The sequence below is a fragment of the Microtus oregoni genome, unplaced genomic scaffold (assembly GCF_018167655.1).
Source record: "Microtus oregoni isolate MIOR12 unplaced genomic scaffold, Mior012 000102F_ref0000329, whole genome shotgun sequence".
NCBI lineage: Eukaryota > Metazoa > Chordata > Mammalia > Rodentia > Cricetidae > Microtus > Microtus oregoni.
In genome coordinates this window covers 689,803-761,891 of record NW_024544716.1, presented here as the reverse complement: position 1 = coordinate 761,891, position 72,089 = coordinate 689,803, and the positions used below count along the sequence as shown (strand labels likewise).

Here is a 72,089-nt window from a genome sequence, read left to right as displayed (position 1 = left end):
TCGGTTTGCCAGTATTTTATTGAGAATTTTTGCGTCGATATTCATGAGTGAGATAGGCCTGTAATTTTCTTTCTTGGTTGGGTCTTTGTGTGGTTTTGGTATCAGGGTAACTGTAGCTTCATAAAAGGAATTTGGCAATGACTCTTCTGTTTCTATATTGTGAAATACATTAAGGAGTATAGGTATTAGCTCTTCTTGGAAGTTCTGGTAGAATTCTGCATTGAAACCATCTGGTCCTGGGCTTTTTTTGGAAGGTAGATTTTTGATAACGGTTTCTAGTTCTTCACGTTAACAGGTCTATTTAGATCGTTCACCTGGTTTTGGTTTAGCTTTGGTATGTGGCACTTATCTAAAAACATGTCCATTTCTTTTGCATTTTCTAGTTTTGCGGCATACAGGCTTTTGTAGTAAGATCTAACGATTCTCTGAATTTCCTCTGTGTCTGTGGTTATGTCCCCCTTTTCATTTCTGATCTTATTTATTTGCGTGTTCTCTCTCTGTCGTTTAATTAGTTTGGATAGGGGTTTGTCGATCTTGTTGATTTTCTCCAAGAACCAACTTTTTGTTTCATTGATTCTTTGGACTGTTTTCTGCGTTTCTATTTTGTTGATTTCCGCCCTCAGTTTGATTATTTCCAGTCTTCTGCTCCTCCTGGGCGTGTCTGCTTCTTTTTTTTCTAAAGCTTTCGGGTGTGCTGTTAAGTCTCCGATGTATGCTTTCTCTGTTTTCTTTAAGTGGGCACTTAGTGCTATGAACTTTCCTCTTAGCACTGCTTTCATAGTGTCCCATAGGTTTGAGTATGTTGTTTCTCTATTTTCATTGAATTCCAGGAAGACTTTAATTTCCTTCTTGATTTCTTCCTTAACCCAGGTGTGGTTCAGTAGTTGACTGTTCAGTTTCCATGAGTTTGTCGGCTTTCTGGAGGTAGGATTGTTGTTGAATTCTAACTTTAATCTGTGGTGATCTGATAAGACGCAGGTGGACACTGATATTTTTTTGTATCTGTGGAGGTTTCCTTTGTTTCCGAGTATGTGGTCAATTTTCGAGAAGGTTCCATGGGCTGCAGAGAAGAAGGTATATTCTTTCCTATTTGGGTGGAATGTTCTATAGATGTCTGTTAAGTCCGTTTGCTTCATTACCTCCAGTAGTTCTCTTACTTCTCTATTAGGTTTCTGTCTGATTGACCTGTCCATTGCTGAGAGAGGTGTATTGAAGTCTCCTACTACTAGTGTGTGTGGTTTGATACCTGCCTTGAGTTTTAGTAATATTTCTTTTACATACATGGGTGCTTTTATATTAGGGGCATAAATATTCAGGATTGAGACATCATCCTGACAAATTGTTCCTGTTATGAGTATAAAGTGTCCATCTCGATCTCTTCTGATTGATTTTAGTTTGAAGTCAGTTTTGTTAGAAATTAATATGACCACACCTGCTTTTTTCTTAGGACCATTTGCTTGAAAGACCTTTTCCCAACCCTTTACTCTGAATAGATGCCTGTCTTTGTGGTTGAGATGTGTTTCTTGCAAACAGCAGAATGTTGGATCCTGTTTTCGTATCCAATCTCTTAGCCTGTGCCTTTTTATAGGTGAGTTGAGACCATTAATATTAAGTGATATTAATGACCAGTGGTTGTTCATGCCGGATATTCTTGTTGTTTTTGGAAGTAGAATTTGTGTGTCTCCCTTCTTTGAGTTGTGCTAGTGAAGGGTCGCTAGATGCCTGAGTTATTGTAGGCAGTGTTGGCAATGTTGGATTCCTTGGGTTGCGGTTTTCCTTCTATTACTTTCTGTAGGGCTGGATTCGTGGCTACGTATTGCTTAAATTTGTTCTTATCCTGGAATGTCTTGGTTACTCCATTTATAGTGAACGAAAGCTTGGCTGGGTATAGTAGTCTGGGCTTGCATCCATGGTCTCTTAGCTTCTGCAGTACTTCTATCCAGGACCTTCTGGCTTTCATTGTTTCCATAGAGAAATCAGGTGTAAGTCTGATCGGTTTACCTTTATAAGTTACTTGGCCTTTTTCCTTTGCAGCTCTTAGTATTCTTTCTTTAACCTGTATATTTTGTGTTTTGATTATTATATGGCGAGGGGATGTTTTCCTTTGATCCAGTCTGTTTGGTGTTCTGTATGCTTCTTGAATATTCAAAGGAATATCTTTCTTTAAGTTGGGAAAGTTTTCTTCCATAATTTTGTTCAAAATATTTTCTGGGCCTTTGAGCTGTGACTCTTCTCCTTCTTCTATTCCTATTATTCTTATATTTGGTCTTTTTATTGTGTCCCATAATTCCTCAATGTTTTGTGATGAGAATTTGTTGGCTTTGCAGTTTTCTTTGATCAGAGTGTTTATTTTCTCAATGGTGTCCTCAGAATCTGAGATTCTTTCTTCTATTTCTTGTATTCTATTGATTATGCTTGTTTCTGTAGGCTGTGCTCGTTGACCTAGATTTTCCATATCCAGCTGGTCCTCAGTTTGTGTTTTCTTCTTTGCTTCCATTTCAGTTTTCAATTCTTGAACTGTTTCCATTACCTGTTTGATCGTTCTTTCTTGGTTTCCCAGGGTATTATGTACATATTTACTCATTTCTTCAAATTTTTGGTTATACTTCTCATCCATTTCTATAAGGGCATTTTTCACATGTTGTTTAAGGGACTCTACTGCTTTCAAAAAGTCAATTTTTTCCACTTCTTCTGTGTTAGGGTGTTGGAGACCTTCTGTTGTAAGATCATTGGGTTCTGGTGTTTTCATGCTGATTTTCAGATTATTGGGTGAATTCTTTCCTTGACGCCTGCCCATCTCCTCCTATCGATGCTATCTAAGGGGTCTGTTAAAACTGGTTCAGGTTTCCCTGCTGGCCAGGGGCTCCTCTTACAAAATGCCCTTGCTCTGTTTCCTGGTTCCTGCCGGGGCGGGGGGGGGGGGGGGGGGCAAGATCCCTCTCACCCCTCAGAAGGGTCTTCAAGAATAGGACCGGGCTCCTCCACTGCCAGGGACCTCCCCAGCCGAATGCCTACCTCTTTGGTTTAATTGTAGTGGGGCAATCTGTTCTCGGTGTTTCGCGCGGTCCCTGCAGCCTGCTTCTGCTGCTGGGATGGTTCCCGCCACCAGCAGCCTGTGTCCTCTGCTGCCTCTCTGGTCCCCGCCGGATCCAGCCTGTCCCAGTTGGTCCCCGCTGGCTGTGCCTTCTGCCGCCTGGTGTTCCGGCCGCCTTCCCTCGCCCAGTGTTCCGGCTGCCTTCCGCCGCCCGGTGTTCCGGCCGCCTTCCCCTCTGTGTATTTCAGTATACAGTGTCTTTAAACACCAAACCAGGTCTACCACTCCTCCTGTCCATGCTGTTCCAAGGCGTTGGATGGGTTATTGCTCTGCACATTGCTGTACATTGCAGTTTGTTCAGGATTCGGATACCTGTGTTAGGGCCTGAACTTGGTGTCCAGTAGCAGAGCAAATGATAAGAAATACGTGACGTCTGCACACAGTGGAACTGGTTACAGTAAAAACAATGAATGCAGTCAAGGTGATTGCAGGAGAATCCTTGGAACTCGAGATAATTATATTGTACCAAATGTATCCAGTCCCACAGAAACATCTTCTTATCCTGTCTCACTATGAGGATCCTTGGTGACACATCTCTACATATAGACATTCATGAAATTGTAAGCAGTAGTATAAAGCAGAAGAACATTGCCTAAGATATTTGGTGAGAGCTAAGGAATGGCCAGGTGGTGGGAACTGAGTGCTGTTGTCAGTATACAATATACAGAATAAAATCTGTTCATTGAATAAATAGTACAATGAGACTTAAAGTCCATGAGAAGAATTCAGTACATCTTTTTGTTAATTGCTTTAATATGTAAAATAATTCCTGAGCTTTGTTCAACAAGTGTTATTCTACCAGACACTTAATTTGAAAACATAAAGATTAAAATAATCATCTTAACATGAATGTATATCCATTCAAATGCCTTTCTGTTTTTCTGAGGAGTACAGTGAAGCCCAGTAGACTCATGGAGTCCCAAATTCTGTAGTTAAAAAACACAGAGAGAGTGATCAAACAAGAGACCTCCCTAAACTATTGCTTTCCTTCATTCTCTTGTAGTCAATCGTGCCCCTGTCAGGATGCTTGGATACAGGTTGTGGGATCCTTTCCAGCTGGCTGTGTTATATTTATCTAGACCAGTAACTCTGGACAGCAAATAGGCTTTGTTAGAATGGACAGTATTGTGTCTACACAGTAGCTGGGGATTACCTATTGAGAAAATACAAACACCATAAATATCTAGGGAGAGGTTGAATACATTCCTTGAGTCAAATCCAGATGTTATACTATCTGGAAGTAGATAGGCATTGTCAGAAGTCCAACCTACAAGTGAAACAAAGGTACTGTCAGAAAAAAGAATCTGAGTTGAGTTGCAGTTGTAAATACATACAGCTAAGTCAATACATTCAGTTAAGTCTCTTGTGATTTTAGGTCAGTAGCAAGAATCGCCTTGCCTACACATGGACTCTTCATCAAATCATGCTGAGAAACCTGGTGATCCACATGTACAGAAAGAATCTTGATTCTACCTGCATTGTTGAAGCACATCTTTAGTCGCAGCACTCTTGAGGCAGGGACTCAAAAGACAGAGGAAGCGGCAGAGGCAGAGTCTAGCAGATCACTGAGTTCAAGGCTAACCTGGTCTATGATGTTATTACCAGGACATATAGTGCTTTGGAGAGAAGTCTCTCTCAAGGAACTAAAAGAAAGTGAATAAAGGTCACCCTGCGAATATCCAATGCCACTTCCCCAGAGATCAAATTTCAATAAACTCTTGTAATAATAGAGTACAGAGTAGCAGGAAGAGTTGACAGAGTTCAGGGGAGGCCAGTTTTCTTCTCTCACTTCCCCCAAAAGAGGTGAAAGCCCTTACCGGACTCCCGCGTGTGCATGCTGGGGTGGGTTCGAGGCTTCTTAAAGCTGTGGTGGCTGAGCACAGGTGGATTCCTCCTCCTTTTGGTCCTGGGATGGTGTGCTTCTCTTCTGACTCGACTCTTCCTAAACTGCCTCAGCTCCTCTGTTTTCTTGAAGCTGTTTTCTCTGGTCCTCTTGGTTTTGTCTTGCTCATGAGCCCCAGCTTATTCCCTCCTGATGACTATGGAGTCTTTGGATAAGGATGCTGTGCATCTCTGAATATGTTTAATACATTGAGTTATTTGAAAAATTGTGGAAGGTGAATATCTGGCCCCGGTGTAGTCATGTCAGCAAAGTCTATGCTGGAGACCATCACAGTGTGCATGTGCCAGGCTCATGATGGCCAAAGGTGCTGCTTAGCAAGGAGACATGGTCAACAGCAAGCTTCTGCCTCAGGGTGTTAGTGTCAGTAAAGCACAGCGTGTGCTGCAAGTTGGGGTGTGCTAAAGGGAGAAGTGATGGGACTAGGTTTCCTGTGTGCCTTTAAGGGATCCTTAAGCATTGATAGATTGGCTGTCGTCTAGTTCACATTGTTTTCTTTTTTTTCCGCCTAGGATGAGAGCTGTTGGCAAGGCCAGGAATTTGGGAGACCTTTGGATAGGGGCAGTCAATGACCTGTCCCTATCAACAGGTGGCATCCTCATCTGTGAATCCAGGGTGGAATACTAGCAACATTGTGGACTGCAACTGATGGACTGTCTGTCCTGAGGTGTCAGTCCCAGGGACACCCCCTTCTCCAACACTGAAAAAGAGTCAAGGAAGAAGTTAGTGACTGGTAAGTGAGATGCTCCCCTCCTTCTGTGCCCTCTCCACTTAGGCCCTTATAGTGATGGGGAAGGCGTTCCTATGATCTCTGTTTGAGTAGCAATTTTTCAGAACAATGAACCTGTGTTGAATTACAGTTGTAAGCGCAAGCAGTTCAGCCTCTGTGACTTTTGGTAGCTATCAAAAATGTACTGTTGCTAAAATACATCCTCACATAATCATGGTGGGGAAATCGGTGACCCACATATACAGAAAGGAAGGTGCTTTCACCTGGGATTTTGGTGCATTCCTTTAGTCCCAGCACTCTTGAGGCAGGGACACCGGCAAAGGCATTACAAAGGCAGTGTCAGGCAGATCTTTGTGATTTCAAGGCTAGCCTGATTAGCGAGGTCAGTTCCCAAATATTCAGTGATATGAAGAGAAACATTGTCTCAAGAAACTAAACTTATATATAAATTAATTCTATTTCTTATGTGTCACCCCATACAAGGTTAATGCCATATGCCTCAGAGGACAATGTGTTACAAACTCTGAAACAGTTAGAGCACAGAATAGTGCAAGGAGGTTAAGATTCAGGGACAGGTCAGGATGGAGGAAAATATCAGGCGATCAAATGTCAGTCCATTATGTGTACTCAACTCGGGTTCGATGAGATGGCTCCTTAGAGAAGAACACTTGATTTTCTCGCAGAATCCCCAGGTAGAATTCAGAGCACCTCATGATGGTTTTCAGTCTCTCTTAATTACAGACTCCAGAGAACTGATGCCCAGGTTTGGCCTCTCTGGGCACTCCATACATTTGTTACGCAGTAGTTCATGTGAACACACACACACACACACACACACACACACACACACACACACACGAAAAACAAACATGTTAAATGGATAATTTCAAAGATTGATACAATTTGAGACAAACCCAGTAATCCAAATCAACCCATCTCAGAAAGATACTCCGCCTTGTAGAATTTCTTTCAAGGTAGGATCTTGATTATGCACACATGGACCCTATGTTTCATATCATGAAATGCAGGCAGAGTACTGATGTCTAAAGGGCTCGTGTTTGAGGTTTGAAATGGGAGGAGATGTGGCGACAGCAGTAGTGTGTTCACTTTACAGTATGCACTCTAGGAAACTTACCATGTTCAGTAACTCTGACGTGAATAATCAGACAGAAACCACATTAATTACAGTACTGTTCGGCCAATGACCCCAGCATATTCCTGGCTAACTCTAACATCTTAATAAAGCCAAGTAATATTAACCTGTTATCACCGTGAGTCTGTGACCTATTGGCAATGTTCGGGCATTCAGGCATCTTTCTCCTTCGGCAGCTACATGGCATCTCTTTGAGTTTGCCTGCTTTCTCTCTACATCTCAGTTCGAATTTCCTACATGGCTTTGACCTGCTCAGTCATTGGCTGAAACAGATTTACTCATTAATGACCAGTGGTAATAAAACATATTCACAGCATACAGAGGGGACTCCCACATCATCCTAGAATCCTGAAAATTAAATTCCAGGAAAATAATCTTATTGCCACTAGAGCTTTTTGCTACAGATTTAACATTAAATAAGTAGTACCACTGACTTATAGCATATGTTGTATCTATGTCACATGTATTATTACATAATTAGGAAACATAAATTAATAATAGTAAAGTTCTAAGGAAGACATCAAAGCCCTCTCTATATACTCATGGATAAAATCGCAGTCTTAAGTTTCTACAGTCACTTATAATGTCTTCAAGTATTTATAAATTTATAAACTATTTCTTTCCCTTCACATATATGCATATATCTAAATATTATTCTGCATTACTATGTATGTATCTACATATCTACACATTCAGCTAAGCCTCTAAACTTCATGTATGCATGAATATCTATGTGTATCTACATCTTACCTGTGTGTGATGAATAGCGTTGTGTCCCAAAGGTTTGGGCAGCACTTACACTGCATAGCCATAATATCTCGAAATTTCCATATCTTTCTCCCTCTGAAGGAAAAGCTGTGGTTTTCCCAGAGAGGTACACTTGGCAGCATTCTCTCTCTCCTGTTGAGCCCGCCTCTTCATGGCCTCCCTCTCTGGCCTCTGCTCTTCAGTGATAGGCTGTGAGATGACTGGCCCCGGAATGTTGACTTTCTTCCAAGGAATTGGTAAGTGGCTGAAATCTTGCCGCAGGTATTGGGATTGAGGCTGGGGAGGATCTAGGGTCTTGTTTGTGGCAAAAGAAAGAGGCTCCCTGTGGAGTGAAGTGTGAGATGATGCTCTGTAGGGTGCAGGCAAAGAGGCAGGCGGTTGAGGCCCAGGGCAAGACTGGATGGGCTTGCTTCTAATTGGACGTGTGGCACTGGTGGCAACTGGCAGAGCCGACTTGTCAGAGGCCATCAGTGATGTGCTGGCAGGAGCTGGTTGGGATGACTTGAGTTTGGGTTGCCTAGCAGTGTGGGATTGAGACCTCACTGGGTAAGCTGTAGTGGGCCTGTGCGAAGCCAGGCAGTGAAGCTTTCTGGAAACAGGTCTGTCTTGAGGCTTGTCCAGGGCTAGGAAAGGCAGAGGTACTAATTTGACCTTCCCAGCTGGGGACAGCTCATCCAGGCACAGAGATGGACACCGCTTGGGAGCACTGCTCTCTGTTCTCTGAGCATTGCCCGGGATTCTACCAGGGCCTCGACCCTCACGGGGCGCATCTCCCAGGGATGTGGCGGTTGGGCCTGTCCTGGGATCTTTGTTGCTGCTCAAGTTCAGCAGAGCCCGGGAGGAGGAGACGCCAGTTTTCCTCTCACTCTTCTTCCCCAGTGGGTGAAAGACCTGCACAGACGCCAGCATGTGCATGCCGAGGTGAGTTCGAGGCTTCTTAAAGCTGTCATGGCTGAGCTCAGGTGGATTCCTCTTCCTCTTGGTCTTTGGGATGGCGGGCTTCTCTTCTGCCTTGACTCTGTGACTTGATGGCTCCAGCTCCTCTGTTTTCTTGGAGCTGTTTCCTCTGGTGTCCTTGGCCTTTTCTTTCCCCTGTGCCCTTGCTACGCTGGGCCTCTTGGGTACAAATATCTGAGATTTGCTCTGCACGTGGTTGGCCGTGTTGTCTATGGTTCCAGGATCATCTTCCTTCAGCATATCCTCGTGATGGGTTCTGGCCTGAAGAGCTCCATGAAACACATCAGAGACTTTCTGGTTTTTCTTGATGCCCAGTTCAGATAGTCCACTAAAGATGCTGGTGCGTGACTGGGCCTGGTCCCTCCTGATGTCTTTGGAGTCTTTGGTTTGGCTTGCTGTGTGATCTTCCATTTGGTCAAGGCCAGTGTTGAAGTTTAAGAGTTGGGGAAGGTGAATATCTGCCACCAGAGTAGTCATGTCTGCAAAGTCATTGCTAGACTCCATGACACTCTGCAGAGCCTCAGGGTCTTCCAGACCAAGGCTACTGTTTCCCAAAGTGGCATTTTGAGAAGCTAGCTTCTGCCTCAGGCTCCCAACATCACTGTAGTTCAAGGGCTGCTGCATGCCAGGGTATGCTGAAGGGAGGGGTGATGCGTCTTGGTTACATTTTGTGCCCTCATAGGAATCCAGAGGTGTTGATTGCTCAGCATTCATCTCATCTGCATTGTTCTTCTGTGTCTTTTCCAGGCTTGGGGCTGGAGGCAAGGCCAGGAATTGACTGTGCATGAGGGCAATTAATGACCTGTTCCCACTGACAGGTGCTGTCTTCATCTGGGCATCCTGGGTGCAGGCATTGCCGAGGTCTGGACTCTGCAGCAGACACAGTGTCTGCCCTGAAGGTGTCAACCCCAGGGTTGTCTCCCTCTCCACCACTGAAAAAGAGGAAGTTCGAAGTCAGTGCCTGGTAAGTGAGATGCTACCCCCGCTTTCAGTGCACCTGAGCACTGAGGCTCCTGCAGCAGTGTTGCAGGCATTGCTATGAGCTCTGCTGGAGGAGCAGGGAAAGCAGCCCTCTTTGGAGACACATAGTAACTACTCATTTGTTTCTCATGACCGTGTGAGATCACGTTTTCTCTTGTGTTTGTGTGGTGTGTACATGCTTAGTGATCATGGGGAGGTGACAGAATTCCTTGGTGTGCGCTCTTCCCTTTCTCCCCCATTTTCCTTTGAAACAGTGCCTCTCATTGCCTTGGGAGTTTGCTCTGAGACAGGTTGTGTTGCTCACTGTTTCCTAATCTTACTCATCTCCACCAGTTTCTTTCTGTTCATTGTATTACTCATATGGCCCCTGAAGCCTGGATTTTTATTTGGGTTTAGGTATCCATATCAGTTCCTCAATTCTGAAAGGCAAGCGGTTCAAAAGCCCTGACATTCCTTAAGGATCACGTTTCACAGAATTTTTGTTAGTGATGTCAAAATGTAAGACTGCGAAAGCTTTGAGCATCAACTTTGTAACAGAGAACATGTCTACATAGTCTTGGCCTTGGGTCACTGCTGAAGATTCAGAAAGAAAGAGTAAAAGAAAAAGAGAAAGTGGAAGAGAGATGTAGAGGAGGAAAAGAGACAGAGAAAAAGAGAGAGGTTGATCGTGACAGATAGGGTGAGATGCTTCAACCCTGCTTATCAATATTACACAGGTCAAAGCAGACTGTCACTAGAGCTTAAGTGTTAGAGAATGTCACAGCAGACACTTGGAGTGTGGGAGAAGACTTCCTCCAGGTCAGATTCAGGGTTCCATTTCTCTGGATACTAGTTTCAACTCAGGGGAAACTTAGTTGTAGAAAAACAGATAAAATTCTCGATGTCATCTAGAATCTGGAGACATAGATTAGGAAGGAGGTGATTTTAGTGAGCTGCTGCATGGGCCTGATTAGCCTTGGCAGTGAAATGCGTTCCTGTGGTGTGGTCCTTGGACATGTCTTAATGAAGGTTGAATGTCACTCACTTTCCTGTATTCTCTCTCATTATAGAGACTGAATTTAGGGGTAATGAGCCTGAGCCACAGCCTACATGTCAGGACTCCCATTCTTCCTCTGTGTGGACATCCACTTCTGAAAGGTAGAGCTGTGTCTCCTCTGAGGGCTGATCTCACACCTCCCTTCCTGACTTTACTCACCTTGAAGACTGGTGTCTGGCATGGTTTGAGCAGATGTGGGCCAGTAGATGGGACAGGTGGAGAGAGGTGTTTGGATGTTCATTGGCTGAATCTCCTGTAGTGCCATCACCATCCCTGGGTGCAGAGAGGAAGCCTGATTCCCAGAGCAGGACACAGAGCCATAGGCCTGCAGGCACTGCCAGAATTCTTCAGCCATCGGAGGACCCAGGCTGTTCTGGTCATTGTAATAGACCTGACTTCCATCCAGGTAGCAAGGTGCCAGGATATATCGTTGATCTGGTAGATTTGATGGCGTTGCCTCTACAAGGCAGGCAGACAGTGTTGGATAGGATGGCGGTAATGCATTGATATGGAAAGTATTGTCACACTGGGCTGTTATAGACCTAGACGAGGGGGTGGTATTCTGGTCAATGACAGTTACAGGGGCATCCAGGAATGGAGCTTCCCTTCTGGTGGTGCTTTCTCTGAGATCCCAGTGGAGAACACCTGGATAGGAAAATGTCGAAGTAGAGATCTGGTTCTGGTCAGTTGGCTCAGTCAGCATGGTCGTGCCAGCTCGTTGGTAAAGACAGGCACTGTCCATGAGCTGCTGGCAGCATGTGCTGGAGTCTGATGACAGGAGCCATGCTGAGCTCACAGCTGGGGTGCAGACCCCGTAGAAATTGCACACAGTTCCTGCTGAGGGTGTGGCATTCCTCAGCACAGGCACAGAGGGCTGCAGAGCACATTCTGTCCCAGTGAAAGGTGCACTTTGGCAATTTTCTGTAGGAAGCAAGAAGAGAGTTGGAAAAAGTTGAGATGGAGGCTTTCTACCCCCTGGGAGGGACTGTGTTATCTCCAGGTTGTACTGAGTGGGAGAGTCTAGCATCTATGTTCCCTTACATATGCCAAGCAAGTGGGTTAAGATTGATCGGTGGGGCTATGAAGGATGACAATCACGAGATGAACTGTCTGCTTTTTCCTGTGTGGGCATGGAAATCCTGGTCAATCTGGCTTAATCCTCACTCAGATCTAGACATGATGCTCCTTTTCCCTGATTGTAATATAATAATGCCTGTTGGGACACTTCCTCGCAAATATATTCTACAACAGAGGTTATTATTGGGAAGAGACCCATAGGCATATTCCATACCTGGAACTTTGTCCTGTTCTCTGCAGATCTTACAGTATAGAGTGACCTAAACTCACTCTACGTTGATCAGTCTGGCTTTGAAATCACACAGACAGGTCTGCTTCTGCCTCTAAAGTGCTGGTGCTGGAGCCCCTGCCATGTCCACCAGGCCAATCTCTATTTTATTGAGTTTTTTTCTGAAATGATGTTTAACAAATGTGTACCAAATTGAGGTAATTATTCCTTCCCCCTCTCTCTTTTTTCCCCTTTCATTTCTTGTATAATTGAGGATCTCTTATAATCTTATAACTTTTAAGCATTATTCAAATATGATTTCAGAAATACAACCTACTGACAACATTTCTTCTTGTTTGCACCAGTTTAGTGTGTCCTCTTGAGACTGCTAATGTTTTATGGGGTTCATCTCTGAATATGATTGCTTCTCAATTTAATATCTGTTGATTAAATTGTTTTCTTAACAGCTCCTCAGTAACTTAGTTTTTTTATCTCTTCTAAGGGGGAATCCGTGTGAGAATCCCCCCTCACAACAGCGTGTCAGTTGCCATGGTCAGACTCTAACTGACTGGACTTCGCAGCTTCAGTTGATCCTATCCAACACCACCAGTGCACATGAGACATGGGGAACTGGGCAGAAAGTGGTCTGGATGGAGTGTAAGAGCCAGGGACCAGATCAGGATATTCTTTCTATATGTGCCAGGGAACCTTTGTATAGACTAATCTGAACAGTACGTTTGGTTAAACATGGCTTGGGAAATGACAATGCCTTGTCTGTTTTGATTATAATCTGTGGTCGTCTTCAACATTGTGTTCTAAACTACCATTGTGGACCACCAGGGTCCCCTCTGCAGTGTGCCTTCATATATTTATATACTTTCTAGACCCGTACTTTGTTTGCCCCCTTCCCTGACTTCCTGTGGGTCTGTCCTTCCAGCAACACTGTCAATATTAATTTCAGTACAACAACTGCCTTCTCAGATTCCACAGTCCTCTTATTCTCTTTCACTCTCCATGTTTAATCCAGGGAAGTCCAAGTGACTGCACAACATGGCAGTCGCCATTTTGTCCATAGTCAATATTCATTTGGTGAGTATGGAGAGGGGCCAGTGTAGAGCATGTCAGACTTGAACTGTTCTCCATCCCACCCAGTTCTCTCTGTGTTGTGATTATAGTTGTGTGCCACCATCCGTGGTGTGACCAATACTGTTAGAGTCGCCCTGAATTTTAAACTAAGACTGGAAACAGTAGTGGGGGGAGACTGTCTCATTAGTGGTGTGGAGTGCTAGATCTCTGCGTGCCTTGTTCATGTTCCCGTGTCTCTGTAGTTTAATACCATCCAAAAGAGCCTGATTTTATTCCCTCTTCACTTTCTTCTGAAAACCCAACAGTACAGGACCCAAGCATAGTGACACTGTTCACTCCTTGAGGCGGATGGAAAACACTTGAGAATAAACTTTTTGTCTAAAATCACCTACTTAGTAAGAACCAAAGCTAAATGTGACATTCAAATCTAGATATCTATATCAACATCAATACTATCCACATTCAGCAAAGATTTACTAGTATAGTAAAAGTCAATGGAGAAGATCACATGTTTTAAAGTCTCTATCCTTACCTGACATGGTCAAGGGGAGAGGATCAGCAATCCAAAGTACAATGGAGCAAGATAATCGGTCGGCTTTTTCTGATCAGCTGACCTCAGTGGCAAGTGTGTCCAGTATCAGACAGCACTCACTGGTCACTGGTCACCTGGACCTGTGATGATCCAAAGTTGTTTACAGTCATCACCATGGAAACACCAAGATTCTACCAGGTGCTGGTAGGGTTGGAGGGAGAATGATGTCATAAATGAGGCAACAGCCAATGGGAAGGTTCGATTCCTAACTAGAAGATGGGATTGGTTGGAGAAGATGCCAGGAGACCAACAGTAGCCATGGAGGCTGAGGTGTGGGCTAGTGAAAGAGGCAATCATGGCATGGACATGCCACTTCCCATGGCGTTTAGCCTAGGCTATCATGGCAGTGCTCTCATAAGGTTCACTGATGAAGCGGTGTGTAATGTACACATGATGCGTCACCTTCCAACAGAAAGTGTCCCATCAGCCTACACTTACATACAGTGAGTAGTCTTGGGCAGGAGGGAGAACTGCTGTTGAGGGAACTCAGGTGATAGGCCATTGCAGTGCGTCTGGCTTTTGTGCCATCAGCATCTGTCCATGACCCAAGGAAGAGATCAAAGTGTTCCTTTGTGACTATGTGCAAGGTCAGGGCTCAGTGTGCTGCGTGCATGTTGATGAACTCTAAGACACTTGTCTTCTTGTTGCTTCTGTTATTCTTTTTTGTCTTGTTTGTCTGTCTGTGGGGTTAGAGAGTGGAGACATTACGCGAGACACAGGGCAATTTGGGGTTAGGAAGGAGACACAGACACGCTGCGGTCCCACGTGGGTGCACTTTAATGGGGGGGTAACAACAAGTAAGGGACAGGTGTGCAGAGATGAAAGGAGAGAAGGGCAGAGAGAGAGAGAGAGAGAGAGAGAGCTCGTGGTGACCCCTGTTTTTAACGGGGAACTCAGGGGCGTCTGGGAGAAATGCCCTGTGCCTTTGGGGCTTCCAGTCCAGGGGTATGCTGGGAGCTGTAGTCTCCAAAAGGAAGAACAGCTTCTCCTACAGTCCTTCCTTATTCTGTGCTGGCCCATGCTGGACTGACAACTCTCTCGTATTCTTTCATCCCTTCTTTGTATGTTTTTACTCTTGGACCAGCCTGACCCATCATCATTACACTCATGGGTGATGCCACTTTGATCTTCCAGATCAGTGGTCCACTGAGTATCATGAAGATGCTTTTATTTGGATGCTGCTGGTAGGAACAGGCAACCTAATGGCTGAAGGTGGGCATGGATACAACTGTTCCCCTTTTCAGTCTCTTGTTGCTGTTGTGCTGCCTAGACTCAGCTACTCTGAATGGTTTTTAATTGATTATGTTTTAAAAAATTACCAATCCAAGTTACCACTTCTTCCCTTCTCCCAGTCCCTCCTCACATCCTCTCACACAACCCTTATCCAATCCTCAGAGAGGGTAATGCACATTGGTTTGTGGAAAGTCCAAGGCCCTCCCTACTATATCTAGGCTGAGCAAGGTATACATCCAAAGAGAATGGGTTCCCAAAAAGCCAGCCCAAGCAGTAGGGATAAATTCTGGTGCTATTGTCAGTGGCCCCTCAGTCTGCCCCAGCCATGCAACTGTCAACAACTTTCAGAGGGACTAGTTTGGTCCTATTCTTTTTTTTTTCTTTTCTTTTTTCTTTTATTATTTTTCTTTTTGTTTTGGCTTTTCTTGTAGGGTCCTGGTCCCCCTATTCCTGGGGTGCATTCGTGGGGACAGTTTATGATCAGCTAACTAAGCTTCCTGTGTGTTTCTGTGCTCTCCCTGCCCTGCCTGGTGATTAGCTGCAGGGCATTTACTCCTTTGTTAATATGGTCATTTCCCACCTGCCTGGGCAGAGATGCTTGTGCAGTAGTTAGGAACATAAAGATCTCCCCAAGTCTGAATAAATGGCATTTGGCTGATCTTCCTTTGAATGACACTGGTCTCTGTGTGTTGTTCTTTTCAATCTCCATGCTCTTGCTGGACTCGCGTTCGGTACAGTGGCTCGCGAACTGTACCGAGGGTGTAACACAAAATCGGGTGTTACATTTTCTTTTTATTTATTTATTTCTTTATGGAAAAAAAAACATTTCTGCCTCCTCCCAGCCTTCCATTTCCCTCCCAGTCCCCCCACTTCTCTCCCCCTCCCTCTCCAGTCTGAAGAGCAGTCAGGGTTCCCTGCCCTGTGGGAAGTCCAAGGTCTCCCCCATCCATCCAGGTCTAGGAAGGTGAGCATCCAAACTGGCTAGGCTCCCACAAAGCCAGTACATGCAGTAGGATCAAAACCCAGTGCCATCGTCCTTGGCTTTTCATCAGCCCTCATTGTCCACCATGTTCAGAGAGTCCGGTTTTATCCCATGCTTTTTCAGTCCCAGTCCAGCTGGCCTTGGTGAGCTCCCAATAGATCAGCCCCACTGTCTCAGTGGGTGGGTGCACTTCTCGCGGTCCTGACTTCCTTGCTCATGTTCTCCCTCCTTCTGCTCCTCATTGGGACCTTGGGAGCTCATTCCGGTGCTCCAATGTGGGTCTCTGTGTCTATCTCCATCCATCGCCAGAAGAAGGTTCTATGGTGATATGCAAGATATTCATCAGTATGGCTATAGGATAGGGCCATTTCAGGTTCCCTATCCTCAGCTGCCCAAGGAACTAATCGGGGGACATTTCTCTGGGCACCTGGGAGCCCCTTTAGTTCAAGTCTCTTGCCAACCCTAAGATCCCTCCCTTAATTAAGATATATACTTCCCTGCTCCCATATCCACCCTTCCTGTATACCAACCATCCCATTCCCCCAAGTACCCCCCATCCTCCCCTTCTCACTTTTCTCTCCCCATCTCCCTTTACCCCCATCCCACCCCACTCCCAAGATCCCAGTTTTTTGCCCGGCAATCTTGTCTACTCCCAATATCCAGGAGGATAACTATATGTTTTTCTTTGGGTTCACCTTCTTATTTAGCTTCTTGTTCCTTCCCAGTATGGCTGGATTTGGTGAGCTCCCATTAGCTCAGGTAGACTGTTTCAGTGGGTGTCCCCATCATGGTCTTGACCTCTTTGCTCATATTCTTACTCCTCCCATTCTTTAACTGGACTTTGGAAGCTCAGTTCCGTGCTCTGATGCAGGTCTTTGCCTCTGTTTCCATCAATTGCTGGATGAAGGTTCTATGGTGATATTTAAAATATTCATCAGTTTGTTCACAGGGCAAGGCCAGTTCGGGCACCCTCTCCTCTGTTGCTTAGAGTCTTAGCTGGGGTCATCCTTTTGGATTCCTGGGAATTTCTCTAGAGCGAAGGTTTCATACTAGTCCCATAATGGCTCCCTCAATCAAAATATCTCTTTCCTTGCTCTCATCTCTGACCTTCCTCCATCTAGACTATCCTATTCCCTCAAGTTCTCCTCACCCCTCCCCTTCTACTTTCCTCTTCCCCTTCCATCCTCCATTCTCCCCTCTACACCGATATTCCCAATTTTGTCAGGTGATCTTGGCTCTTTCCCCTTCCCAGGTGGATCTATATACGTTTTTCTTAGGGTTCACCTTGTTCCTTAACTTCACTAGGATTATGAAATATAGCCTCAATATCCTTTGTTTATAGCTAGTATCCACTTTTTTACATACATACATAGTGAGTACATACCATATTCATCTGTTTGGGTCTGGGTTACCTCACTCAGGATGGTGTTTTCTAGTTCCACCCTTTTGCACGCAAATTTCAAGATATCATTCATTGGTTGAGGTTGTTTCCATGTTCTGGCTGTTACAAATAATGCTGCTATGAACATAGTCAAACAAACGTCTTTAGAGTATGATTGAACATCTTTTGGGAATATGCCTAGGAGTGGCATTGCTGGATTCTGAGGTAGGTTGATGGCCAATTTTCTGAGAAACCACCATACTGATTTCCAAAGTGGTTGTACAAGTTTTCTTTCCCACCAGCAATGGATGAGTATTCTCCTTATTCCACATCCTCTCCAGCATAAGCATCATTGGAGTTTTTGATCTTAGTCATTCTGACAGGTGTAAGATGGTATCTCAGAGTTATTTTGATCTTCATTTCCCTGACTGCTAAGGATGTTGAACATTCATATCTATCCCCATGCACAAAACTCAAGTCTAAATGGATCTTAATATAAATCTGACCACACAGAACCTAATAGAAGAGAAAGTGGGAAGTAGTCTTCAATGCATGGACACGTGAGACCACTTCCTAAATATTACCCCAGTAGCACAGACCCTGAGAGCAACAATTAATACATGGAACTTCCTGAAACTGAGAAACTTCTGTAAAGCAAAGGACACAGTCAATAAGAGAAAAAGGCAGCCTACTGAATGGGAAAAGATCTTCACCAACCCCACATCAGACAAAGGACTGATCTCCAAAATATGTAAAGAACTCAAGAAATTAGACATCAACATTTCAAATAACCCAATTAAAAAATGAGATACAGACCTAAACAGAGAAATCTCAGCTAACTTGGTGCAGGATCAAGTGTCTTTCATGTTATGCTTTACAGACCATTGTTTAAGCAATCCAGAACAGGAGACCAAGGCAGTACATTGAGGTAAGAGGTAAATCAGAGACCACAGGGGATTTCTCCTTCCTGGCACTCTTTAGATTTGCTCAGCCAACATTCTTATATATTCCAAGTTCCACTGTGTTTGTATAGTATTGCCGAGCATAGACTAGGTCCTTCTCTGTCATTTAATGATAAAGATCATGTTCCAGGGGCTGGAGAGATGGCTCAGAGGTTAAGAGCATTGCCTGCTGACTTCCAAAGGTCCTGAGTTCAATTCCCAGCAACCACGTGATGGCTCAAAACCATGGGTAATGGGGTCTGGTGCCCTCTTCTGGCCTGCAGGCATACACACAGACAGAATATTGTATACATAATAAATAAATATTCAAAAAAAAAGATCATGTTTCACAATCAGTCTGAGAGGCTACTTCCGGGAGGCAACCACTGAATTGAACTATCCTCTTTCCTTCGGATCCTGGTTTGTTTTATGCTATATAAGCTAAATAGGAGTGTGTGCATTGGTACTTGAAGTCGTCACTATTGCCCCTCTGTTGTATCTCAGTTGTGCTCCAAGTAGCATCGCAAAGTAAGCATTTTTCTGACCAATTTGTTCATTATTATTCAATTTTGGGGTTCCCATTAATAACATGGTCCAGAGGTGTCAATGGAATAGTGCATTGTGGGTGATCTCTGATGTCTTTCTTGTGCCTTGCCCCATTACTAGGGGAGCACTTTACATAGCTGTGTTGCTGGCTTCCATTAATGAAAGAGCCCTAGGGACTTTGATTTCCTGTCCCATATACCATATCCATGTGAGTTTTTGCTTTATTTTACACATCTACATATAAAAATGATGCCCAGTGCTTGTAACCCAACATTCCTTCACTTTCAAGTAACGTGGGTAATCCCACAAGATCATTACTGTTGACTTGGGTGAGAAGGTGTTTGTTCTCCCATTCTGTAGGAATGTACATTGTTAGGTGACATTACTCACGCTGACTGCATTTTATGAAAGAAATTAACTAAAATCCACATACCCTGTCAATGAACTCCTGAAGTCTTTAACTCAAAATGACAAAACTCTTAGTTGTGCCAAGTATATAGGTGAGAGCAAACTAAAACACAGACCATGCTGTGTTCAATAATACACTCAAGTAAATTCAACACTGCATTCATGTGGATGGGTATATGATGGCCATGTTCTTGTCTTTGAGTCAGTGTAAAGAGATTGGTTTGATACTACCAGATGCGTAAGAGCTGTTATGATGTGCCCTGGCCCCATGAGAATCCTGAAAACTAGGAGCTGAAGGGACTTGTTGTATTATCTAGATTACAAAATTCCATGAGAGGGGATCTTTGCAAGCTGCAGTGGAATAGACTGCCCTCCCTATTTAGAGAATCTGCTTAGTGTGTGACTTTGCACAAAGGCTATCCCCTGATAGAATTGGCATTGGCAGGTCTGCACAGAGCCTGCTCACATGTGTACGAAACATTTCTTATGTGGTACCGTGGTATCGTCACAGTGCCTGAAAATTATGGATTGCATCTCCAAGGAGAGCAAAAGTAAGTTAGAGAAGTTGAGAAATGGGACCCTGAATGAGTGGAAATGTGGCACTCACTGAAGCCATATGCCTGCTATATTCTATGTCCCAGAAATGATCTTAAGACTCAGGAGATGTCGGTCAAGAAACTCTTCAAGACCTCCCAAAAGATGAAGCTCTTTGGATCCTTTTATTTGGTATGAGTAAGAAGTAGATGATTGTCCCGTCCCTCTGTTTCAGATGTAGGATATCTAGAAGTCAGACTTGGACTGAACTGTAATCTCCCTTCCTGCTAGCAGGCTGGCTTTCATAGAAGGGAATTTTTATGTTGTACCGTGATGCACAACAGAATCTCCTGTGACTCAGAGGATCACAGGTCACAGTGGGAAGGGAACTCCTACTGCTTTATTGAAGGGAATGGATGGGCCTTTGTATTTCCCTTCTAAACCTTTGTGCTTCTGCGTGAGATTAGTGTAGCTGCAAGTGTTGATGGAACTGCTCCAGTCTGTCTCCTTTCTCGACTTCCTTTTCTGTGTGCTTTTGGTGCTGATGGAAAAACTGTAAAAGTTTTGGCTGCTGATACTCAGTGGCTGTGGCTGCTGTTGTGGTGAGATGATTGCCTCTTATGCCAAAATGGATCATGTACAATGCAGTCCATCCAAATATCAGGGGCTGTCATGCAAGCAGGAATGCAGTGTAAGAGCTAATGCAGTCAGGTAGAGTAGTGTAGCCTGGTGTTTTACCCTAGAATAAAATGACTATCCCATCGAGATATTTTAGCTAAGATCAGTTGGACTTGATCTTTCTAGATGGTACAGAATATAAGAAGTGGAGAGTTATCTGAAAGTTGGGGACTTGCAAGTATTGCTTCCGTAGGAGCAGGAGATCAGTTGGTGGGTGTAATGTGAAGTATTGTACCCTCTGTGTATTTCAGTATACAGTGTCTTTAAACACCAAACCAGGTCTACCACTCCTCCTGTCCATGCTGTTCCAAGGCGTTGGATGGGTTATTGCTCTGCACATTGCTGTACATTGCAGTTTGTTCAGGATTCGGATACCTGTGTTAGGGCCTGAACTTGGTGTCCAGTAGCAGAGCAAATGATAAGAAATACGTGACGTCTGCACACAGTGGAACTGGTTACAGTAAAAACAATGAATGCAGTCAAGGTGATTGCAGGAGAATCCTTGGAACTCGAGATAATTATATTGTACCAAATGTATCCAGTCCCACAGAAACATCTTCTTATCCTGTCTCACTATGTGGATCCTTGGTGACACATCTCTACATATAGACATTCATGAAATTGTAAGCAGTAGTATAAAGCAGAAGAACATTGCCTAAGATATTTGGTGAGAGCTAAGGAATGGCCAGGTGGTGGGAACTGAGTGCTGTTGTCAGTATACAATATACAGAATAAAATCTGTTCATTGAATAAATAGTACAATGAGACTTAAAGTCCATGAGAAGAATTCAGTACATCTTTTTGTTAATTGCTTTAATATGTAAAATAATTCCTGAGCTTTGTTCAACAAGTGTTATTCTACCAGACACTTAATTTGAAAACATAAAGATTAAAATAATCATCTTAACATGAATGTATATCCATTCAAATGCCTTTCTGTTTTTCTGAGGAGTACAGTGAAGCCCAGTAGAATCACGGAGTCCCAAATTCTGTAGTTAAAAAACACAGAGAGAGTGATCAAACAAGAGACCTCCCTAAACTATTGCTTTCCTTCATTCTCTTGTAGTCAATCGTGCCCCTGTCAGGATGCTTGGATACAGGTTGTGGGATCCTTTCCGGCTGGCTGTGTTATATTTATCTAGACCAGTGACTCTGGACAGCAAATAGGCTTTGTTAGAATGGACAGTATTGTGTCTACACAGTAGCTGGGGATTACCTATTGAGAAAATACAAACACCATAAATATCTAGGGACAGGTTGAATACATTCCTTGAGTCAAATCCAGATGTTGTACTATCTGGAAGTAGATAGGCATTGTCAGAAGTCCAGCCAACAAGTGAAACAAAGGTACTGTCAGAAAAAAGAATCTGAGTTGAGTTGCAGTTGTAAATACATACAGCTAAGTCAATACATTCAGTTAAGTCTCTTGTGATTTTAGGTCAGTAGCAAGAATCGCCTTGCCTACACATGGACTCTTCATCAAATCATGCTGGGAAACCTGGTGATCCACATGTACAGAAAGAATCTTGATTCTACCTGCATTGTTGAAGCACATCTTTAGTCGCAGCACTCTTGAGGCAGGGACTCAAAAGACAGAGGAAGCGGCAGAGGCAGAGTCTAGCAGATCACTGAGTTCAAGGCTAACCTGGTCTATGATGTTATTACCAGGACATATAGTGCTTTGGAGAGAAGTCTCTCTCAAGGAACTAAAAGAAAGTGAATAAAGGTCACCCTGCGAATATCCAATGCCACTTCCCCAGAGATCAAAATTCAATAAACTCTTGTAATAATAGAGTACAGAGTAGCAGGAAGAGTTGACAGAGTTCAGGGGAGGCCAGTTTTCTTCTCTCACTTCCCCCAAAAGAGGTGAAAGCCCTTACCGGACTCCCGCGTGTGCATGCTGGGGTGGGTTCGAGGCTTCTTAAAGCTGTGGTGGCTGAGCACAGGTGGATTCCTCTTCCTTTTGTTCCTGGGATGGTGTGCTTCTCTTCTGACTTGACTCTTCCTAAACTGCTTCAGCTCCTCTGTTTTCTTGAAGCTGTTTTCTCTGGTCCTCTTGGTTTTGTCTTGCTCATGAGCCCCAGCTTATTCCCTCCTGATGACTATGGAGTCTTTGGATAAGGATGCTGTGCATCTCTGAATATGTTTAATACATTGAGTTATTTGAAAAATTGTGGAAGGTGAATATCTGGCCCCGGTGTAGTCATGTCAGCAAAGTCTATGCTGGAGACCATCACAGTGTGCATGTGCCAGGCTCATGATGGCCAAAGGTGCTGCTTAGCAAGGAGACATGGTCAACAGCAAGCTTCTGCCTCAGGGTGTTAGTGTCAGTAAAGCACAGCGTGTGCTGCAAGTTGGGGTGTGCTAAAGGGAGAAGTGATGGGACTAGGTTTCCTGTGTGCCTTTAAGGGATCCTTAAGCATTGATAGATTGGCTGTCGTCTAATTCACATTGTTTTCTTTTTTTTCCGCCTAGGATGAGAGCTGTTGGCAAGGCCAGGAATTTGGGAGACCTTTGGATAGGGGCAGTCAATGACCTGTCCCTATCAACAGGTGGCATCCTCATCTGTGAATCCAGGGTGGAATACTAGCAACATTGTGGACTGCAACTGATGGACTCTCTGTCCTGAGGTGTCAGTCCCAGGGACACCCCCTTCTCCAACACTGAAAAAGAGTCAAGGAAGAAGTTAGTGACTGGTAAGTGAGATGCTCCCCTCCTTCTGTGCCCTCTCCACTTAGGCCCTTATAGTGATGGGGAAGGCGTTCCTATGATCTCTGTTTGAGTAGCAATTTTTCAGAACAATGAACTTGTGTTGAATTACAGTTGTAAGCGCAAGCAGTTCAGCCTCTGTGACTTTTGGTAGCTATCAAAAATGTACTGTTGCTAACATACATCCTCACATAATCATGGTGGGGAAATCGGTGACCCACATATACAGAAAGGAAGGTGCTTTCACCTGGGATTTTGGTGCATTCCTTTAGTCCCAGCACTCTTGAGGCAGGGACACAGGCAAAGGCATTACAAAGGCAGTGTCAGGCAGATCTTTGTGATTTCAAGGCTAGCCTGATTAGCGAGGTCAGTTCCCAAATATTCAGTGATATGAAGAGAAACATTGTCTCAAGAAACTAAACTTATATATAAATTAATTCTATTTCTTATGTGTCACCCCATACAAGGTTAATGCCATATGCCTCAGAGGACAATGTGTTACAACCTCTGAAACAGTTAGAGCACAGAATAGTGCAAGGAGGTTAAGATTCAGGGACAGGTCAGGATGGAGGAAAATATCAGGCGATCAAATGTCAGTCCATTATGTGTACTCAACTCGGGTTCGATGAGATGGCTCCTTAGAGAAGAACACTTGATTTTCTCGCAGAATCCCCAGGTAGAATTCAGAGCACCTCATGATGGTTTTCAGTCTCTCTTAATTACAGACTCCAGAGAACTGATGCCCAGGTTTGGCCTCTCTGGGCACTCCATACATTTGTTACGCAGTAGTTCATGTGGACGACACACACACACACACACACACACACACACACACACACACGAAAAACAAACATGTTAAATGGATAATTTCAAAGATTGATACAATTTGAGACAAACCCAGTAATCCAAATCAACCCATCTCAGAAAGATACTCCGCCTTGTAGAATTTCTTTCAAGGTAGGATCTTGATTATGCACACATGGACCCTATGTTTCATATCATGAAATGCAGGCAGAGTACTGATGTCTAAAGGGCTCGTGTTTGAGGTTTGAAATGGGAGGAGATGTGGCGACAGCAGTAGTGTGTTCACTTTACAGTATGCACTCTAGGAAACTTACCATGTTCAGTAACTCTGACGTGAATAATCAGACAGAAACCACATTAATTACAGTACTGTTCGGCCAATGACCCCAGCATATTCCTGGCTAACTCTAACATCTTAATAAAGCCAAGTAATATTAACCTGTTATCACCGTGAGTCTGTGACCTATTGGCAATGTTCGGGCATTCAGGCATCTTTCTCCTTCGGCAGCTACATGGCATCTCTTTGAGTTTGCCTGCTTTCTCTCTACATCTCAGTTCGAATTTCCTACATGGCTTTGACCTGCTCAGTCATTGGCTGAAACAGATTTACTCATTAATGACCAGTGGTAATAAAACATATTCACAGCATACAGAGGGGACTCCCACATCATCCTAGAATCCTGAAAATTAAATTCCAGGAAAATAATCTTATTGCCACTAGAGCTTTTTGCTACAGCTTTAACATTAAATAAGTAGTACCACTGACTTATAGCATATGTTGTATCTATGTCACATGTATTATTACATAATTAGGAAACATAAATTAATAATAGTAAAGTTCTAAGGAAGACATCAAAGCCCTCTCTATATACTCATGGATAAAATCGCAGTCTTAAGTTTCTACAGTCACTTATAATGTCTTCAAGTATTTATAAATTTATAAACTATTTCTTTCCCTTCACATATATGCATATATCTAAATATTATTCTGCATTACTATGTATGTATCTACATATCTACACATTCAGCTAAGCCTCTAAACTTCATGTATGCATGAATATCTATGTGTATCTACATCTTACCTGTGTGTGATGAATAGCGTTGTGTCCCAAAGGTTTGGGCAGCACTTACACTGCATAGCCATAATATCTCGAAATTTCCATATCTTTCTCCCTCTGAAGGAAAAGCTGTGGTTTTCCCAGAGAGGTACACTTGGCAGCATTCTCTCTCTCCTGTTGAGCCCGCCTCTTCATGGCCTCCCTCTCTGGCCTCTGCTCTTCAGTGATAGGCTGTGAGATGACTGGCCCCGGAATGTTGACTTTCTTCCAAGGAATTGGTAAGTGGCTGAAATCTTGCCGCAGGTATTGGGATTGAGGCTGGGGAGGATCTAGGGTCTTGTTTGTGGCAAAAGAAAGAGGCTCCCTGTGGAGTGAAGTGTGAGATGATGCTCTGTAGGGTGCAGGCAAAGAGGCAGGCGGTTGAGGCCCAGGGCAAGACTGGATGGGCTTGCTTCTAATTGGACGTGTGGCACTGGTGGCAACTGGCAGAGCCGACTTGTCAGAGGCCATCAGTGATGTGCTGGCAGGAGCTGGTTGGGATGACTTGAGTTTGGGTTGCCTAGCAGTGTGGGATTGAGACCTCACTGGGTAAGCTGTAGTGGGCCTGTGCGAAGCCAGGCAGTGAAGCTTTCTGGAAACAGGTCTGTCTTGAGGCTTGTCCAGGGCTAGGAAAGGCAGAGGTACTAATTTGACCTTCCCAGCTGGGGACAGCTCATCCAGGCACAGAGATGGACACCGCTTGGGAGCACTGCTCTCTGTTCTCTGAGCATTGCCCGGGATTCTACCAGGGCCTCGACCCTCACGGGGCGCATCTCCCAGGGATGTGGCGGTTGGGCCTGTCCTGGGATCTTTGTTGCTGCTCAAGTTCAGCAGAGCCCGGGAGGAGGAGACGCCAGTTTTCCTCTCACTCTTCTTCCCCAGTGGGTGAAAGACCTGCACAGACGCCAGCATGTGCATGCCGAGGTGAGTTCGAGGCTTCTTAAAGCTGTCATGGCTGAGCTCAGGTGGATTCCTCTTCCTCTTGGTCTTTGGGATGGCGGGCTTCTCTTCTGCCTTGACTCTGTGACTTGATGGCTCCAGCTCCTCTGTTTTCTTGGAGCTGTTTCCTCTGGTGTCCTTGGCCTTTTCTTTCCCCTGTGCCCTTGCTACGCTGGGCCTCTTGGGTACAAATATCTGAGATTTGCTCTGCACGTGGTTGGCCGTGTTGTCTATGGTTCCAGGATCATCTTCCTTCAGCATATCCTCGTGATGGGTTCTGGCCTGAAGAGCTCCATGAAACACATCAGAGACTTTCTGGTTTTTCTTGATGCCCAGTTCAGATAGTCCACTAAAGATGCTGGTGCGTGACTGGGCCTGGTCCCTCCTGATGTCTTTGGAGTCTTTGGTTTGGCTTGCTGTGTGATCTTCCATTTGGTCAAGGCCAGTGTTGAAGTTTAAGAGTTGGGGAAGGTGAATATCTGCCACCAGAGTAGTCATGTCTGCAAAGTCATTGCTAGACTCCATGACACTCTGCAGAGCCTCAGGGTCTTCCAGACCAAGGCTACTGTTTCCCAAAGTGGCATTTTGAGAAGCTAGCTTCTGCCTCAGGCTCCCAACATCACTGTAGTTCAAGGGCTGCTGCATGCCAGGGTATGCTGAAGGGAGGGGTGATGCGTCTTGGTTACATTTTGTGCCCTCATAGGAATCCAGAGGTGTTGATTGCTCAGCATTCATCTCATCTGCATTGTTCTTCTGTGTCTTTTCCAGGCTTGGGGCTGGAGGCAAGGCCAGGAATTCAGAAGGACTGTGCATGAGGGCAATTAATGACCTGTTCCCACTGACAGGTGCTGTCTTCATCTGGGCATCCTGGGTGCAGGCATTGCCGAGGTCTGGACTCTGCAGCAGACACAGTGTCTGCCCTGAAGGTGTCAACCCCAGGGTTGTCTCCCTCTCCACCACTGAAAAAGAGGAAGTTCGAAGTCAGTGCCTGGTAAGTGAGATGCTACCCCCGCTTTCAGTGCACCTGAGCACTGAGGCTCCTGCAGCAGTGTTGCAGGCATTGCTATGAGCTCTGCTGGAGGAGCAGGGAAAGCAGCCCTCTTTGGAGACACATAGTAACTACTCATTTGTTTCTCATGACCGTGTGAGATCACGTTTTCTCTTGTGTTTGTGTGGTGTGTACATGCTTAGTGATCATGGGGAGGTGACAGAATTCCTTGGTGTGCGCTCTTCCCTTTCTCCCCCATTTTCCTTTGAAACAGTGCCTCTCATTGCCTTGGGAGTTTGCTCTGAGACAGGTTGTGTTGCTCACTGTTTCCTAATCTTACTCATCTCCACCAGTTTCTTTCTGTTCATTGTATTACTCATATGGCCCCTGAAGCCTGGATTTTTATTTGGGTTTAGGTATCCATATCAGTTCCTCAATTCTGAAAGGCAAGCGGTTCAAAAGCCCTGACATTCCTTAAGGTTCACGTTTCACAGAATTTTTGTTAGTGATGTCAAAATGTAAGACTGCGAAAGCTTTGAGCATCAACTTTGTAACAGAGAACATGTCTACATAGTCTTGGCCTTGGGTCACTGCTGAAGATTCAGAAAGAAAGAGTAAAAGAAAAAGAGAAAGTGGAAGAGAGATGTAGAGGAGGAAAAGAGACAGAGAAAAAGAGAGAGGTTGATCGTGACAGATAGGGTGAGATGCTTCAACCCTGCTTATCAATATTACACAGGTCAAAGCAGACTGTCACTAGAGCTTAAGTGTTAGAGAATGTCACAGCAGACACTTGGAGTGTGGGAGAAGACTTCCTCCAGGTCAGATTCAGGGTTCCATTTCTCTGGATACTAGTTTCAACTCAGGGGAAACTTAGTTGTAGAAAAACAGATAAAATTCTCGATGTCATCTAGAATCTGGAGACATAGATTAGGAAGGAGGTGATTTTAGTGAGCTGCTGCATGGGCCTGATTAGCCTTGGCAGTGAAATGCGTTCCTGTGGTGTGGTCCTTGGACATGTCTTAATGAAGGTTGAATGTCACTCACTTTCCTGTATTCTCTCTCATTATAGAGACTGAATTTAGGGGTAATGAGCCTGAGCCACAGCCTACATGTCAGGACTCCCATTCTTCCTCTGTGTGGACATCCACTTCTGAAAGGTAGAGCTGTGTCTCCTCTGAGGGCTGATCTCACACCTCCCTTCCTGACTTTACTCACCTTGAAGACTGGTGTCTGGCATGGTTTGAGCAGATGTGGGCCAGTAGATGGGACAGGTGGAGAGAGGTGTTTGGATGTTCATTGGCTGAATCTCCTGTAGTGCCATCACCATCCCTGGGTGCAGAGAGGAAGCCTGATTCCCAGAGCAGGACACAGAGCCATAGGCCTGCAGGCACTGCCAGAATTCTTCAGCCATCGGAGGACCCAGGCTGTTCTGGTCATTGTAATAGACCTGACTTCCATCCAGGTAGCAAGGTGCCAGGATATATCGTTGATCTGGTAGATTTGATGGCGTTGCCTCTACAAGGCAGGCAGACAGTGTTGGATAGGATGGCGGTAATGCATTGATATGGAAAGTATTGTCACACTGGGCTGTTATAGACCTAGACGAGGGGGTGGTATTCTGGTCAATGACAGTTACAGGGGCATCCAGGAATGGAGCTTCCCTTCTGGTGGTGCTTTCTCTGAGATCCCAGTGGAGAACACCTGGATAGGAAAATGTCGAAGTAGAGATCTGGTTCTGGTCAGGTGGCTCAGTCAGCATGGTCGTGCCAGCTCGTTGGTAAAGACAGGCACTGTCCATGAGCTGCTGGCAGCATGTGCTGGAGTCTGATGACAGGAGCCATGCTGAGCTCACAGCTGGGGTGCAGACCCCGTAGAAATTGCACACAGTTCCTGCTGAGGGTGTGGCATTCCTCAGCACAGGCACAGAGGGCTGCAGAGCACATTCTGTCCCAGTGAAAGGTGCACTTTGGCAATTTTCTGTAGGAAGCAAGAAGAGAGTTGGAAAAAGTTGAGATGGAGGCTTTCTACCCCCTGGGAGGGACTGTGTTATCTCCAGGTTGTACTGAGTGGGAGAGTCTAGCATCTATGTTCCCTTACATATGCCAAGCAAGTGGGTTAAGATTGATCGGTGGGGCTATGAAGGATGACAATCACGAGATGAACTGTCTGCTTTTTCCTGTGTGGGCATGGAAATCCTGGTCAATCTGGCTTAATCCTCACTCAGATCTAGACACGATGCTCCTTTTCCCTGATTGTAATATAATAATGCCTGTTGGGACACTTCCTCGCAAATATATTCTACAACAGAGGTTATTATTGGGAAGAGACCCATAGGCATATTCCATACCTGGAACTTTGTCCTGTTCTCTGCAGATCTTACAGTATAGAGTGACCTAAACTCACTCTACGTTGATCAGTCTGGCTTTGAAATCACACAGACAGGTCTGCTTCTGCCTCTAAAGTGCTGGTGCTGGAGCCCCTGCCATGTCCACCAGGCCAATCTCTATTTTATTGAGTTTTTTTCTGAAATGATGTTTAACAAATGTGTACCAAATTGAGGTAATTATTCCTGCCCCCTCTCTCTTTTTTCCCCTTGCATTTCTTGTGTAATTGAGGATCTCTTATAATCTTATAACTTTTAAGCATTATTCAAATATGATTTCAGAAATACAACCTACTGACAACATTTCTTCTTGTTTGCACCAGTTTAGTGTGTCCTCTTGAGACTGCTAATGTTTTATGGGGTTCATCTCTGAATATGATTGCTTCTCAATTTAATATCTGTTGATTAAATTGTTTTCTTAACAGCTCCTCAGTAACTTAGTTTTTTTATCTCTTCTAAGGGGGAATCCGTGTGAGAATCCCCCCTCACAACAGCGTGTCAGTTGCCATGGTCAGACTCTAACTGACTGGACTTCGCAGCTTCAGTTGATCCTATCCAACACCACCAGTGCACATGAGACATGGGGAACTGGGCAGAAAGTGGTCTGGATGGAGTGTAAGAGCCAGGGACCAGATCAGGATATTCTTTCTATATGTGCCAGGGAACCTTTGTATAGACTAATCTGAACAGTACGTTTGGTTAAACATGGCTTGGGAAATGACAATGCCTTGTCTGTTTTGATTATAATCTGTGGTCGTCTTCAACATTGTGTTCTAAACTACCATTGTGGACCACCAGGGTCCCCTCTGCAGTGTGCCTTCATATATTTATATACTTTCTAGACCCGTACTGTGTTTGCCCCCTTCCCTGACTTCCTGTGGGTCTGTCCTTCCAGCAACACTGTCAATATTAATTTCAGTACAACAACTGCCTTCTCAGATTCCACAGTCCTCTTATTCTCTTCCACTCTCCATGTTTAATCCAGGGAAGTCCAAGTGACTGCACAACATGGCAGTCGCCATTTTGTCCATAGTCAATATTCATTTGGTGAGTATGGAGAGACGCCAGTGTAGAGCATGTCAGACTTGAACTGATCTCCATCCCACCCAGTTCTCTCTGTGTTGTGATTATAGTTGTGTGCCACCATCCGTGGTGTGACCAATACTGTTAGAGTCGCCCTGAATTTTAAACTAAGACTGGAAACAGTAGTGGGGGGAGACTGTCTCATTAGTGGTGTGGAGTGCTAGATCTCTGCGTGCCTTGTTCATGTTCCCGTGTCTCTGTAGTTTAATACCATCCAAAAGAGCCTGATTTTATTCCCTCTTCACTTTCTTCTGAAAACCCAACAGTACAGGACCCAAGCATAGTGACACTGTTCACTCCTTGAGGCGGATGGAAAACACTTGAGAATAAACTTTTTGTCTAAAATCACCTACTTAGTAAGAACCAAAGCTAAATGTGACATTCAAATCTAGATATCTATATCAACATCAATACTATCCACATTCAGCAAAGATTTATTAGTAGAGTAAAAGTCAATGGAGAAGATCACATGTTTTAAAGTCTCTATCCTTACCTGACATGGTCAAGGGGAGAGGATCAGCAATCCAAAGTACAATGGAGCAAGATGATCGGTCGGCTTTTTCTGATCAGCTGACCTCAGTGGCAAGTGTGTCCAGTATCAGACAGCACTCACTGGTCACTGGTCACCTGGACCTGTGATGATCCAAAGTTGTTTACAGTCATCACCATGGAAACACCAAGATTCTACCAGGTGCTGGTAGGGTTGGAGCGAGAATGATGTCATAAATGAGGCAACAGCCAATGGGAAGGTTCGATTCCTAACTAGAAGATGGGATTGGTTGGAGAAGATGCCAGGAGACCAACAGTAGCCATGGAGGCTGAGGTGTGGGCTAGTGAAAGAGGCAGTCATGGCATGGACGTGCCACTTCCCATGGCGTTTAGCCTAGGCTATCATGGCAGTGCTCTCATAAGGTTCACTGATGAAGCGGTGTGTAATGTACACATGATGCGTCACCTTCCAACAGAAAGTGTCCCATCAGCCTACACTTACATACAGTGAGTAGTCTTGGGCAGGAGGGAGAACTGCTGTTGAGGGAACTCAGGTGATAGGCCATTGCAGTGCGTCTGGCTTTTGTGCCATCAGCATCTGTCCATGACCCAAGGAAGAGATCAAAGTGTTCCTTTGTGACTATGTGCAAGGTCAGGGCTCAGTGTGCTGCGTGCATGTTGATGAACTCTAAGACACTTGTCTTCTTGTTGCTTCTGTTATTCTTTTTTGTCTTGTTTGTCTGTCTGTGGGGTTAGAGAGTGGAGACATTACGCGAGACACAGGGCGATTTGGGGTTAGGAAGGAGACACAGACATGCTGCGGTCCCACGTGGGTGCACTTTAATGGGGGGGTAACAACAAGTAAGGGACAGGTGTGCAGAGATGAAAGGAGAGAAGGGCAGAGAGAGAGAGAGAGAGAGAGAGAGAGAGAGAGAGAGAGAGAGAGAGAGGTCGTGGTGACCCCTGTTTTTAACGGGGAACTCACAGGCGTCTGGGAGAAATGCCCTGTGCCTTTGGGGCTTCCAGTCCAGGGGGATGCTGGGAGCTGTAGTCTCCAAAAGGAAGAACAGCTTCTCCTACAGTCCTTCCTTATTCTGTGCTGGCCCATGCTGGACTGACAACTCTCTCGTATTCTTTCATCCCTTCTTTGTATGTTTTTACTCTTGGACCAGCCTGACCCATCATCATTACACTCATGGGTGATGCCACTTTGATCTTCCAGATCAGTGGTCCACTGAGTATCATGAAGATGCTTTTATTTGGATGCTGCTGGTAGGAACAGGCAACCTAATGGCTGAAGGTGGGCATGGATACAACTGTTCCCCTTTTCAGTCTCTTGTTGCTGTTGTGCTGCCTAGACTCAGCTACTCTGAATGGTTTTTAATTGATTATGTTTTAAAAAATTACCAATCCAAGTTACCACTTCTTCCCTTCTCCCAGTCCCTCCTCACATCCTCTCACACAACCCTTATCCAATCCTCAGAGAGGGTAATGCACATTGGTTTGTGGAAAGTCCAAGGCCCTCCCTACTATATCTAGGCTGAGCAAGGTATACATCCAAAGAGAATGGGTTCCCAAAAAGCCAGCCCAAGCAGTAGGGATAAATTCTGGTGCTATTGTCAGTGGCCCCTCAGTCTGCCCCAGCCATGCAACTGTCAACAACTTTCAGAGGGACTAGTTTGGTCCTATTCTTTTTTTTTTCTTTTCTTTTTTCTTTTATTATTTTTCTTTTTGTTTTGGCTTTTCTTGTAGGGTCCTGGTCCCCCTATTCCTGGGGTGCATTCGTGGGGACAGTTTATGATCAGCTAACTAAGCTTCCTGTGTGTTTCTGTGCTCTCCCTGCCCTGCCTGGTGATTAGCTGCAGGGCATTTACTCCTTTGTTAATATGGTCATTTCCCACCTGCCTGGGCAGAGATGCTTGTGCAGTAGTTAGGAACATAAAGATCTCCCCAAGTCTGAATAAATGGCATTTGGCTGATCTTCCTTTGAATGACACTGGTCTCTGTGTGTTGTTCTTTTCAATCTCCATGCTCTTGCTGGACTCGCGTTCGGTACAGTGGCTCGCGAACTGTACCGAGGGTGTAACACAAAATCGGGTGTTACATTTTCTTTTTATTTATTTATTTCTTTATGGAAAAAAAAACATTTCTGCCTCCTCCCAGCCTTCCATTTCCCTCCCAGTCCCCCCACTTCTCTCCCCCTCCCTCTCCAGTCTGAAGAGCAGTCAGGGTTCCCTGCCCTGTGGGAAGTCCAAGGTCTCCCCCATCCATCCAGGTCTAGGAAGGTGAGCATCCAAACTGGCTAGGCTCCCACAAAGCCAGTACATGCAGTAGGATCAAAACCCAGTGCCATCGTCCTTGGCTTTTCATCAGCCCTCATTGTCCACCATGTTCAGAGAGTCCGGTTTTATCCCATGCTTTTTCAGTCCCAGTCCAGCTGGCCTTGGTGAGCTCCCAATAGATCAGCCCCACTGTCTCAGTGGGTGGGTGCACTTCTCGCGGTCCTGACTTCCTTGCTCATGTTCTCCCTCCTTCTGCTCCTCATTGGGACCTTGGGAGCTCATTCCGGTGCTCCAATGTGGGTCTCTGTCTCTATCTCCATCCATCGCCAGAAGAAGGTTCTATGGTGATATGCAAGATATTCATCAGTATGGCTATAGGATAGGGCCATTTCAGGTTCCCTATCCTCAGCTGCCCAAGGAACTAATCGGGGGACATTTCTCTGGGCACCTGGGAGCCCCTTTAGTTCAAGTCTCTTGCCAACCCTAAGATCCCTCCCTTAATTAAGATATATACTTCCCTGCTCCCATATCCACCCTTCCTGTATACCAACCATCCCATTCCCCCAAGTACCCCCCATCCTCCCCTTCTCACTTTTCTCTCCCCATCTCCCTTTACCCCCATCCCACCCCACTCCCAAGATCCCAGTTTTTTGCCCGGCAATCTTGTCTACTCCCAATATCCAGGAGGATAACTATATGTTTTTCTTTGGGTTCACCTTCTTATTTAGCTTCTTGTTCCTTCCCAGTATGGCTGGATTTGGTGAGCTCCCATTAGCTCAGGTAGACTGTTTCAGTGGGTGTCCCCATCATGGTCTTGACCTCTTTGCTCATATTCTTACTCCTCCCATTCTTTAACTGGACTTTGGAAGCTCAGTTCCGTGCTCTGATGCAGGTCTTTGCCTCTGTTTCCATCAATTGCTGGATGAAGGTTCTATGGTGATATTTAAAATATTCATCAGTTTGTTCACAGGGCAAGGCCAGTTCGGGCACCCTCTCCTCTGTTGCTTAGAGTCTTAGCTGGGGTCATCCTTTTGGATTCCTGGGAATTTCTCTAGAGCGAAGGTTTCATACTAGTCCCATAATGGCTCCCTCAATCAAAATATCTCTTTCCTTGCTCTCATCTCTGACCTTCCTCCATCTAGACTATCCTATTCCCTCAAGTTCTCCTCACCCCTCCCCTTCTACTTTCCTCTTCCCCTTCCATCCTCCATTCTCCCCTCTACACCGATATTCCCAATTTTGTCAGGTGATCTTGGCTCTTTCCCCTTCCCAGGTGGATCTATATACGTTTTTCTTAGGGTTCACCTTGTTCCTTAACTTCACTAGGATTATGAAATATAGCCTCAATATCCTTTGTTTATAGCTAGTATCCACTTTTTTACATACATACATAGTGAGTACATACCATATTCATCTGTTTGGGTCTGGGTTACCTCACTCAGGATGGTGTTTTCTAGTTCCACCCTTTTGCACGCAAATTTCAAGATATCATTCATTGGTTGAGGTTGTTTCCATGTTCTGGCTGTTACAAATAATGCTGCTATGAACATAGTCAAACAAACGTCTTTAGAGTATGATTGAACATCTTTTGGGAATATGCCTAGGAGTGGCATTGCTGGATTCTGAGGTAGGTTGATGGCCAATTTTCTGAGAAACCACCATACTGATTTCCAAAGTGGTTGTACAAGTTTTCTTTCCCACCAGCAATGGATGAGTATTCTCCTTATTCCACATCCTCTCCAGCATAAGCATCGTTGGAGTTTTTGATCTTAGTCATTCTGACAGGTGTAAGATGGTATCTCAGAGTTATTTTGATCTTCATTTCCCTGACTGCTAAGGATGTTGAACATTCATATCTATCCCCATGCACAAAACTCAAGTCTAAATGGATCTTAATATAAATCTGACCACACAGAACCTAATAGAAGAGAAAGTGGGAAGTAGTCTTCAATGCATGGACACGTGAGACCACTTCCTAAATATTACCCCAGTAGCACAGACTCTGAGAGCAACAATTAATACATGGAACTTCCTGAAACTGAGAAACTTCTGTAAAGCAAAGGACACAGTCAATAAGAGAAAAAGGCAGCCTACTGAATGGGAAAAGATCTTCACCAACCCCACATCAGACAAAGGACTGATCTCCAAAATATGTAAAGAACTCAAGAAATTAGACATCAACATTTCAAATAACCCAATTAAAAAATGAGATACAGACCTAAACAGAGAAATCTCAGCTAACTTGGTGCAGGATCAAGTGTCTTTCATGTTATGCTTTACAGACCATTGTTTAAGCAATCCAGAACAGGAGACCAAGGCAGTACATTGAGGTAAGAGGTAAATCAGAGACCACAGGGGATTTCTCCTTCCTGGCACTCTTTAGATTTGCTCAGCCAACATTCTTATATATTCCAAGTTCCACTGTGTTTGTATAGTATTGCCGAGCATAGACTAGGTCCTTCTCTGTCATTTAATGATAAAGATCATGCTCCAGGGGCTGGAGAGATGGCTCAGAGGTTAAGAGCATTGCCTGCTGACTTCCAAAGGTCCTGAGTTCAATTCCCAGCAACCACGTGATGGCTCAAAACCATGGGTAATGGGGTCTGGTGCCCTCTTCTGGCCTGCAGGCATACACACAGACAGAATATTGTATACATAATAAATAAATATTCAAAAAAAAAGATCATGTTTCACAATCAGTCTGAGAGGCTACTTCCGGGAGGCAACCACTGAATTGAACTATCCTCTTTCCTTCGGATCCTGGTTTGTTTTATGCTATATAAGCTAAATAGGAGTGTGTGCATTGGTACTTGAAGTCGTCACTATTGCCCCTCTGTTGTATCTCAGTTGTGCTCCAAGTAGCATCGCAAAGTAAGCATTTTTCTGACCAATTTGTTCATTATTATTCAATTTTGGGGTTCCCATTAATAACATGGTCCAGAGGTGTCAATGGAATAGTGCATTGTGGGTGATCTCTGATGTCTTTCTTGTGCCTTGCCCCATTACTAGGGGAGCACTTTACATAGCTGTGTTGCTGGCTTCCATTAATGAAAGAGCCCTAGGGACTTTGATTTCCTGTCCCATATACCATATCCATGTGAGTTTTTGCTTTATTTTACACATCTACATATAAAAATGATGCCCAGTGCTTGTAACCCACCATTCCTTCACTTTCAAGTAACGTGGGTAATCCCACAAGATCATTACTGTTGACTTGGGTGAGAAGGTGTTTGTTCTCCCATTCTGTAGGAATGTACATTGTTAGGTGACATTACTCACGCTGACTGCATTTTATGAAAGAAATTAACTAAAATCCACATACCCTGTCAATGAACTCCTGAAGTCTTTAACTCAAAATGACAAAACTCTTAGTTGTGCCAAGTATATAGGTGAGAGCAAACTAAAACACAGACCATGCTGTGTTCAATAATACACTCAAGTAAATTCAACACTGCATTCATGTGGATGGGTATATGATGGCCATGTTCTTGTCTTTGAGTCAGTGTAAAGAGATTGGTTTGATACTACCAGATGTGTAAGAGCTGTTATGATGTGCCCTGGCCCCATGAGAATCCTGAAAACTAGGAGCTGAAGGGACTTGTTGTATTATCTAGATTACAAAATTCCATGAGAGGGGATCTTTGCAAGCTGCAGTGGAATAGACTGCCCTCCCTATTTAGAGAATCTGCTTAGTGTGTGACTTTGCACAAAGGCTATCCCCTGATAGAATTGGCATTGGCAGGTCTGCACAGAGCCTGCTCACATGTGTACGAAACATTTCTTATCGTCGGTGGTACCGTGGTATCATCACAGTGCCTGAAAATTATGGATTGCATCTCCAAGGAGAGCAAAAGTAAGTTAGAGAAGTTGAGAAATGGGACCCTGAATGAGTGGAAATGTGGCACTCACTGAAGCCATATGCCTGCTATATTCTATGTCCCAGAAATGATCTTAAGACTCAGGAGATGTCGGTCAAGAAACTCTTCAAGACCTCCCAAAAGATGAAGCTCTTTGGATCCTTTTATTTGGTATGAGTAAGAAGTAGATGATTGTCCCGTCCCTCTGTTTCAGATGTAGGATATCTAGAAGTCAGACTTGGACTGAACTGTAATCTCCCTTCCTGCTAACAGGCTGGCTTTCATAGAAGGGAATTTTTATGTTGTACCGTGATGCACAACAGAATCTCCTGTGACTCAGAGGATCACAGGTCACAGTGGGAAGGGAACTCCTACTGCTTTATTGAAGGGAATGGATGGGCCTTTGTATTTCCCTTCTAAACCTTTGTGCTTCTGCGTGAGATTAGTGTAGCTGCAAGTGTTGATGGAACTGCTCCAGTCTGTCTCCTTTCTCGACTTCCTTTTCTGTGTGCTTTTGGTGCTGATGGAAAAACTGTAAAAGTTTTGGCTGCTGATACTCAGTGGCTGTGGCTGCTGTTGTGGTGAGATGATTGCCTCTTATGGCAAAATGGATCATGTACAATGCAGTCCATCCAAATATCAGGGGCTGTCATGCAAGCAGGAATGCAGTGTAAGAGCTAATGCAGTCAGGTAGAGTAGTGTAGCCTGGTGTTTTACCCTAGAATAAAATGACTATCCCATCGAGATATTTTAGCTAAGATCAGTTGGACTTGATCTTTCTAGATGGTACAGAAAAAAAGAAGTGGAGAGTTATCTGAAAGTTGGGGACTTGCAAGTATTGCTTCCGTAGGAGCAGGAGATCAGTTGGTGGGTGTAATGTGAAGTATTGTACCCTCTGTGTATTTCAGTATACAGTGTCTTTAAACACCAAACCAGGTCTACCACTCCTCCTGTCCATGCTGTTCCAAGGCGTTGGATGGGTTATTGCTCTGCACATTGCTGTACATTGCAGTTTGTTCAGGATTCGGATACCTGTGTTAGGGCCTGAACTTGGTGTCCAGTAGCAGAGCAAATGATAAGAAATACATGACGTCTGCACACAGTGGAACTGGTTACAGTAAAAACAATGAATGCAGTCAAGGTGATTGCAGGAGAATCCTTGGAACTCGAGATAATTATATTGTACCAAATGTATCCAGTCCCACAGAAACATCTTCTTATCCAGTCTCACTATGTGGATCCTTGGTGACACATCTCTACATATAGACATTCATGAAATTGTAAGCAGTAGTATAAAGCAGAAGAACATTGCCTAAGATATTTGGTGAGAGCTAAGGAATGGCCAGGTGGTGGGAACTGAGTGCTGTTGTCAGTATACAATATACAGAATAAAATCTGTTCATTGAATAAATAGTACAATGAGACTTAAAGTCCATGAGAAGAATTCAGTACATCTTTTTGTTAATTGCTTTAATATGTAAAATAATTCCTGAGCTTTGTTCAACAAGTGTTATTCTACAAGACACTTAATTTGATTTTTTTATTGCGAAAAGAAGAAAAAAAAAACATAAAGAAAAAAACAAGTTTCCACCTCCTCCCAGCCTCCCATTTCCCTTCCCTCCTCCCACCCTTCTCCCCCTCCTCACACCCTTCTCCCCCTCCTCCCACCCTTCTCCCCCTCCCCCCACTCTTCTCCCCCTCCCTCTCCAGTCCACAGAGCAGTCCGGGTTCCCTGCCCTGTGTTAAGTCCTAGGTCCTCCCCCCTCCGTCCATATCTAGGAAGGTGAACATCCAAACTGGCTAGGCTCCCACAAAGCCAGCACATTAAGTAGGATCAAAACCCCCTGCCATTGTTCTTGGTGTCTCATCAGCCCTCATTGTTCGCCATGTTCAGAGAGTCTGGTTTTATCCCATGCTTTTTCGGTCACAGTCCAGCTGGCCTTGGTGAGCTCCCCGTAGATCAGCTCCACTGTCTCAGTGGGTGGATGCACTCCTCGTAGTCCCGAATTCTTTGCTCATGTTCTCCCTCCTTCTGCTCCTCCTTGGGACCTTGGGAGCTCAGTCCAGTGCTCCTCTGTGTGTCTCTGTCTCTATCTCTATCCATCACCAGATGAAGATTCTATGATGATATGCAAGATATTCGTCAGTATTGCTCTAGGATAGGGTCATTTCAGGTTCCCAATCCTCAGCTGCCCAAGGAACTAACTGGGAACCTCATCTTGGGCACTAGTGAGCCCCTCTAGGGTCAAGTCTTTGCCCACCCTAAAGTGGCTCCCTTAACTAAGAATTGTGGTTCCGTGCTCCCCTATCCACCTTTCCTTTATCCCAATTCTCCTGTTTCCCAGGTCCCCCCTCCTTCCCTTCTACCTTTTCTCTCCCCATCTCCCCTTACCCCCATCCCACCCCACCCCCAAGATCCCATTTTCTCCCCGGAAATTTGGTCTACTTCCCTTAGCCAAGAGGACAACTATATGTTTTTCCTTGGGTTCACCTTCTTACTTAGCTTCTTTAGGTTCACCTATTGTAGACTCCGTGGTCCTTATTTATGGCTAGAAACCAATTATGAGTGAGTACATCCCATATTCATCTTTTTGGGTCTGGGACACCTCACTCAGGATAGTGTTTTCTATTTCCATCCATTTGCATGCAAAATTCGAGAAGTCATTGTTTTTTACCGCAGCGTAGTACTCTAGCGTGTATATATTCCATACTTTCTTCATCCATTCTTCCATTGAAGGGCATCTAAGTTGTTTCCAGGTTCTGGCTATTACAAATAATACTGCTATGAACATAGTTGAACAAATGCTTTTGTCATTTGATAGAGCATCTCTTGGGTATATTCCCAAGAGTGGTATTGCTGGGTCCAGGGGTAAGTTGATCCCGAATTTCCTGAGAAACCGAAACACTGACTTCCGCAGTGGTTGCACAAGATTGCATTCCCACCAGCAATGGATGAGGGTACCCGTTCCTCCACAGCCTCTCCAGCAAAGGTTATCCTTGGTGTTTTTGACTTTAGCCATTCTGACAGGTGTAAGATGATATCTCAAAGTTGTTTTGATTTGCATTTCCCTGATTGCTAAGGAAGTTGAGCACGACCTTAAGTGTCTTTTGGCCATTTGAACTTCTGTTGAGAATTCTCTGTTCAGTTCAGTGCCCCATTTTTTAATTGGGTTAATTAGCATTTTAAAGTCTAGTTTCTTGAGTTCTTTATATATTTTGGAGATCAGACCTTTGTCAGTTGCGGGGTTGGTGAAGATCTTCTCCCAGTCAGTAGGTTGCCTTTGTGTCTTAGTGACAATGTCCTTTGCTTTACAGAAGCTTCTCAGTCTCAGGAGGTCCCATTTATTCAATGTTTCCCTTAATGTCTCTGTTGTTGGGGTTACACATAAGAAGCGATCTCCTGTGCGCATCTCCTGTAGGGTACTTCCCACTTTCTCTTCTATCAGGTTCAATGTGTTCGGGCTGATATTGAGGTCTTTAATCCATTTGGACTTGAGTTTTGTGCACGGTGAGAGATATGGGTCTCTTTTCATTCTTCTACAGGTTGACATCCAGTTGTGCCAGCACCATTTGTTGAAGATGCTTTCTTTCTTCCATTGTATACTTTTAGCTCCTTTATCGAAAATGAGGTGTTCATAGGTTTGTGGGATAAAATCCGGGTCTTCTATACGATTCCATTGGTCGACTTCTCTGTTTTTATGCCAGTACCACACTGTTTTCATTACTGTAGCTCTGTAATAGAGTTTGAAGTCAGGGATGGTAATGCCTCCAGACAATCCTTTATTGTATAGGATTGTTTTGGCTATCCTGGGTTTTTTGTTTTTCCATACAAAGTTGATTATTGTCTTCTCCAGATCTGTGAAGAATTTTGATGGGATCTTGATGGGGATTGCATTGAATCTATAAATTGCCTTTGGTACAATTGCCATTTTTACTATGTTGTTCCTCCCAATCCAAGAGCAAGGGAGGTCCATCCATTTTTTGGTATCCTCTTCAATTTCTTTCTTCAATGCCTTAAAGTTCTTGTCAAATAGATCTTTCACTTCCTTGGTTAGATTTACCCCAAGATATTTTATGCTGTTTGTGGCTATCGTGAATGGTGAAGCTTCTCTGAAATCCCTCTCTGCTTCCATATCCTTTGTGTATAAGAGGGCGACTGATTTTTTGGAGTTGATCTTGTATCCTGCCACATTACTAAAGCTGTTTATCAGCTGTATAAGTTCTTTGGTGGAGTTTTGGGGGTCGCTTATGTACACTATCATATCATCTGCAAATAACGAAAGTTTAACTTCTTCCTTTCCAATTCGAATCCCCTTGATTCCATTATGTTGTCTTATTGCTATTGCTAGAACTTCAAGCACTATATTGAAGAGGTATGGGGAGAGTGGACAGCCTTGTCGTGTTCCTGAGTTAAGTGGGATGGCTTTGAGTTTCTCTCCGTTTAATTTGATGTTAGCTGTCGGCTTGCTGTATATAGCTTTTATTATATTTAGGTATGACCCTTGTATCCCTAATCTCTCCAAGACTTTTAACATAAATGGATGTTGAATTTTGTCAAATGCTTTTTCAGCATCTAATGAAATTATCATATGGTTTTTTTCTTTCAGTTTATTTATATGCTGGATTACATTGATAGATTTTCGTATGTTGAACCAGCCCTGCATCTGAGGAATGAAGCCTACTTGATCATAATGGATAATTTTTCGGATGTGTTCTTGGATTCGATTTGCCAGTATTTTGTTGAGGATTTTTGCGTCGATATTCATGAGTGAGATTGGCCTGTAGTTCTCTTTCCTGGTTGAGTCTTTGAGTGGTTTTGGTATCAGAGTAATTGTGGCTTCATAAAAGGAGTTTGGTAATGACCCTTCTGTTTCTATCTTGTGGAATACATTAAGGAGTATAGGTATTAGGTCTTCTTGGAAGTTCTGGTAGAATTCTGCATTGAAACCATCTGGTCCTGGGCTTTTTTTGGTAGGGAGGTTTTTGATAACAGCTTCTAATTCTTCACGACTTACAGGTCTGTTTAGATTGTTCACCTGGTCCTGGTTTAGTTTTGGTAAATGGTATTTATCTAAAAAAGCGTCCATTTCTTTTACATTTTCCAGTTTTGTGGCATACAGGCTTTTGTAGTAAGATCTAATGACTCTCTGAATTTCCTCTGTGTCTGTGGTTATGTCCCCCTTTTCATTTCTGATCTTATTAATTTGCGTGTTCTCTCTCTGTCGTTTGATTAGTTTGGATAGGGGTTTATCAATCTTGTTGATTTTCTCCAGGAACCAGCTTTTTGTTTCATTGATTCTTTGGATTGTTTTCTGTGTTTCTATTTTGTTGATTTCAGCCCTCAATTTGATTATTTCCAGTCTTCTACTCCTCCTAGGTGAGTCTGCTTCTTGTTTTTCTAGAGCTTTCAAGTGGGCTGTTAAGTCTCCAATATGTGCTTTCTCTGTTTTCTTTAGGTGGGCACTTAGTGCTATGAACTTTCCTCTCAGGACTGCTTTCATAGTGTCCCATAAGTTCGAGTATGTTGTTTCTTTATTTTCATTGAATTCAAGGAAGACTTTAATTTCTTTCTTTATTTCTTCCTTAATCCAGGTATGGTTCAGTAGTTGACTGTTCAGTTTCCATGAGTTTGTAGGCTTTCTGGGGGTAGCATTGTTGTTGAATTCTAACTTTAATCCATGGTGATCTGATAAGACACAGGTGGTTACTAATATTTTTTTGTAACTGTGTATGTTAGCTTTGTTACCAAGTATGTCGTCAATTTTCGAGAAGGTTCCATGAGCTGCAGAGAAGAAGGTATATTCTTTCCTCTTTGGGTGGAATAATCTATAGATGTCTGTTAAGTCTATTTGCTTCATTACCTCCATTAATTCTCTAATTTCTCTTTTAGGTTTCTGTCTGATTGACCTGTCCATTGGTGAGAGAGGAGTGTTGAAGTCTCCTACTATTAGTGTGTGCGGTTTGATGGCTGCCTTGAGTTTTAGTAATGTTTCTTTTACGTACGTGGGTGCTTTCATATTAGGGGCATAGATGTTCAGGATTGAGACTTCTTCCTGATGAATTGTTCCTGTTATGAGTATAAAATGTCCCTCTCCATCTCTTCTGATTGATTTAAGTTTGAAGTCAACTTTGTTAGAAATTAGTATGGCCACACCTGCTTGTTTCTTAGGTCCATTTGCTTGATAAGCCTTTTCCCAGCCCTTTACTCTGAGTAGGTGCCTGTCTTTGTGGTTGAGGTGTGTTTCTTGTAGACAGCAGAATGTTGGATCCTGTTTTCTTATCCAATCTCTTAGCCTGTGCCTTTTTTTTAAATTTATTTATTTATTAAAGATTTCTGTCTCTTCCCAGCCACCGCCTCCCATTTCCCTCCCCCTCCCCTAATTAAGTCCCCCCCCCCTCAGCCCGAAAAGCAATCAGGGTTCCCTGTCCTGTGGGAAGTCCAAGGAACCCCCCACCTCCATCCAGGTCTAGTAAGTTGAGCATCCAAACTGCCTAGGCTCCCACAAAGCCAGTACGTGCAATAGGATCAGAAACCCAGTGCCATTGTTCTTGAGTTCTCAGTAGTCCTCATTGTCCATTATGTTCAGAGAGTCCGGTTTTATCCCAGGCTTTTCCAGACCCAGGCCAGCTGGTCTTGTTGAGTTCCCAGTAGAACATCCCCATTGTCTCAGTGTGTGGGTGCACCCCTCATGGTCCTGAGTTCCTTGCTCGTGCTCTCTCTCCTTCTGCTCCTGATTTGGACCTTGAGAATTCAGTCCTGTGCTCCAATGTGGCTCTCTGTCTCTGTCTCCTTTCATCGCTTGCTGAAGGTTACTATTCAGGAGGATGCCTATATGTTTTTCTTTGGGTTCTCCTTATTTAGCTTCTCTAGGATCACTAATTATAGGCTCAATGTCCTTGGTTTATGGCTAGAAACCAAATATGAGTGAGTACATCCCATGTTCCTCTTTTTGTGTCTGGCTTACCTCACTCAGGATAGTGTTTTCTATTTCCATCCATTTGTATGCAAAATTCAAGAAGTCCTTGTTTCTTACTGCTGAATAATACTCTAATATGTATATATTCCATACTTTCTTCATCCATTCTTCCATTGAAGGGCATCTAGGTTGTTTCCATGTTCTGGCTATGACAAACAATGCTGCTATGAACATAGTAGAGCATATACTTTTGTTGTATGATAAGGCCTCTCTTGGGTATATTCCCAAGAGTGGTATTGCGGGGTCCAGGGGTAAGTTGATCCCAAATTTCCTGAGAAACCGCCACACTGCTTTCCAAAGTGGTTGCACAAGTTTGCATTCCCACCAGCAATGGATGAGTGTACCCCTTTCTCCACAACCTCTCCAACAAAGGCTATCATTGGTGTTTTTGATTTTCACCATTCTGACAGGTGTAAGATGGTATCTTAAAGTTGTCTTGATTTGCATTTCCCTGATCGCTAAGGAAGTTGAGCATGACCTTAAGTGTCTTTTGGCCATTTGAAGTTCTTCTGTTGAGAATTCTCTGTTCAGCTCAATGCCCCATTTTATAATTGGGTTGGTTAGCCTTTTACAGTCTAGTTTCTTGAGTTCTTTATATATTTTGGAGATCAGACCTTTGTCAGTTGCGGGGTTGGTGCAGATCTTCTCCCAGTTAGTGGGTTGCCTTTGTGTCTTAGCGACAGTGTCCTTTGCTTTACAGAAGCTTCTCAGTCTCAGGAGGTCCCATTTATTCAATGAGGTCCTTAATGTCTGTGCTGCTGGGGTTGTATGTAAGAAGTGGTCTCCTGTGCCCATGTGTTGTAGAGTACTTCCCACTTTCTCTTCTATCAGGTTTAGTGTGTTCAGACTGATATTGAGGTCTTTAATCCATTTGGACTTGAGTTTAGTGCATGGTGATAGATATGGATCTATTTTCATTCTTCTACAGGTTGACATCCAGTTTTGCCAGCACAATTTGTTGAAGATGCTCTCTTTTTTCCATTGTATACTTTTAGCTCCTTTATCAAAAATCAGGTGTTCATAGGTTTGTGGGTTAATGTCAGGGTCTTCTATTCAATTCCATTGGTCGACTTCTCTGTTTTTATGCCAATACCAAGCTGTTTTCAATACTGTAGCTCTGTAGTAGAGTTTGAAGTCAGGGATGGTAATGCCTCCAGACGCTCCTTTGTTGTATAAGATTGTTTTGGCTATCCTGGGTTTTTTGTTTTTCCATATAAAGCTGATTATTGGCTTCTCCAGATCTGTGAAGAATTTTGATGGGATCTTGATGGGGATTGCATTGAATCTATAAATTGCTTTTGGTAGAATTGCCATTTTTACTATGTTGATCCTCCCAATCCAGGTGCAAGGAAGATCTTTCCATTTTCTGGTGTCCTCTTCAATTTTTCTTCAAAGACTTAAAGTTCTTGTCAAATAGATCTTTCACATCCTTGGTCAGAGTTACCCCAAGATATTTTATGCTATTTGTGGCTATCGTGAAAGGTGATGCTTCTCTAATTTCCCTCTCTGTTTCCTTATCCTTAGTGTATAGGAAGGCCACTGATTTTTTGGAGTTGATCTTGTATCCTGCCACATTACTAAAGGTGTTTATCAGCTGTAGGAGTTCTTTGGTAGAGTTTTTGGGGTCGCTTATGTATACTATCATATCATCTGCAAATAACGAGAGCTTAACTTCTTCTTTTCCGATACGAATCCCCTTGATCCCTTTATGTTGTCTTATTGCTATTGCTAGAACTTCAAGCACTATATTGAAGAGGTATGGAGAGAGTGGACATCCTTGTCGTGTTCCTGGTTTTAGTGGGATGGCTTTGAGTTTTTCTCCATTTAATTTAATGTTAGCTGACGGCTTGCTGTAAATAGCTTTTATTATATTTAGGTATGACCCTTGTATCCCTAATCTCTCCAAGACTTTTATCATAAAGGGGTGTTGAATTTTGTCAAATGCTTTTTCAGCATCTAATGAAATGATCATATGGTTTTTTTCTTTCAGTTGATTTACATGCTGGATTACATTGATAGATTTGCATATGTTGAACCAGCCCTGCATCTCTGGGATGAAGCCTACTTGATCATAATGGATAATTTTTCTAATGTGTTCTTGGATTCGGTTTGCCAGTATTTTATTGAGAATTTTTGCGTCGATATTCATGAGTGAGATAGGCCTGTAATTTTCTTTCTTGGTTGGGTCTTTGTGTGGTTTTGGTATCAGGGTAACTGTAGCTTCATAAAAGGAATTTGGCAATGACTCTTCTGTTTCTATATTGTGAAATACATTAAGGAGTATAGGTATTAGCTCTTCTTGGAAGTTCTGGTAGAATTCTGCATTGAAACCATCTGGTCCTGGGCTTTTTTTGGAAGGTAGATTTTTGATAACGGTTTCTAGTTCTTCGCGACTAACAGGTCTATTTAGATCGTTCACCTGGTTTTGGTTTAGCTTTGGTATGTGGCACTTATCTAAAAACATGTCCATTTCTTTTGCATTTTCTAGTTTTGCGGCATACAGGCTTTTGTAGTAAGATCTAACGATTCTCTGAATTTCCTCTGTGTCTGTGGTTATGTCCCCCTTTTCATTTCTGATCTTATTTATTTGCGTGTTCTCTCTCTGTCGTTTAATTAGTTTGGATAGGGGTTTGTCGATCTTGTTGATTTTCTCCAAGAACCAACTTTTTGTTTCATTGATTCTTTGGACTGTTTTCTGCATTTCTATTTTGTTGATTTCAGCCCTCAGTTTGATTATTTCCAGTCTTCTGCTCCTCCTGGGCATGTCTGCTTCTTTTTTTTTCTAAAGCTTTTAGGTGTGCTGTTAAGTCTCTGATGTATGCTTTCTCTGTTTTCTTTAAGTGGGCACTTAGTGCTATGAACTTTCCTCTTAGCACTGCTTTCATAGTGTCCCATAGGTTTGAGTATGTTGTTTCTCTATTTTCATTGAATTCCAGGAAGACTTTAATTTCCTTCTTGATTTCTTCCTTAACCCAGGTGTGGTTCAGTAGTTGACTGTTCAGTTTCCATGAGTTTGTCGGCTTTCTGGAGGTAGGATTGTTGTTGAATTCTAACTTTAATCCGTGGTGATCTGATAAGACGCAGGTGGACACTGATATTTTTTTGTATCTGTGGAGGTTTCCTTTGTTTCCGAGTATGTGGTCAATTTTCGAGAAGGTTCCATGGGCTGCAGAGAAGAAGGTATATTCTTTCCTATTTGGGTGGAATGTTCTATAGATGTCTGTTAAGTCCATTTGCTTCATTACCTCCAGTAGTTCTCTTACTTCTCTATTAGGTTTCTGTCTGATTGACCTGTCCATTGCTGAGAGAGGTGTATTGAAGTCTCCTACTACTAGTGTGTGTGGTTTGATACCTGCCTTGAGTTTTAGTAATATTTCTTTTACATACATGGGTGCTTTTATATTAGGGGCATAAATATTCAGGATTGAGACATCATCCTGACAAATTGTTCCTGTTATGAGTATAAAGTGTCCATCTCGATCTCTTCTGATTGATTTTAGTTTGAAGTCAGTTTTGTTAGAAATTAATATGGCCACACCTGCTTTTTTCTTAGGACCATTTGCTTGAAAGACCTTTTCCCAACCCTTTACTCTGAGTAGATGCCTGTCTTTGTGGTTGAGATGTGTTTCTTGCAAACAGCAGAATGTTGGATCCTGTTTTCGTATCCAATCTCTTAGCCTGTGCCTTTTTATAGGTGAGTTGAGACCATTAATATTAAGTGATATTAATGACCAGTGGTTGTTCATGCCGGATATTCTTGTTGTTTTTGGAAGTAGAATTTGTGTGTCTCCCTTCTTTGAGTTGTGCTAGTGAAGGGTCGCTAGATGCCTGAGTTATTGTAGGCAGTGTTGGCAATGTTGGATTCCTTGGGTTGCGGTTTTCCTTCTATTACTTTCTGTAGGGCTGGATTCGTGGCTACGTATTGCTTAAATTTGTTCTTATCCTGGAATGTCTTGGTTTCTCCATTTATAGTGAACGAAAGCTTGGCTGGGTATAGTAGTCTGGGCTTGCATCCATGGTCTCTTAGCTTCTGCAGTACTTCTATCCAGGACCTTCTGGCTTTCATTGTTTCCATAGAGAAATCAGGTGTAAGTCTGATTGGTTTACCTTTATAAGTTACTTGGCCTTTTTCCTTTGCAGCTCTTAGTATTCTTTCTTTAACCTGTATATTTTGTGTTTTGATTATTATATGGCGAGGGGATGTTTTCCTTTGATCCAGTCTGTTTGGTGTTCTGTATGCTTCTTGAATATTCAAAGGAATATCTTTCTTTAAGTTGGGAAAGTTTTCTTCCATAATTTTGTTCAAAATATTTTCTGGGCCTTTGAGCTGTGACTCTTCTCCTTCTTCTATTCCTATTATTCTTATATTTGGTCTTTTTATTGTGTCCCATAATTCCTGAATGTTTTGTGATGAGAATTTGTTGGCTTTGCAGTTTTCTTTGATCAGAGTGTTTATTTTCTCTATGGTGTCCTCAGAATCTGAGATTCTTTCTTCTATTTCTTGTATTCTATTGATTATGCTTGTTTCTGTAGGCTGTGCTCATTGACCTAGATTTTCCATATCCAGCTGGTCCTCAGTTTGTGTTTTCTTCCTTGCTTCCATTTCAGTTTTCAATTCTTGAACTGTTTCCATTACCTGTTTGATCGTTCTTTCTTGGTTTCCCAGGGTATTATGTACATATTTACTCATTTCTTCAAATTTTTGGTTATACTTCTCATCCATTTCTATAAGGGCATTTTTCACATGTTGTTTAAGGGACTCTACTGCTTTCAAAAAGTCAATTTTTTCCACTTCTTCTGTGTTAGGGTGTTGGAGACCTTCTGTTGTAAGATCATTGGGTTCTGGTGTTTTCATGCTGATTTTCAGATTATTGGGTGAATTCTTTCCTTGATGCCTGCCCATCTCCTCCTATCGATGCTATCTAAGGGGTCTGTTAAAACTGGTTCAGGTTTCCCTGCTGGCCAGGGGCTCCTCTTACAAAATGCCCTTGCTCTGTTTCCTGGTTCCTGCCGGGGGGGCCAAGATCCCTTTCACCCCTCAGAAGGGTCTTCAAGAATAGGACCGGGCTCCTCCTCTGCCAGGGACCTCCCCAACCGAATGCCTACCTCTTTGGTTTAATTGTAGTGGGGCGATCTGTTCTCGGTGTTTCGCGCGGTCCCTGCAGCCTGCTTCTGCTGCTGGGATGGTTCCCGCCACCAGCAGCCTGTGTCCTCTGCTGCCGCTCTGGTCCCCGCCGGTTCCAGCCTGTCCCAGTTGGTCCCCGCCCTAGCCTTTGCCTTTTTATAGGTGAGTTGAGCCCATTGATATTAAGTGATATTAATGACCAGTGGTTGTTAACTCCGGTCACTTTTTTAGTAGTAGGGTTTGTGTGTTTTCCTTCTTTGATTTGCGCTGGTGAAGAGTCTCTAGATGTCTGAGTTATTGTGGTCATTGTTGGACTCCTTGGTTAGTGATTTTCCTTCTATTATTTTCTGTAAGGCTGGATTTGTGGCTACGTATTGTTTAAATTTGTTTTTATCCTGGAAAATTTTGTTTTCTCCATTTATAGTGAATGAAAGTTTGGCTGGATATAGTAGTCTGGGCTTGCATCCGTGGTCTCTTAGTTTTTGGAGAACATCTATCCAGGACCTTCTGGCTTTCATGGTTTCCATAGAGAAGTCAGGTGTAAGTCTGATAGGTTTACCTTCATAAGTAACTTGGCCTTTTTCCTTTGCGGCTCTTAATATTCTTTCTTTATTCTGTATATTTTGTGTTTTGATTATTATATGGCGAGGGGATGTTTTCTTTTGATCCAGCCTATTTGGTGTTCTGTATGCTTCTTGAACCTTCATAGGTACATCTGTCTTCAGGTTGGGAAAATTTTCTTCTATAATTTTATTAAGTATATTTTCTGTACCGTTGAGCTGCACTTCTTCTCCTTCTTCTACTCCAATTATTCTTAGGTTTGGTCTTTTTATTGTGTCCCATATTTCCTGAATGTTTTGTGATGAGAGTTTGTTGGACTTGCTGTTTTCTTTGATCAGAGTGTTTATTTTCTCTATGTTATCCTCAGAATCTGAGATTCTTTTTTCTATCTCTTGTATTCTGCTGGTTATACTTGATTCTGTAGTCTCTATTCGTTTACCTAGATTTTCCATGTCCAGCCGGCCCTCTGTTTGTGTTTTCTTCTTTGCCTCCATTTCAGTTTTCAAGTCATGAACTGTTTCCTTTATCTGCTTGATTGTTTTTCCTTGGTTTCCTAGGGTATCATTCACTGATTTACTCAATTCCTCGAAGTTTCTATTATACTTCTCATCCATTTCTATAAGCGTGTTTGTTATATGCTGTTTAAGGGTGTCAATCACTTTCATGAAGTCAGTTTTTTCTACTTTTTCTTGATTAAGGTGTTCATGTCCTCCTGTTGTGGGGTCACTGGCTTCTGGTGGTTTCGTGTTGTTTTTCAGATTGTTGGGAGAATTCCTGCATTGGCGTCTGCCCATCTCTTCCTCCCAATACTCCCCTTTGGATCTTCTTTTACAGGATCAGGTCTTCTTGCCCACTGATGTACCTTCCCAGTGATGTCACTCCCCAGAGATGTTTCTCCACAATGATGTTTCACTCGGTGCCCAGATCGAAACTCCGCGCTGCTTGGTTAGCTCGCGAACAAAGGGCCCACCCTGCTCGCTGCGGGCAGGCTATGGGAACAAAGGAGCTACCAGCCACCCCTTTGTCCTCCCGGTTCGGGTTCGGTCCCAGCGCCCTAGCAGGCTGGGCAAGGAGGCGCTATGCCCCAAAGGAGGGAGGGAGAGAGGGAGACAGGGGGTGTGGGGATCTGGATGTAAGCTGAATGGGATAGGAAGAGAGAGGCGGTTTGGGCAGTATAGCCCCTGTAGGATGGCCAGGAAGTGTGGGCGGGCTGAGGTATGTTCCCAGCTGCCGCAGCACTCACTCACCACAATGATGTTTCACTTGGTGCCCAGATTGAAACTCCATGCTGCTTGGTTAGCTCACGAACAAAGGGCCCACCACGCTCCCATGGGGAGGCTATGGGAACAAAGGAGCTACCGGCCACCCCTTTGTCCTCCCGGTTTGGATTCGGTCCCAGCGTCCTAGCAGGCTGGGCAGGGAGGCGCTATGCCCCAAAGGAGGGAGGGAGGGAGGGAGACAGGGGATGTGGGGATCTGGATGTAAGCTGAATGGTATAGGAAGAGAGAGGCGGTTTGGGCAGTATTCACTGTAGTCTTAATTTGAAAACATAAATATTAAAATAATAATCTTAACATGAATGTATATCCATTCAAATGCCTTTCTGTTTTTCTGAGGAGTACAGTGAAGCCCAGTAGACTCATGGAGTCCCAAATTCTGTAGTTAAAAAACACAGAGAGAGTGATCAAACCAGAGACCTCCCTAAACTATTGCTTTCCTTCATTCTCTTGTAGTCAATCGTGCCCCTGTCAGGATGCTTGGATACAGGTTGTGGGATCCTTTCCGGCTGGCTGTGTTATATTTATCTAGACCAGTGACTCTGGACAGCAAATAGGCTTTGTTAGAATGGACAGTATTGTGTCTACACAGTAGCTGGGGATTACCTATTGAGAAAATACAAACACCATAAATATCTAGGGACAGGTTGAATACATTCCTTGAGTCAAATCCAGATGTTGTACTATCTGGAAGTAGATAGGCATTGTCAGAAGTCCAGCCTACAAGTGAAACAAAGGTACTGTCAGAAAAAAGAATCTGAGTTGAGTTGCAGTTGTAAATACATACAGCTAAGTCAATACATTCAGTTAAGTCTCTTGTGATTTTAGGTCAGTAGCAAGAATCGCCTTGCCTACACATGGACTCTTCATCAAATCATGCTGGGAAACCTGGTGATCCACATGTACAGAAAGAATCTTGATTCTACCTGCATTGTTGAAGCACATCTTTAGTCGCAGCACTCTTGAGGCAGGGACTCAAAAGACAGAGGAAGCGGCAGAGGCAGAGTCTAGCAGATCACTGAGTTCAAGGCTAACCTGGTCTATGATGTTATTACCAGGACATATAGTGCTTTGGAGAGAAGTCTCTCTCAAGGAACTAAAAGAAAGTGAATAAAGGTCACCCTGCGAATATCCAATGCCACTTCCTCAGAGATCAAAGTTCAATAAACTCTTGTAATAATAGAGTACAGAGAAGCAGGAAGAGTTGACAGAGTTCAGGGGAGGCCAGTTTTCTTCTCTCACTTCCCCCACAAGAGGTGAAAGCCCTTCCCGGACTCCCGCCTGTGCATGCTGGGGTGGGTTCGAGGCTTCTTAAATCTGTGGTGGCTGAGCACAGGTGGATTCCTCCTCCTTTTGGTCCTGGGATGGTGTGCTTCTCTTCTGACTTGACTCTTCCTAAACTGCTTCAGCTCCTCTGTTTTCTTGAAGCTGTTTCCTCTGGTCCTCTTGGTTTTGTCTTGCTCATGAGCCCCAGCTTATTCCCTCCTGATGACTATGGAGTCTTTGGATAAGGATGCTGTGCATCTCTGAATATGTTTAATACATTGAGTTATTTGAAAAATTGTGGAAGGTGAATATCTGGCCCCGGTGTAGTCATGTCAGCAAAGTCTATGCTGGAGACCATCACAGTGTGCATGTGCCAGGCTCATGATGGCCAAAGGTGCTGCTTAGCAAGAGACATGGTCAACAGCACGCTTCTGCCTCAGGGTGTTAGTGTCAGTAAAGCACAGCGTGTGCTGCAAGTTGGGGTGTGCTAAAGGGAGAAGTGATGGGACTAGGTTTCCTGTGTGCCTTTAAGGGATCCTTAAGCATTGATAGATTGGCTGTCGTCTAATTCACATTGTTTTCCCTTTTTTCCGCCTAGGATGAGAGCTGTTGGCAAGGCCAGGAATTTGGGAGACCTTTGGATAGGGGCAGTCAATGACCTGTCCCTATCAACAGGTGGCATCCTCATCTGTGAATCCAGGGTGGAATACTAGCAACATTGTGGACTGCAACTGATGGACTGTCTGTCCTGAGGTGTCAGTCCCAGGGACACCCCCTTCTCCAACACTGAAAAAGAGTCAAGGAAGAAGTTAGTGACTGGTAAGTGAGATGCTCCCCTCCTTCTGTGCCCTCTCCACTTAGGCCCTTATAGTGATGGGGAAGGCGTTCCTATGATCTCTGTTTGAGTAGCAATTTTTCAGAACAATGAACCTGTGTTGAATTACAGTTGTAAGCGCAAGCAGTTCAGCCTCTGTGACTTTTGGTAGCTATCAAAAATGTACTGTTGCTAACATACATCCTCACATAATCATGGTGGGGAAATCGGTGACCCACATATACAGAAAGGAAGGTGCTTTCACCTGGGATTTTGGTGCATTCCTTTAGTCCCAGCACTCTTGAGGCAGGGACACAGGCAAAGGCATTACAAAGGCAGTGTCAGGCAGATCTTTGTGATTTCAAGGCTAGCCTGATTAGCGAGGTCAGTTCCCAAATATTCAGTGATATGAAGAGAAACATTGTCTCAAGAAACTAAACTTATATATAAATTAATTCTATTTCTTATGTGTCACCCCATACAAGGTTAATGCCATATGCCTCAGAGGACAATGTGTTACAAACTCTGAAACAGTTAGAGCACAGAATAGTGCAAGGAGGTTAAGATTCAGGGACAGGTCAGGATGGAGGAAAATATCAGGCGATCAAATGTCAGTCCATTATGTGTACTCAACTCGGGTTCGATGAGATGGCTCCTTAGAGAAGAACACTTGATTTTCTCGCAGAATCCCCAGGTAGAATTCAGAGCACCTCATGATGGTTTTCAGTCTCTCTTAATTACAGACTCCAGAGAACTGATGCCCAGGTTTGGCCTCTCTGGGCACTCCATACATTTGTTACGCAGTAGTTCATGTGGACAACACACACACACACACACACACACACACACACACACACACACGAAAAACAAACATGTTAAATGGATAATTTCAAAGATTGATACAATTTGAGATAAACCCAGTAATCCAAATCAACCCATCTCAGAAAGATACTCCGCCTTGTAGAATTTCTTTCAAGGTAGGATCTTGATTATGCACACATGGACCCTATGTTTCATATCATGAAATGCAGGCAGAGTACTGATGTCTAAAGGGCTCGTGTTTGAGGTTTGAAATGGGAGGAGATGTGGCGACAGCAGTAGTGTGTTCACTTTACAGTATGCACTCTAGGAAACTTACCATGTTCAGTAACTCTGACGTGAATAATCAGACAGAAACCACATTAACTACAGTACTGTTCGGCCAATGACCCCAGCATATTCCTGGCTAACTCTAACATCTTAATAAAGCCAAGTAATATTAACCTGTTATCACCGTGAGTCTGTGACCTATTGGCAATGTTCGGGCATTGAGGCATCTTTCTCCTTCGGCAGCTACATGGCATCTCTTTGAGTTTGCCTGCTTTCTCTCTACATCTCAGTTCGAATTTCCTACATGGCTTTGACCTGCTCAGTCACTGGCTGAAACAGATTTACTTATTAATGACCAGTGGTAATAAAACATATTCACAGCATACAGAGGGGACTCCCACATCATCCTAGAATCTTGAAAATTAAATTCCAGGAAAATAATCTTATTGCCACTAGAGCTTTTTGCTACAGCTTTAACATTAAATAAGTAGTACCACTGACTTATAGCATATGTTGTATCTATGTCACATGTATTATTACATAATTAGGAAACATAAATTAATAATAGTAAAGTTCTAAGGAAGACATCAAAGCCCTCTCTATATACTCATGGATAAAATCGCAGTCTTAAGTTTCTACAGTCACTTATAGTGTCTTCAAGTATTTATAAATTTATAAACTATTTATTTCCCTTCACATATATGCATATATCTAAATATTATTCTGCATTACTATGTATGTATCTACATATCTACACATTCAGCTAAGCCTCTAAACTTCATGTATGCATGAATATCTATGTGTATCTACATCTTACCTGTGTGTGATGAATAGCGTTGTGTCCCAAAGGTTTGGGCAGCACTTACACTGCATAGCCATAATATCTCGAAATTTCCATATCTTTCTCCCTCTGAAGGAAAAGCTGTGGTTTTCCCAGAGAGGTACACTTGGCAGCATTCTCTCTCTCCTGTTGAGCCCGCCTCTTCATGGCCTCCCTCTCTGGCCTCTGCTCTTCAGTGATAGGCTGTGAGATGACTGGCCCCGGAATGTTGACTTTCTTCCAAGGAATTGGTAAGTGGCTGAAATCTTGCCGCAGGTATTGGGATTGAGGCTGGGGAGGATCTAGGGTCTTGTTTGTGGCAAAAGAAAGAGGCTCCCTGTGGAGTGAAGTGTGAGATGATGCTCTGTAGGGTGCAGGCAAAGAGGCAGGCGGTTGAGGCCCAGGGCAAGACTGGATGGGCTTGCTTCTAATTGGACGTGTGGCACTGGTGGCAACTGGCAGAGCCGACTTGTCAGAGGCCATCAGTGATGTGCTGGCAGGAGCTGGTTGGGATGACTTGAGTTTGGGTTGCCTAGCAGTGTGGGATTGAGACCTCACTGGGTAAGCTGTAGTGGGCCTGTGCGAAGCCAGGCAGTGAAGCTTTCTGGAAACAGGTCTGTCTTGAGGCTTGTCCAGGGCTAGGAAAGGCAGAGGTACTAATTTGACCTTCCCAGCTGGGGACAGCTCATCCAGGCACAGAGATGGACACCGCTTGGGAGCACTGCTCTCTGTTCTCTGAGCATTGCCCGGGATTCTACCAGGGCCTCGACCCTCACGGGGCGCATCTCCCAGGGATGTGGCGGTTGGGCCTGTCCTGGGATCTTTGTTGCTGCTCAAGTTCAGCAGAGCCCGGGAGGAGGAGACGCCAGTTTTCCTCTCACTCTTCTTCCCCAGTGGGTGAAAGACCTGCACAGACGCCAGCATGTGCATGCCGAGGTGAGTTCGAGGCTTCTTAAAGCTGTCATGGCTGAGCTCAGGTGGATTCCTCTTCCTCTTGGTCTTTGGGATGGCGGGCTTCTCTTCTGCCTTGACTCTGTGACTTGATGGCTTCAGCTCCTCTGTTTTCTTGGAGCTGTTTCCTCTGGTGTCCTTGGCCTTTTCTTTCCCCTGTGCCCTTGCTACGCTGGGCCTCTTGGGTACAAATATCTGAGATTTGCTCTGCACGTGGTTGGCCGTGTTGTCTATGGTTCCAGGATCATCTTCCTTCAGCATATCCTTGTGATGGGTTCTGGCCTGAAGAGCTCCATGAAACACATCAGAGACTTTCTGGTTTTTCTTGATGCCCAGTTCAGATAGTCCACTAAAGATGCTGGTGCGTGACTGGGCCTGGTCCCTCCTGATGTCTTTGGAGTCTTTGGTTTGGCTTGCTGTGTGATCTTCCATTTGGTCAAGGCCAGTGTTGAAGTTTAAGAGTTGGGGAAGGTGAATATCTGCCACCAGAGTAGTCATGTCTGCAAAGTCATTGCTAGACTCCATGACACTCTGCAGAGCCTCAGGGTCTTCCAGACCAAGGCTACTGTTTCCCAAAGTGGCATTTTGAGAAGCTAGCTTCTGCCTCAGGCTCCCAACATCACTGTAGTTCAAGGGCTGCTGCATGCCAGGGTATGCTGAAGGGAGGGGTGATGCGTCTTGGTTACATTTTGTGCCCTCATAGGAATCCAGAGGTGTTGATTGCTCAGCATTCATCTCATCTGCATTGTTCTTCTGTGTCTTTTCCAGGCTTGGGGCTGGAGGCAAGGCCAGGAATTCAGAAGGACTGTGCATGAGGGCAATTAATGACCTGTTCCCACTGACAGGTGCTGTCTTCATCTGGGCATCCTGGGTGCAGGCATTGCCGAGGTCTGGACTCTGCAGCAGACACAGTGTCTGCCCTGAAGGTGTCAACCCCAGGGTTGTCTCCCTCTCCACCACTGAAAAAGAGGAAGTTCGAAGTCAGTGCCTGGTAAGTGAGATGCTACCCCCGCTTTCAGTGTACCTGAGCACTGAGGCTCGTGCAGCAGTGTTGCAGGCATTGCTATGAGCTCTGCTGGAGGAGCAGGGAAAGCAGCCCTCTTTGGAGACACATAGTAACTACTCATTTGTTTCTCATGACCGTGTGAGATCACGTTTTCTCTTGTGTTTGTGTGGTGTGTACATGCTTAGTGATCATGGGGAGGTGACAGAATTCCTTGGTGTGCGCTCTTCCCTTTCTCCCCCATTTTCCTTTGAAACAGTGCCTCTCATTGCCTTGGGAGTTTGCTCTGAGACAGGTTGTGTTGCTCACTGTTTCCTAATCTTACTCATCTCCACCAGTTTCTTTCTGTTCATTGTATTACTCATATGGCCCCTGAAGCCTGGATTTTTATTTGGGTTTAGGTATCCATATCAGTTCCTCAATTCTGAAAGGCAAGCGGTTCAAAAGCCCTGACATTCCTTAAGGTTCACGTTTCACAGAATTTTTGTTAGTGATGTCAAAATGTAAGACTGCAAAAGCTTTGAGCATCAACTTTGTAACAGAGAACATGTCTACATAGTCTTGGCCTTGGGTCACTGCTGAAGATTCAGAAAGAAAGAGTAAAAGAAAAAGAGAAAGTGGAAGAGAGATGTAGAGGAGGAAAAGAGACAGAGAAAAAGAGAGAGGTTGATCGTGACAGATAGGGTGAGATGCTTCAACCCTGCTTATCAATATTACACAGGTCAAAGCAGACTGTCACTAGAGCTTAAGTGTTAGAGAATGTCACAGCAGACACTTGGAGTGTGGGAGAAGACTTCCTCCAGGTCAGATTCAGGGTTCCATTTCTCTGGATACTAGTTTCAACTCAGGGGAAACTTAGTTGTAGAAAAACAGATAAAATTCTCGATGTCATCTAGAATCTGGAGACATAGATTAGGAAGGAGGTGATTTTAGTGAGCTGCTGCATGGGCCTGATTAGCCTTGGCAGTGAAATGCGTTCCTGTGGTGTGGTCCTTGGACATGTCTTAATGAAGGTTGAATGTCACTCACTTTCCTGTATTCTCTCTCATTATAGAGACTGAATTTAGGGGTAATGAGCCTGAGCCACAGCCTACATGTCAGGACCCCCAATCTTCCTCTGTGTGGACATCCACTTCTGAAAGGTAGAGCTGTGTCTCCTCTGAGGGCTGTTCTCACACCTCCTTTCCTGGCTTTACTCACCTTGAAGACTGGTGTCTGGCATGGTTTGAGCAGATGTGGGCCAGTAGATGGGAGAGGTGGAGAGAGGTGTTTGGATGTTCATTGGCTGAATCTCCTGTAGTGCCATCACCATCCCTGGGTGCAGAGAGGAAGCCTGATTCCCAGAGCAGGACACAGAGCCATAGGCCTGCAGGCACTGCCAGAATTCTTCAGCCATCGGAGGACCCAGGCTGTTCTGGTCATTGTAATAGACCTGACTTCCATCCAGGTAGCAAGGTGCCAGGATATATCGTTGATCTGGTAGATTTGATGGCGTTGCCTCTACAAGGCAGGCAGACAGTGTTGGATAGGATGGCGGTAATGCATTGATATGGAAAGTATTGTCACACTGGGCTGTTATAGACCTAGACGAGGGGGTGGTATTCTGGTCAATGACAGTTACAGGGGCATCCAGGAATGGAGCTTCCCTTCTGGTGGTGCTTTCTCTGAGATCCCAGTGGAGAACACCTGGATAGGAAAATGTCGAAGTAGAGATCTGGTTCTGGTCAGTTGGCTCAGTCAGCATGGTCGTGCCAGCTCGTTGGTAAAGACAGGCACTGTCCATGAGCTGCTGGCAGCATGTGCTGGAGTCTGATGACAGGAGCCATGCTGAGCTCACAGCTGGGGTGCAGACCCCGTAGAAATTGCACACAGTTCCTGCTGAGGGTGTGGCATTCCTCAGCACAGGCACAGAGGGCTGCAGAGCACATTCTGTCCCAGTGAAAGGTGCACTTTGGCAATTTTCTGTAGGAAGCAAGAAGAGAGTTGGAAAAAGTTGAGATGGAGGCTTTCTACCCCCTGGGAGGGACTGTGTTATCTCCAGGTTGTACTGAGTGGGAGAGTCTAGCATCTATGTTCCCTTACATTTGCCAAGCTAGTGGGTTAAGATTGATCGGTGGGGCTATGAAGGATGACAATCACGAGATGAACTGTCTGCTTTTTCCTGTGTGGGCATGGAAATCCTGGTCAATCTGGCTTAATCCTCACTCAGATCTAGACACGATGCTCCTTTTCCCTGATTGTAATATAATAATGCCTGTTGGGACACTTCCTCGCAAATATATTCTACAACAGAGGTTATTATTGGGAAGAGACCCATAGGCATATTCCATACCTGGAACTTTGTCCTGTTCTCTGCAGATCTTACAGTATAGAGTGACCTAAACTCACTCTACGTTGATCAGTCTGGCTTTGAAATCACACAGACAGGTCTGCTTCTGCCTCTAAAGTGCTGGTGCTGGAGCCCCTGCCATGTCCACCAGGCCAATCTCTATTTTATTGAGTTTTTTTCTGAAATGATGTTTAACAAATGTGTACCAAATTGAGGTAATTATTCCTTCCCCCTCTCTCTTTTTTCCCCTTGCATTTCTTGTATAATTGAGGATCTCTTATAATCTTATAACTTTTAAGCATTATTCAAATATGATTTCAGAAATACAACCTACTGACAACATTTCTTCGTGTTTGCACCAGTTTAGTGTGTCCTCTTGAGACTGCTAATGTTTTATGGGGTTCATCTCTGAATATGATTGCTTCTCAATTTAATATCTGTTGATTAAATTGTTTTCTTAACAGCTCCTCAGTAACTTAGTTTTTTTATCTCTTCTAAGGGGGAATCCGTGTGAGAATCCCCCCTCACAACAGCGTGTCAGTTGCCATGGTCAGACTCTAACTGACTGGACTTCGCAGCTTCAGTTGATCCTATCCAACACCACCAGTGCACATGAGACATGGGGAACTGGGCAGAAAGTGGTCTGGATGGAGTGTAAGAGCCAGGGACCAGATCAGGATATTCTTTCTATATGTGCCAGGGAACCTTTGTATAGACTAATCTGAACAGTACGTTTGGTTAAACATGGCTTGGGAAATGACAATGCCTTGTCTGTTTTGATTATAATCTGTGGTCGTCTTCAACATTGTGTTCTAAACTACCATTGTGGACCACCAGGGTCCCCTCTGCAGTGTGCCTTCATATATTTATATACTTTCTAGACCCGTACTGTGTTTGCCCCCTTCCCTGACTTCCTGTGGGTCTGTCCTTCCAGCAACACTGTCAATATTAATTTCAGTACAACAACTGCCTTCTCAGATTCCACAGTCCTCTTATTCTCTTCCACTCTCCATGTTTAATCCAGGGAAGTCCAAGTGACTGCACAACATGGCAGTCGCCATTTTGTCCATAGTCAATATTCATTTGGTGAGTATGGAGAGAGGCCAGTGTAGAGCATGTCAGACTTGAACTGATCTCCATCCCACCCAGTTCTCTCTGTGTTGTGATTATAGTTGTGTGCCACCATCCGTGGTGTGACCAATACTGTTAGAGTCGCCCTGAATTTTAAACTAAGACTGGAAACAGTAGTGGGGGGAGACTGTCTCATTAGTGGTGTGGAGTGCTAGATCTCTGCGTGCCTTGTTCATGTTCCCGTGTCTCTGTAGTTTAATACCATCCAAAAGAGCCTGATTTTATTCCCTCTTCACTTTCTTCTGAAAACCCAACAGTACAGGACCCAAGCATAGTGACACTGTTCACTCCTTGAGGCGGATGGAAAACACTTGAGAATAAACTTTTTGTCTAAAATCACCTACTTAGTAAGAACCAAAGCTAAATGTGACATTCAAATCTAGATATCTATATCAACATCAATACTATCCACATTCAGCAAAGATTTATTAGTATAGTAAAAGTCAATGGAGAAGATCACATGTTTTAAAGTCTCTATCCTTACCTGACATGGTCAAGGGGAGAGGATCAGCAATCCAAAGTACAATGGAGCAAGATAATCAGTCGGCTCTTTCTGATCAGCTGACCTCAGTGGCAAGTGTGTCCAGTATTAGACAGCACTCACTGGTCACTGGTCACCTGGACCTGTGATGATCCAAAGTTGTTTACAGTCATCACCATGGAAACACCAAGATTCTACCAGGTGCTGGTAGGGTTGGAGGGAGAATGATGTCATAAATGAGGCAACAGCCAATGGGAAGGTTCGATTCCTAACTAGAAGATGGGATTGGTTGGAGAAGATGCCAGGAGACCAACAGTAGCCATGGAGGCTGAGGTGTGGGCTAGTGAAAGAGGCAGTCATGGCATGGACGTGCCACTTCCCATGGCGTTTAGCCTAGGCTATCATGGCAGTGCTCTCATAAGGTTCACTGATGAAGCGGTGTGTAATGTACACATGATGCGTCACCTTCCAACAGAAAGTGTCCCATCAGCCTACACTTACATACAGTGAGTAGTCTTGGGCAGGAAGGAGAACTGCTGTTGAGGGAACTCAGGTGATAGGCCATTGCAGTGCATCTGGCTTTTGTGCCATCAGCATCTGTCCATGACCCAAGGAAGAGATCAAAGTGTTCCTTTGTGACTATGTGCAAGGTCAGGGCTCAGTGTGCTGCGTGCATGTTGATGAACTCTAAGACACTTGTCTTCTTGTTGCTTCTGTTATTCTTTTTTGTCTTGTTTGTCTGTCTGTGGGGTTAGAGAGTGGAGACATTACGCGAGACACAGGGCGATGCGGGGTTAGGAAGGAGACACAGACATGCGGTGATCCCACGTGGGTGCACTTTAATGGGGGGGGTAACAACAAGTAAGGGACAGAGATGAAAGGAGAGAAGGGCAGAGAGAGAGAGAGAGAGCTCGTGGTGACCCCTGTTTTTAACGGGGAACACACGGGCTTCTGGGAGAAATGCCCTGTGCCTTTGGGGCTTCCAGTCCAGGGGGATGCTGGGAGCTGTAGTCTCCAAAAGGAAGAACAGCTTCTCCTACAGTCCTTCCTTATTCTGTGCTGGCCCATGCTGGACTGACAACTCTCTTGTATTCTTTCATCTCTTCTTTGTATGTTTTTACTCTTGGACCAGCCTGACCCTTCATCATTACACTCATGGGTGATGCCACTTTGAACTTCCAGATCGGTGGTCCACTGTGTATGATGAAGATGCTTTTATTTGGATGCTGCTGGTAGGAACAGGCAACATAATGGCTGAAGGTGGGCATGGATACAACTGTTCCCCTTTTCAGTCTCTTGTTGCTGTTGTGCTGCCTAGACTCAGCTACTCTGAATGGTTTTTAATTGATTATGTTTTAAAAAATTACCAATCCAAGTTACCACTTCTTCCCTTCTCCCAGTCCCTCCTCACATCCTCCCACACAACCCTCATCCAGTCCTCAGAGAGGGTAATGCACATTGGTTTGTGGAAAGTCCAAGGCCCTCCCTACTATATCTAGGTTGAGCAAGGTATACATCCAAAGAGAATAGGATCCCACACATCTAGGACATGAATTTGGGATAAATCCTGGTGCCACTGCCAGTGACCCCCCAAGTCTGCCCCAGCAAGTCAACTCTCAGCTACATTCAGAGGGACTATTTTGGTCCCATGCTTGTTCCTTCCCAGTTCGGTTAGTGTTAGTGATCTTCCATTAGTTCATGTAAACTGTTTCAGTGGGTGAACCCATCACAGTCCTCACAACTTTTCTCATATTCTTATTCTTTCTACTCTTCAACTGGTCTTTGGGAGCTCAGCTCAGTTTTCCGATGGTGTCTTCCTCTATTTTCATCAGTTGGTAGATGAAGTTTCTATGGTGATATTTAAGATATTCATCATTCTTACTACAGGGCAAGTGAAGATCAGGCCCCCTCTGTATTGCTTTGGGTCTTAGCCGGAGTCATCCTGGTGGATTATTGGAAATTTATCTAGAGCTACGTTTCTGCTAACCCCAATGTGTCTTTCAATCATGACATCTCTTTCTTATTTATTTATTTATTTATTTATTCATTCATTCATTTATTAAAGATTTCTGCCTCCTCCCTGCCACTGCCTACCATTTCCCTCCCCCTCCCCCGATCAGGTCCCCCTCCCTTGTCAGCCCAAAGAGCAATCAGGGTTCCCTGCCCTGTGGGAAGTCCAAGGACCACGCACCTCCTTTCAGGTCTAGTATGGTGAGCATCCAAACTGCCTAGGCTCCCACAAAGTTAGTATGTGCAGTAGGATCAAAAACCCATTGCCATTGTTCTCGAGTTCTCAGTAGTCCTCATTGTCTGCTATGTTCAGTGAGTCCTTTTTTTTTTTTTGGTTTTTTCGAGGCAGGGTTTCTCTGTGGCTTTGGAGCCTGTCCTGGAACTAGCTCTGTAGAACAGGCTGGTCTCGAACTCACAGAGATCTGCCTGCCTCTGCCTCCCGAATGATGGGATTAAAGGAGTGTGCCACCATCGCCCGGCTAGCGAGTCCGATTTTATCCCATGCTTTTTCAGACCCAGGCCAGTTGGCTTTGGTGAGTTTCCGATAGAACATCCCCATTGTCTCAGGGTGTGGGTGCACCCCTCGCGGTCCTGAGTTCCTTGCTTGTGCTCTCTCTCCATCTGCTCCTGATTTTTACCTTGAGATTTCAGTCTGGTGCTCCAATGTGGGTCTCTGTCTCTGTCTCCTTTCATCGCCTGATGAAGGTTAATATTCAGGAGGATGCCCATATGTGTTTTTTTGGGTTCACCTTCTTATTTAGCTTCTCTAGGATCACGAATTATAGGCTCAATGTCCTTTATTTATGACTAGAAACCAATTATGAGTGAGTGCATCCCATGTTCATCTTTTTGGGTCTGGCTTACCTCACTCAGGATAGTGTTTTCTATTTCCATCCATTTGCATGCAAAATTCAAGAAGTCCTTGTTTTTTACTGCTGAGTGGTACTCTAATATGTATATATTCCACACTTTCTTCATCTATTCTTCCATTGAAGGGCATCTAGGTTGTTTCCAAGTTCTGGCTATTACAAATAATGCCGCTATGAACATAGTTGAACAAATGCCTTTGTAATATGATAGGGTATCTCTTGGGTATATTCCCAAGAGTGGTATTGCTGGGTTCAGGGGTAGGTTGATCCCGAATTTCCTGAGAAACCGTCACACTGATTTCCAAAGTGGTCACACAAGTTTGCATTCACACCAGCAATGGATGAGTGTACTCCTTACTCCAAAACCTCCCCAGCAGAGGCTATCATTGGTGTTTTTGATTTTAGTCATTCTGACAGGTGTAAGATGGTATCTCAAAGTTGTTTTGATTTGCATTTCCCTGATCACTAAGGAGGTTGAGCATGACCTTAAGTGTCTTTTGGCCATTTGAACTTCTTCTGTTGTGAATTCTCTATTCAGTTCAGTGCTCTTTTTTTTTTTGATTGGGTTAATTCGCATTTTAAAGTCTAGTTTTTTGAGTTCTTTATATATTTTGGAGATCAGACCTTTGTCTGTTGCGGGGTTGGTGAAGATCTTCTCCCAGTCAGTAGGTTGCCTTTTTGTTTTAGTGCTGTACAGAAGCTTCTCAGTTTCATGAGGTCCCATTTATTCAATATTGCCCTTAATGTCTGTGCTGCAGGGGTTATACATAGGAAGCGATCTCCTGTGCCCATATGTTGTAGAGTACTTTCCACTTTCTCTTCTATCAGGTTCAGTGTGTTCATATTGATATTGAGGTCTTTGATTCAGTTGGACTTGAGTTTTGTGCATGGTGATAGATATGGATCTATTTCCATTCTTCTACAGGTTGACATCCAGTTATGCCAGCACCCTTTATTGAAGATGCTTTCTCTTTTTCATTGTATACTTTTAGTTCTTTTATCAAAAATCGGGTGTTCATAGGATTGTGGGTTAAAATCTGGGTCTTCTATTCGATTCCATTGGTCGACTTCTCTGTTTTTATGCCAGTATCAAGCTGTTTTCAATATTGTAACTCTGTAATAGAGTTTGAAGTCAGGGATGGTAATGCCTCCAAAAGTTCCTTTATTGTATAAGATTGTTTTGGCTATCCTGGGCTTTTTGTTTTTCCATATAAAGTTGATTATTGTCCTCTCAAGATCTGTGAAGAATTTTGATGGGACCTTGATGGGGATTGCATTGAATCTATAAATTGCCATTTTTACTATGTTGATCCTCCCAATCCAAGAGCAAGGGAGAGCCTTCCATTTTCTGGTATCCTCTTTAATTTCTTTCTTCAAAGACTTAAAGTTCTTGTCAAATAGATCTTTCACTTCCTTGGTCAGAGTTACCCCAAGATATTTTATGCTATTTGTGGCTATGGTGAAAGGTGATGCTTCTCTGATTTCCCTCTCTGTTTCCTTATCCTTAGTGTATAGGAGGGCAACTGATTTTTTGGAGTTGATCTTGTATCCTGCCACATTACTAAAGGTGTTTATCAGCTGTAGGAGTTCTTTGGTAGAGTTTTTGGGGTCTCTTATGTATACTAATCATATCATCTGCAAATAACGAAAGTTTAACTTTTTCCTTTCCAATACGAATCCCCTTGATCCCCTTATGTTGTCTTACTGCTATTGCAAGAACTTCAAGCACAAGGCAGAGGCAGGCGGATCTCTGTGAGTTCGAGACCAGCCTGGTCTACAAGAGCTAGTTCCAGGACAGGCTCCAAAACCACAGAGAAACCCTGTCTCGAAAAACAAAAAAAACAAAAAAACAAAACAAGAACTTCAAGCACTGTATTGAAGAGGTATGGAGAGAGTGGACAGCCTTGTCGTGTTCCTGATTTTAGTGGGATGGCTTTGAATTTCTCTCAGTTTAATTTGATGTTAGCTGTCGGCTAACATCATTATATTTAGGTATGGCCCTTGTATCCCTTATCTCTCCAAGACCTTTATCATAAAGCGGTGTTGAATTTTGTCAAATGCTTTTTTGGCATCTAATGAAATGATCATATGGTTTTTGTCTTTCAGTCTATTTATATATGATGATTTTATTTATATTGATAGATTTTCGTATGTTGAACCAGCCCTGCATCTCTGAAATGAAGCCTACTTGATCATAATGAATAATTTTTTTGATGTGTTCTTGGATTCGGTTTGCCAGTATTTTATTGAGAATTTTTGTGTCGATGTTCATGAATGAAACCGGTTTGTAATTCTCTTTCTTGGTTGAGTCTTTGTGTGGTTTTGGTATCAGGGTAACTGGTAGATTTCTTTGAGTTCAAAGTCCATAACATACCACAGCATGACTCTGGATGCTGGTCAAAGTTTCAAAAGATTTGATGTTAAGTAAGGCCCCATTCTTTAAGATAGCTGTCTGGCTGAGACCTCACTTGGTCAATGGTCAGTGTGGTCTCTTGGGCCTCTTTCAAAAAGACACAACATTCTCTAATCATGTGCTCACCAATCTTTCAATAAGACACAGTGCTCACCAATCCTGACCCAATCTCCCCTAAAGGCCCTACCCCTTCCATCATTTGTTGTTGTTGTTTGTTTTTGAGACAGGATTTTGCAATGGACCTCTGATTGAATTACTAAGCAAGCCAAGATGACCCCAAACTCCTGTTAAACCTCTTGCATCAGCTGGGATTCCAGGCAGTAAATTACCACAAACAACAAAGTCTCTTAACACCATCTGTTAGACTGGGTCTTAAAAGCCCCCCATGGACTCATGGGTTTGATTATTACCCAGTTCCCAGGCAGAGGTGCCATTTTGCGAGATCTGAGATCTGAACTTTATAGCCTGACTTTGGTTCCATCTTGTGCTGTCTGCACCCAGATCTGCACCATGTGAAGAAACAGCCACAATCTCCCACCACACAGACCATGCTGCCCCATCATACCCACTACATTGTCTGAAATACTTCAACTCGTGAGCTAAAGCAATGCATCCCTTCCTTTAAGTGTTTCTGTCAGGTATCCTTGTTACAATCATGTAACCAGTCGATTATCACATTTGGGGATTGGCTTCGGCATGTGACTTTTGAGGGAACACAAGTATTCAGGGTTCAGCAGTCTGTCTAGCTCCTGTCGGTGCCTCAAAGGGATGGAAGCTGGGTGTCACCTTTTAGAGAGCCCCTTCCATCCCCTCTCACTTAGCCTGTCTGGGTTTTCTCTTCAAAGATCATCACAGCTGGCCTGTTGGCTGTTGATGTTTCCTCTTAGAATGAGGGGCTAAGGATGCTCGTGGAGCCCTCATCTGACTATTCACATCTTTAGTTGTCTAATTCTGCCCTATTTCATGTGGCCTCTGGGTCTCTAGAAAGGGCTAGTCAGGAAAAAGACTTTCCTGGTTGGTTTTTGTCAACTCAACACAATGTATAATTATCTGGGAGGAGCAACTTCAGTTAAAAAACATGCCCCCATTGGGTTGTCTGTAGGGCATTCTTTTGCTTAAAGATTGATGCAGGAGGCCCAGGATGGTATAAGAAAGCAGAGTAAGCAACTCATGAGGAATAAGCCACTAAGGAACATTCTCTCTGCTTCCTGGCTTCTGTTCCTGCCTTGAGTTCCTGCCCTGACTTCCCATCACGATGGACCACAGCTCAATGTGGGCTGTCTTAGTTTTCTATTTCTGCAACAAAACACCATACCCAAAGCAAGTTGGGGAGGAAAGGGTTTAATTGGCTTATACTTCCATAATTCTGTTCATCACTGAAGGAATTCAGGACAAGAACTCGGGCACCTAGAGGCAGGAGCTGATACAGAGGTCATGGAGGAGTGTTGCTTACTGGCTTCCTTCCCATGCTTTGCTCAGCCTGGTTTCTTATAGAATTCAGGACCATCAGCCCAGGGATGGCACCACCCACAATGGGTTGGGCTCTCTCCCATCATTTACTAATTAAAATGCATAATACACTAGAGAAATTCCCAGGAATCCACAAGGATGACCTCAGGTAAGAATCTAAGCAATAGTGGGAAGAGTACCTAAAATGTAATCAGATTGATGATTACCATAATTGTCATCGTAGAACCTTCATCCACTAACTGATGATAGGAGATGCAGAGATCCACAGCTAAGCACTGGGCCGACCTCCTTGATTACAATTGTAGAGAGTGAGGGGCAATAATTATAAGCAAAGGGGCCAAGACCATTATGGGGGAAACCCACAGAAATAGCTGACGCAAGCAAGTATGAACTCACTGACTCCAGACTAACAATTGGGGAACATGCATAATGCCAAACTAGGCCCTCCGAATGTGGGTGACAATTGTGTGGCTTGAGCAGTCTGTGGGGCCACTAGCAAAGGAACCAGTATTTATCCCTAGTGCGTGAACTGTCTCTTTAGAGCCCATTCCCTATGGAGGGATACCTTGCTCAGCCTAGATACAGGGATGAGGATCTTGGTCCTGCCTCAAGTGATGCAACAGACTTTGTTGACTCCCCATGGGAAGCCTCACCCTCTCTGATGAGTGTATGGGGGGTGGAGAGGGGAGAAGGTAGGGAAGCTGGAGGATGGGAGGAAGAGGAAACTGGGATTGGTATGTAAAATAAGATTGTTTTAAAAATAAAAAGAATTAAGCTGGGCGGTGGTGGCACGTGCCTTTTACCCCAGTACTCGGGAGGTAGAGGCAGGCAGATCTCTATGAGTTCAAGGCCAGCTTGGTCTACAAGAGCTAGTTCCAGGACAGACTCCAAAGCTACAGAGAAACCCTGTCTTGAAAAAACCAAAATAAATAAATAAAAGATTTAAAAAATAATTTGACAGGCTTATAGCTGAATCTTATGGAGGCATTTTCTCAATTGATGTTTCCTCCTTTCAAATGACTCTAGCTTGTGTCAAGTTGACAGAAGACTAGCCAGCACGAGAGTGAAATTAAACTCTTTCTTTCTCATGTCGCTTTTGGCCACAGTGCTTTATCACAGCAATAGAAATCTACTTAAGAAAGGGGACACCATGCACACAGCTATGGGGGAGGGATCTCCATACTGGATGCAGAACTTTCAATGTGGCTGTTTTCCACTCTCCCATGGCTCTGTAAGTAAGTCTAACAACTCACTGGTTCCCCAGTGCAAGCTCTGATTGAATCACCTCTTGGGTTGTTGTTGGCACCTTAGGAGGAGGAGGTAGACATTCTTTACATCTCCTGAAGAAAAGGAATTGCAGCAACAAACCCCAGCATCCTTTTTCCTTTAACAAAACAGTGTTTAAGTCTTCCAGGTTGACTTTGAGTCTTAGCGGTATCATAGGCAGGCCTTTCACTTGTGATCCTTCTGCCCGAGCCTCCTCCAGTCATGAACTACCTTACCTGGCTAACACTTTTTCATTCACGTATATATACATTTTCCCCTGTGGTCACAAAATACTTGACAGAAGCAATATAACTAGAAAGGATTTGTTTTGTCTCAGTTTCAGAGGACTCTGTCCATCATGGCAAGGAAGGCTTGCTGTTTGTTCCAGTGGAGAAGGGTGGGAGTCAGAGAAAGCACAAATACTAAGTTTATAATTCTCTCCATTTCCCACCAGCATATAACCCGTGTTTTCAGCCCCTGAACTGTAGCATTGGGCTGTCTGTGGGGCTAAGTCTGAAGGCAACCTTTCAGGTCCAAACAGGAAGGGCATGGCAACAGCTGATCCTGGGGCTTCAGGGCTCCTGCTCTTGGCTTGACCTTGTCACAACCTCTGCTGAGGGCAGGGATACAACCCAATTTCCAAACAGCAACATCTGGAAGGAACCCCATTTGTTCTTGTATAATTTGTAATGTTGAGAGTCCTGCCATGTCAGTTCCATGCTGTCACCACAAACATGTGTCAGGAAGAGAGGCACACACCTGTAGAATATGTTTGTGTGCGCTGTGTGGTCATGGAACACAGTATAATACACTGGAGGAGGAAACTGAGGCAGCCAAGGGCTCTCCACCTCATGATCCTTGCAAGGCAAGCTTTCTGTGGAGGGCCCATGGAAGCATTCAATAAGACATTTCTCTCTCCCTCACTTCTGGCTGAAGGTACAAGTTAATGTGTGCATACTAAATGCTTCTGTAGTAGACACTACTCCTTATTCCTCATCTTCTGTTGTTGAAAATGAGGGTGGATAGTGAGTTGGCCTTGACCTCTGATTTCCTGACTATCAAAGATGACAGCACAGAGGCTCACACTCTGCTTCAATGGGTGGAGCTAAGGCATATAATGCTGGACTGCTACATGGTCCTGCTGTTTGTGGAGTGTAGACTTGTGATTATCTTTGTGTGTTGGGGGCAGGGTCTGATGACACAGGGCAGTTGTGGCATCTGGGGACTCTTGCTGGATGCAGTGCCTGCTTGTATGGGAGGGTAGCATATGGACATGCTCTGGACAAGTCACAAGGATGGAGTCACTGCTGTCATCGTGGCAGCTGTGAGAACCAATGCCCACTCATTCATCATAGTCCACCCTTGGCTCCCTCTCTCTAACAAGACAATGCACATATAAGTCGTGTGTGTGTGTGTGTGTGTGTGTGTGTGTGTGTGTGTTTGAGACAGCCTGTGTAGCCCAGGCTGGCCTAGAACTCACTATTGACTTTGAACTCATGGTTCTCCTTCTGTCTCAGTCTCCCAAGTGATTTGACTACTAGTATGAGCCACTACAACTAGATAAACAACAAATACTTATGAACATGTTTTTCTTCCTGTGCTGAGAGTGGGTGTTAGGGCTTTGACCATGTTAGACAAGGCTCTCTACCACTGGACTACACTTTGAGGTCTTCTTTGTGGTTTTTGAGACAGGATTTTCTATGTAGCTCAGGCTGCCCTGGAACTCATGATCCTTCTGCCTGAGATTACAGGTGTGTGCCACCATGCCCAGTGACTATGCAAAGCAGTGTTGACACAATATGGGGATGTTTGATGGCTCTAATGACAAATAGGTAGGCAAAGTCCCAGCTGACAAGGGTTGTAGTGCACATAAGAAGTGATAGGTTGGTGGAGGAGGGGCTGCAAAGCTAGGAAGGTGGGAGTGATCTAGGAAGGTCATGAGAGAACCTTCCAGTAGAACAGAGACAAATGCAGAAGATAAGGCTGACGTGGGTTGAGGGACAACAGAAAGAAAATCCCACAAAGAACTCAAGAGCAAACACTGAGAGTGGAGCAGTGCACACTTGAGGGTTCCAGAGTGGACAAGACAGGTGCTGGGGAGGGGGAGCATAGCGCCATCAGGGAGGGATTTGGGAATTCTGGTCAGGAGCATGACTTAACATCAACTTAGGGGAAAGTTACTTGTGGGTTTTAAGTTGAAGGATGGCACAGTCTGAGTCCTGTTCCAATGGCCATCTTGTTTGTACGTGGCTGAGTATAGAGTCAGGGAAGCCATGGGAGAGCTGGGGCTGGGGCTGGCTGGGCAGTTGCTGTGGGAGGATGAGGTCAAGAGATAAGACGTGAGCAGAGGTGGGAGGAGACTTCAGTTCTTATTGATGTCCAATAGGACTTCAAGAAAGGTCGGATGTGGTTGTGGCAAAGGAGAAGAAGCAAGGCATAACTGGATCTTGTACCTGAGTTTCAGAGGCAATGAGACAATTCCATGAGGTGGGGGTTGATGTACTTACATGGAGAGGTCAAAGGGCAGTGTTTTCACACCAGCACTCAATGAGACTCTATCATGGGTCAGGTTCTTTCTAGATAACTTGGGATCCAGAATGATCAAAACACAGGCTTTATTGTTACTGAGCTTTTAATTTAACTTGGGGGAGGAACACAATGAACATACTTCCTCTCTGCTTGAAAATATGATTGTGAGAACTTTAGGTGTACCTGGGTTTGTGGCCATGTGACCAGATAGGGAGGGAAGTTGGAGAGAAGTCTAACAATTGGAATGAGGGCAGCTCAACATTTATGCATCTGGAATATAAGGTCCATTGAAGGACTCTAGAGGGAGTGGCCAAGAAAGTGGTGAAAGTTAGGAGGGTGGGGATAAAGAGGAGTGCCCGGGTGAGGAATGGAGTAGTGTTCTACATCTCATCCCATTCCACACTCCGTCCCAACCAACCTGCCTTATCCTAGTGAGTCCCAGTTCCCCTGCTCTATCATACAATGTCATGACCCTCCCCTCTCTAACACTTCTCTTTCTCCATTCGTTTCATGCTCCCCATCTCTTTCCTCTCTTCCCTACCTGGAGCTCAGTCCAAGGGAACACAGAATATTTTCTGTAAATGCATATGAAAGCTGAAGCCTTTGTTCCTGAGTACGATCTTGGTGGCCGGGAAACATCTTTGCCGAAATCTCCTGGGACACAGAATGGTGAACCCTCGGGGTCCTGTCCATTCTGGATTTCCTGCCGCTCTAACACTTTTTCTTTTGCAGTCGTCTCTGCCTACTTAGCAATGCTTGTCCTTCACGGCTCATGAGAAATTACCAAGAATG

General features: G+C 44.1%; 2 protein-coding genes across 2 annotated transcripts; both read right to left on the bottom strand.

Moving 5' to 3' along the window:
* Window positions 1-24,925: 24,925 nt before the first annotated feature.
* Window positions 24,926-28,797, bottom strand: LOC121443192 (uncharacterized protein C2orf78 homolog; the record flags this gene model as incomplete). Its single annotated transcript, XM_041644865.1, has 2 exons — window positions 24,926-26,793; window positions 28,614-28,797. Coding segments are annotated over 2 exons (2,052 nt in total), but the record flags the coding sequence as incomplete, so codon positions are not given.
* A 26,090-nt stretch (window positions 28,798-54,887) lies between these two features.
* On the bottom strand, window positions 54,888-58,759 carry LOC121443191 (uncharacterized protein C2orf78 homolog; the record flags this gene model as incomplete). The annotated part of the gene is made up of 2 exons (XM_041644864.1): window positions 54,888-56,755; window positions 58,000-58,759. Coding segments are annotated over 2 exons (2,628 nt in total), but the record flags the coding sequence as incomplete, so codon positions are not given.
* Between the last annotated feature and the right edge of the window lie 13,330 nt (window positions 58,760-72,089).